A 63,524-nucleotide genomic window follows, 5' to 3' on the forward strand; every position below is an offset into this window, starting at 1 on the left:
TCCTCAACAAAATAATAGTAATAATAAATCGTCCTTTCTCGTGAAGGATCTTCCCAAAATGTCTGCTTTTTGGAGCAGGCATCGGGATTTCACAGAAAGCTACAAAGACAAAGTCAGAGCGCAGGGATTCACACAACACTGGTCAGGGGGAGACAGAGGGACGGAAAATGAGCAACACCAAAACACAGGCAACTTGCAGCACACCCGGGAAGAGTGAAGAGCAAGCACTCGGAAATCGTAACAACGGCAGCAGTAACAGCGATAAACGCTGATTTTTAAATTACCCTTCCACGTTACATTTCACTCATCTCCCGGGGAGAGAAACGGCTGACCGAAGTTTCGTGCGGGTCTCACTGCGGTGTGCGGGTCGCGCTCGCAGCTCCGGCACGTACGGCGGGGACGCGAGGGAGGCTGAGCTGGGGGGCGGAGGAGGGGGGAAAGGCAGCAAGCGAGAGGGAAGGCGAGCCCGAGCCCCAGCTGCGCCTTCCCCCGGCTCCGCGGCCGCCGGCGGGGAGCGAGCCTGCCCGGGGCCGGCAGGGCGGGCGAGGCGCAGGGAGGGGGAGGCCGCCCCCGCCCCTCCCTGCCCGCCTGCCCGCGCAGCGCGGAGGAGGGCGGCCGCCGCCCGCGGATGCTGGGGCGCGGGCGGCGCGGGCAGGGCGGGCGGCGCGGGCAGGGGAGCTGTCCTTCAGCGCGGCGGGCCGCCGGGCGCCTCCCGCACCGCCGCCCGGCAGCGGTCCTGCAGCGCCGGGGGCCCGGCAGCGCGCCTCCCGCGCCGCCGCCCGGGAGCTGTCCTTCAGCACCGCCGCCCGCCGCCGCCGGGGAGCCGTCCAGCGCCGCGCCGCCGCCGCCGCCGCCTTGATGCAGTAGCGGGGCCCGGGAGCCGCCGGGGGCCGCCGCGGGGCAGGGGGTGCCGCAGCCGGGCTCCGCTCCGCGCCCCCCGCCCGGGAGGGGCGCCGCGCCCGTCCCCCTCCTCCCCCCACCCCCAGAAGCCCCCCTCTCTCCTCGCCCACCTCCGCCGGGAGCGAGCGCCGCGGCTGTGTGGAAAAGCCATGGGAGGCAAGACCTCGGCACCTGTTCAGCTGAAATCAAGGGCTTACAGTATACTGGGCAGTCTGGCTTGGTGGTAGGAGCGAGCGAAAGGAAGGAGAAGCGAGCGAGAAAAAGTGAGAGAGGATTGGAGCAACTGCCGCTGCCGGGAAAAAAAAAAATAAAAACCCAAGGAAGATAACTGGGAAGGAAAAGGATTTTCATGGCGCAGGCTGCAGAGCTAAGCAAGAAGACTGAAGGTTGCATCTCTGCTCTTACAGTCTCTAACTGTCTAGGTCCAGATAATGAGAGATTGTGTTGAGGATGCTGCTGCTGCTCCCCTGTTCACTGTGGAAGCCATCTCCAAATTAGCCATTACATATGGAAACTGGAGACCAGAATTTTAGAAAAAGGGATTAAGGCGTCTCATTTTGGGGGGGGTTCTCTCTTTATTTGTTTGGTTTTTCTTGGTTCTTTTCTCTCTCTTTTTTTTTCTTTTTCCTTTTTCCTTTTTTTATATTTCAACCAGAACGTTTCCGATTTAAAAGGCAAGCCTCTTCCCGTGTGGTCTTTCTAATTTACACTCTTTTCCGTGGGCTTTCTTACCTCCCTTTTTTGATATCTATCTCTCTATATATACCCATTATATTATTAGTCGGAATTATTATTCTTTTATTTTATTAAACACACACACCCCAAGAATCAGAAGGCGGTTGGGTATTTGTATAATGAAGAATTATGGGGCTCTTTGACAGAGGTGTTCAGATGCTTTTAACCACCGTTGGTGCTTTCGCTGCCTTCAGCCTGATGACCATAGCTGTGGGGACCGACTACTGGCTTTACTCCAGAGGGGTTTGCAAGACTAAAACTGTCAGTGAGAACGAAACCAGCAAAAAGAACGAGGAAGTCATGACCCATTCTGGATTATGGAGAACCTGCTGCCTGGAAGGTATTTGATTCTGGATCTCCACACACACCCCCTTTCCTCTCCCACCACCCCACGTCTCTACCCCACCTCCCCACCCCCCCAAATAAATCCCTCCACATTCCACCATTTTCTCACTTCATTCCCTTCACCGTGGATCGAGAGTGGTGGGCTCAGTTACTTAGGGCACAGAGGCAAGAAGGCAGGCAAAACATTCTCTTCTCTGTTCCCTTCTCCCTTCCTCTTCCCCACCCTCCCCCCTACACTCCTTCCCAAAAATTCACTTCCCCCCTCTAACTGGAATGATGTGTGTGTGACAAAAACACTGAGAGACCCTTTCAAAAAGCAGCCGTGAGGTCTGCCTGTCTTCAGCTTGTTTGTATTGCCTGGGAAAGCAATGCCAAAATGCTGTATTATTGCTGTGCTCTGGCTGCAACCAGAGAGTGAAATAATTGCTCTCTTTGCAAACAGCTTATTTGCAAAGACAAGACTGGGAGTGAGGAGTGAGGTGGGGAGGGGGTGACTGCAAAGCGTTTTGGATGCAATTATTACTTCGCTTTAGGAGGGAAAAAGAAAGGGAAGCAACCCTGTTATGTCCAAAATGCCTCATACACTAAATCTAACAATTCCAGTCATCTCGAGCAGAGTTCAGAGCATTTCGTAATGTCTATAAGCAACCACATCTCTCTGGGCTGGGTGCAGGGGGGTCTAGTCGGTGGCTGATTGTTTTGGTTTGGGGCTGGGATTTTTCCCCTGTCTGTTTGTTGTTGGGGGGGTGGGTTTTTGTTTGGGGCGCTTTTTTTTTTTTTTCTTTTTTTTTTTTTTTTAAGGTTTATGGTAGAGGCTAAAAATAAACAAGTCTCTGAATGGAAAAATCAGCCTAAGTCTGATGTGGTGAAACTGAACAGCAACTCAGTGACATGTCTGATGGCAGAAGAGACACCGCTGCAGCCAACTTCTGGAATCAGACGTTCCTAAGGGAGGGGGAAAGAAAAGAGGGGCCAGTGATTCGCTTTTAAATATGTGTTGCTCAGTACTGCGATTGGCGTGCATGTGGGCTGGGGAGGTGGTCTTCAGCCTGTGCTGGAGGGACAGGGGCAACCGATGTAAATGCGTGGTTTATGTTACACACGTAGCGAGGAGAGTGAGAGCACAGGAGCGCACATTACAGCCCATTGTAAAAGCCCTGTTTATGAATCAGCTCCCAGCTGGAGGGTGGGCTGCCGGGGGTTTATGGACATCCAGGGATAATGTCTGTATCTGTCAGTGTCCACCAGAGCTGGGTGTGCCTGGAGCTCCCAGATGGGAGAGAACGGGGAGTGGGTACCGCAGAACTGATTTTCTAAGACCAGCACTGGGAGATAGAAGACAGGGGGGAGGGGGGAATAAACTATGTATGTACTGATGTCTCTCACCAAAGCAAGCTAAAGCTGCTGTTTGGAAATGGTTGTGTCCGGGAAGAAGCGCGAATTTCCCCCCCATTCTTGGTGCAAACGGTTGAGTGATGGCTGGACATGTTTTGAATAGCTAAGTGACTTCATTGAGCGATGGTCTATTTGACGCATACTGCATTTAGTGCCCTTTGTCAACCCAAACTGCTGCCTTTTAACATATCCTGCAGAGGAGCTCTATGCTGAATACTATATGCTGTCTCCACGCCAGAAAATCAATAGCGGTAAATTAATGGGGGATGTTTTAAACACACTCGCTCACACACACGCACACATTTCCTCTGAATAGATAAATATATAGAGGTATATATTAATAAAAAATGAAAAGCCTTTCACACAGCTATTCATTACAACCAGGGAAGGAGACATCTCCTTAATTAAAAATTAATGAGAGAGGGAAGGGGAGGAAAAAAAAAAAAAGCCCAAATGCAAAGCCATGCGGGGAAGGGAAGCTGCAGGGAAGAACTCCCTTCCTGAGCCGTGTCCCCAAGCTGGAGGGCGGAGGGAGGCTGGGGTGGAGACAGGAGGTGTGAGGACCCCAGCCAGGAGAGGCAGTGAATTCAGATCATGTCTATCTGCCCACAGAGCCGTACCCAGAGGGACTCGGTCTGAGGGGGAGGAGGAAGAGGCGGGTGAGGTTTGTCAGATCGGAGGAGCTTGGGGCTCCTTCTCCTTTACATCTGACAGGACCCCACAGGCACTGTGGAGAAGTGGCTTGCACGGCCAAGGAATGTGCCAGGATGCTTCCAATTAAAAGCTCTGAGGTGCCCCCAGCCCCCCCAGTGCTGTGCTGCCAGCCCAGCCCCCTGCCCTCCCCGCTGATGCTCTCCAGTGTGCTCAAAACACAGCCCTGCACAAGGGGTGTGAAATGCAGCCTGAGCGCAAGCTGCATGGCCCTGGCAGGGTGCTCCCACTTGCCCCAGCCATGTGAGAGTTGGGCTGGCCAATTCCTCCATGCCCTGGACACCGGGCAGAACTGGTGAGCAGGGCAGGAGGGTGCAATGCACCACACAGGAGTGGAGCCCAGTGCCGAGTCTCTAGCCTGAGGACACAGGTTGCACCACAACTTGGATAAAGGCTCAGTAGCAAGAGCATCTCAGCAGCAGGCAAAACCAGCCCTATGGCCACATGCCGAGCAGGACCCAGGCATGGGTTTGCCTCGTGGGGTGGCACGGCACAGGTCTGGCACCGCCACTGCCGGGATGCCTCTGCTTGGCTTCGCTCAGCCCCACGACCTGCATGGGCTGGTGACTGGCTCTCTCTTGCTCCCAGGACAGCACAGCCAAATATCCCCAACAGCCCCTGAACAGCAGGCCTCTTACTGTGATGTCTGATAACCTAGCGGGGGTTATTTTCTTTCTCGGTAGAAGGAATCAGAAAGGTGTCCCTGGTTGACTCAGTCTCTGTGCTGAAAGCTTCCTGCTGGTGAGCAGGAGGGAGAAACGTGCAGCAAAGGCTCCTTTGCCCCATGATATGGAGAGTGGGAGATTTGTGGAGGAAAGGGCTTGGTCCTAGGAGGCTGTAAAAAGGGCAAAATCCTTGGACTGTGCTCACACCCTGCCCAAGGTGTGGCAAAGGCACCTGACAGGGTGTGGGACAGACTTGTTTCTACTGCCTGAGGTGCATGTCAGGGCAGTCTATAGGGTGGGGGGAGGTAGTGGAGGGCAGGAGGCTTTGTAACAAGAAATAATCAAAGAAGGAGCCCAAACTGCCTCCTGCTACTGGTACAAAGCCTCTGATGAGGTTGCCTTCATTTCTGGGGATGTGGAGGAATGCTGGCATTAGTCAATGCTGTAGACTGTCAGAGATGGTGGACTTCTCGTGTTCTTGTTTTGTGCTAAACTGTCTTTTTGCTTCTTGGCCAAGATATCCAGTAGCAAAAATGGATGTGGGGACTTGGTCTCAGGCTGTACACACAGATACACTGTGGTCAGAATTGCAAGTTGTTCTTCTTGGAGAATTTGGTCCCCAGGCTTCCAATTTTCAGGTTCCCTTATTTTCAGTCATTCTGTTCCCCACTGCAGACTTTCAGTCAGCATTTTCAGATCTTTGTACTGCTCCAAAGAGAAGTGGGGTATTCCTCTTCTATCAGGATTTCTTTCCCCCCGTTCTTGTGTCCTACAATGAGCCCCTGCTCCATGGTAAGGCTAAAGCAGAAAGGTGATGTCAGTTCACATTACTGCAGATCACACGTCTGATTTTTTTCCTAATTTTCCTTGAGATAATTCTTTTTCAGACTTTGGGGTTGCCCAAACATGTCCCCAGTCCATTCAAAAATCTTTGCCCTTGAAGAAAAATGGCCTTTCTCAGCTCTTTAACTGTGTAGGCAGAAAACACACATGTGCACCAAGCAACTGAGATCTGCAAGCTCATGCCACACATGGATACTACACCTCTTACAACTTCGAAATGGCTGCAGATCTTCCAGCCTAATTCCTTCTTGGCACCAAATGCTTTAAAACCACTTTTTATTATGAGTGACGCCTTGTCTAATTCTTTCATTAGCTCCTGCAGATCTCCTACAGAATCTCAAAAAGTGAGCAACGATGTCTTATCAAGGTCTTATGAAGCAAGCAAATGAAATGTATTTTATATCTGTAGGTTATTGGTTTTGTCATGTTGTCATTATTATTAGGAAAGGGATAGGTCTGGGAGGCTTTTATGCTGAGAAGGAGGGAGAGAAGAGTCCAGGGCAGGCAGGCATGAGTGATGCACATGGGGTTAGACATCCCTGTAGATCTGACGGGTGTGAAGGCAAGTAATTGAACGGATGTTGGTGCAGAAAATAATTCCTGCCTAGAGACCCTTCCCAAGGAAAATTAATGAGCTGATCTGTTCCCTTTCCAGCTTGTTATATCTGAACAGTACATGAGAGTTAAGTGCAGTTCCAGTGTTTGCAAAAATGAAAAGCTGACAGCAAAGTGAGGCAGGGCACAGGCAGTGGACATGCTTCTGCCAGACAATTCTGGCGCTGCGTTGCTTCCTTGCCCTGCCTTATCCCACTGCTGTTTGCTCCTGGGCCACCTTTCCTTTCACACTCATCTTATGAGTGGTTTTTTCCTTAACTTCCCTCTTACCTTTCCCAGTTTCTTTTCTTTTACCCTTCATTCCTGTCAGTGTCCCTAGGTTTGTGCTGCAAAATTGCCTGCCGTCGTTTCCGAGGGTCCACAAATCTACTGGGGTCCATTCCCCTGACTCTTGCTGTCCTAATCCAGGGGCTTTTCTGAACACAGAATTAAAGTAGCAGTAGGTTATGTCAGGGTCTGCATGTCTTCGCGGTTCAGGACCAGGAGCAGCCTAGCACAGCCCTGAGATGCAGCAGGAGGCAATGTCCCGGCACATAGCTGATTGCTGCTGGTGTTGCATCTGCCGGGAAGAAGGACGCTGCAGAGCTGGACAGGCCTTGGATGAAGAGGAAGACAAAGGATCTTTAAAAGTGGGGTGGTGGATGGTGAGGGAGAATAACTCAGGGTCACAGACCTGGGTGGGTTTGGTTCTCCTCTCAGCTCAAATTCACACCTGGACTGTAAGATACCGAGAAGGCAGGGATCGATCTGAGAGGCTGAGACCAGCAAGCTCAGTTCCGCTGTAAGATTTCACAGGGAAATGCCGTTCCTCCTCACTGAGTTGCTAGCACCAATTTTCAAATTGCTTTTAAATTATAAATCTTCCTACTGATAGTGAAATAGGAATGGGTTAATATTGTCCTGAAATGCACCAGAAATTGCCTTGCTGAAGAGAGTGAGAGCGAAATGCAGTGGGAGGGACATGGAGATGCAGTGTGGCAGCAGTAATGTATAAAGAAATTACACAGAGATAGAACAAATGTCTCTTTGCCAGGGAGACCAGGAGCTATTCCTATCCAATGTTTTCTCTTTAACCCATCCCTTTCCCCACGCAGCCCACTGAGCCCCTGTCTCACTTCGCTGTGGTTTGGTACAATCTAAGCAAGAGTTCTGGGGAAGGAGGACCGCTGAGGTTTGACAGCAGAATCTCCTTATTTATTTAATTCCAAAGCAGTGTCGAGGAGGTTGCCGGGGGGAGCAGGGAACATTTCAGGCTCTCAGATGGCTCTGCCCCCTGCCCCTGTTTTAAGAGCAGATTCCCAATCAAGCATACCCGGTTTATCCCAGGGGGAGCCCTCGATGCTCCATTCTGCGCTGCTTCTCCCTTCCATATTGCACTCCCTGACAGGGGATGTGCTGCTGCCTTCCACGGGCACGAAACCTTCCCCCTTGCAGGGGGCTCTCAGGGAGGGAAGGGGGCTGCTGCCTGGGGAATAGGTTAGCAGCGGGGCTCTCACCCCATCTCCTCCCCGCACAGACCCCATCACAGGGTGACAGCTGCCCAACAGGGGAAACAGAGCGCAGAACGGGTCAGGCATACCCAGACCGTGTTGTAAATACAATACACCTAAAAGTTAATTTCCCCTTGCCTGTATCCCCAGCTTTTTTCTTGCCCTCCATCTTTGACTCATTCTATCCATCCAAAAGAACAGGGCATGTTCTTTTTTCTCTCCACTGTTTTTCCTCTTTATTTTTCTCTTTCATCTTCATGTCTCTTCCCTGCTTTCTCTCAAATGCAGCTTCTCCTTCATTATTTCTCCCTGTTTCTCTCCAAGTTCTCTGAAGCCCATCCCCCCTTGCTCTTTCTTCTGTTACATTATCTTGTCCTTGCTCTTCTCTGTCTCCTTTGCTCCCGCCGTCTCATCTCTCTGTCCTCTTTCCCCTCCTCTCTGCCATCATTTCCCCCGGCTTTCCCCTGTCTCACACACAGTCACTCCCCCTGGCTTTCCCCCATCTCACGAACAGTCATTCCCGCCAGCTGAAGGACCCTATTGCTTTGGAGCTGTGTTGCCTTTATGCTCTAAAGCAACTCTTTTCCAACCCCTCTGTGGCTCTCCCTCTCCTCCTGTCTCCGGCCAGTGTCCCCCTTCCTTGAAGCAACGTATGACACCAGTTGCTGTCACTGTCTTCTTTTGCCCCCAGGGCAGCCTGGCTGCTTCTGAGGGGGGTGAGACCCAAGCCCCTCCTTCCGTTCCCCTCATTGCTTGTTGCCCGTGGTCAAGCCAACATCTCTCCACTTTGCTGCCTCCAACCTCCCATGGCCGGAGGGCTCACTGGCAGCTCAGCTGATGAGCTGGCTCATCTGCATGCAGCCAGCAACTGGGCTGGAAGGAGCTCGTGGCAGCCCTAAATACCCTCCCTGGCAACCCTCAGACATGGATCAGGCCAGGATCCAAATGGAAAATAAGGGTCTCTGTAGCCATAACCCTAGGGCAGTTGTTGTGCACTACAGTGAAGGATCTCTGGTTGTCAGGAAGAAGTGTCTCAGCAAGCAGCCATCCTTTTCAAACTGTTTACAGGGGGATGATTTTCTCTCAGATTCTCAGGAGCTCCTGAGGGGGTGAGGTGAATGGGGCTGGGGTCTCCAGGCCCAGTGGATCGTGATGATCAGCTGAATGAACCTCAGTGAGTCAGCTCAGAGGGTACTGCTGGCTGGTGGGAAAAGGGGGACTGTGTACCGTGCAGGGCTCTGCATGAACCATGGCAGCTCACTGAATGCCAGAAACAGGGATATTGCTGCTAGTGGCCCAGTGCAGCACATGGCTGTAGACAGAAAACCCACCACCAGCAAGTCCCCAGGCATAAGGATTAGAGTGAGGGGACAGCAGAGAGTTGAGGAGCAAGGGCCATCCAAGGTGGTGGGGCTGAAAAGTCAGAAGAGGGCTCATAAAAAGGGGACAGGGATGAGGAGGAGTAGGAAAGGCCGTGTGTATGAAGGCAGCCTGCAAGATTAGATGTGCTTGCCTGGAAAAGAAGGTGAATGAAAAGGAAAATGATTGGATTGTATTGAATAATGAATGGGCTAGAGAAGATGGATCAGTAGCTCTTGATTTCCCCATTTTGTAACACACAGACAAGAGGACCTGACGTGAGTCACCGGAGACCCAGTTAAAGCTTTCTCATTAGATGTGTATCAGGGCTGTGGAACTCATTGCCACTGGAGCTCCCATGGCCAAGATTTTAACAACATTTAGCAAGTAAGTGAGCATTTACGACAGAGTTCACGAAAATTAAGCGTCCTCCTAATGGATGTGAACAGCATTTTGGGTGTTTTGTAATTCAGCAATTAAGCCAGTCGCCATAAAAAACTAGGATAACATTTCACAAGGGCAGTCTATCCCCTATCTGACTGCCATGTGGTTGTTGCCTCTTCCCTGAAACATTTGTCAGGGATTAAACAGAGCTCAGATTTACTTAGTCTGGCATTTCTTTTGTTTCTAGGTGCTATGCTATGCAGATGCGATGTAAGATGCAAACTAGGCCTGTGTTTCTGCTGGTGTCAATGACTGCTCTAATTTGACAAATTACCAGTGAGTTTAGGTATTTCTATCATATTTTGCTAGGAAGGATCTGAGACAGAGAGCAATTAAGAGCATATGGAATTAAGTGGAGTCCTTCTTCTTCACATCCCAGGGTGTAAAGTAAGTACTTAGCGATGAAGGGGCTATATATGTGCAAAGAATTATTATTGTTGAAGTCCCTGCTTCCCAGAAAGCAATAGGCTTTGGGTCTCTTTGATGTTATCATGACTAAATTAGAAACAAGGTTGTCTCTTTCCTCTTGTATCTGTGGAAGTGATTACTGAACTGGCATCTGATGACGTACAATACTGTAGTGTTTCTATGCACAAGAGATGAAGGCCCAATTCTCCCCTTGTTTGCACTAATGCAGCCTCACTGACTCGGATGGAGCCATGCTGCTTACGCTGTCGGTGCAGACAAGGGGAGAATGAGGCTGAGGAAGGGCTGTGCATGCTTTAAACAACCATGTCTCCAAAGCCACCGTGTGTCCCCACTTTGCCAGTGCCATACCCAACAAACCAGGGGCTAAATTCACTTCCAGTGTGGGGCAACAGCCCCAAAGTTAATGAGATTCTGCATTTATTTTTGCCAGCTGTTCATCCAGTCCAGCAGTTCCTTCTTTAACTACTTCCATTTTCATCATCTTTCACCCTTATTAGAAAAATTCAACCTGGCTGCCCTCCCTGTGGGGCAAAAATCCTCTTACGGGCTCCTCACCCTGGATCGGTGAGCGTGTAAAATGGCAGAGGTGATCATGAACCCCCGGTATTCATCTTTCTCTTTTTCTTCTTTCTGCATTTCTGTCTTTCATTGAATATTTTTTATTTTCTGACAGCTTTCTGTCTCCCAGCTCCATTTATCCTCTTGGTCTTACAGAAAAGCTCTCCCATAAAATTCCAAAGTACACCATCAGAGTTTTCATACCAAGCCCAGCAGGATAGGTGAAATCCAGTTCTGTTTCTGTGGCACAGGCTGCTGAAGTTTTTATACTAGCTTCCTATCAAATCTATAACTCCCCAGAGAAGCATATGGACTTTATCCTACACCTCCTATTCCCCCAGAGCATATACTCCTACCTGCTAGCTGTGAAAAACAGAAAATGAGGATGGTATACAAAAACTTGAGAAGGCAGAACCATGCTATCCATGGGTAGGAATTTCTCTGATGTGTGTTTTTGCTAGAAGCAAACAACTATAAATTTCCGATTTAGCTTGTTGTATAAAGTATACATTCTGTCAAATAAAGAATAACACTACCCACCTCCGTCCCCTGGATTTTCTATCCCTTTCTGATTTTTCTCTTCCTGTTTCTCAGTTTTCATTCTCCTCCTGAACATGATTTTTTTTTTTTAGTGTCTGTTTTCTTTTTCTCCTCCCACTGCTTCATAACTACATTTCATTCTTAAATTTGCTATCGCTCAGAGAACTCCTTTCTTCAGGTCTTGTTTATACCACCAGTGTGGCTGCAGTGCAATGGATCACAATTGAACACTGAATATTCTCCAGGTTTATGGTCATGCTCATTCAGTATCATAAACCAAGCACTGTCAATCAAATGACTTTTGATCCAGCCCTATTTGCTGCCTCCTGCAACCTTACTGTGACCTGTCCATTGTAACCAGTAAATTTCTAAGAGCCTGTTCCTGGAGCTTTATTTTCTCCTGAAGAGGTTGCCTCATACTTTTATTTCTTAATTTCAATTTTTCTTTTCATTCTTGATTTCAATTTTTCTCCATTTCCTCCATCATACCCTTTCAGAATTCATTGTTTCTTTTCTTACCTTTTTCTGCACATCATCTCTCATGTCTGCCATTTTCCCCCCTAGCCCTCACCCCTGATGATGTTTCTTCTCTTCCCTTTACATTTCTAGCCCATAGTCTTCCTGGGTAGGAGCTACTTACTCCCCTTGATCCCATCCCATTTAGCCTCTTTGGAGAGGTGGCGGAAAAGAACTGGCAACTAAGTGTGTTTCATGGGTGTGTCTGTGCACACGTGCACATGTGCATCTCCCTTCAGATAGAGTCAGTATGAAAGCTTGGTGGTTGAGATGAAGTGGCCTGGGTCTGACTTTTGCCTTTCAGGCAGCCATGAGGAGTCATTTCCAAAGGCAGATGCCCCACAGAACTGCCTTCAGAGTACAGGGTGTCAAGGGATCAATCATCAAGAATTTCTGCTGCTTCCTTTTAGATTCAAGCATTGCCCTTTTCCTTAGTCTGAGGGTCATGGATTTTTGAAGGGCAGTGGCAGAATCATGAAAGAACATTTTTCTCTTGCTCATTTTTGAGTGAGGGAGTGAATGAACTGTGATAAATATTTTTCTGTATATAGCTAGAACTGTCTCAAAGAAGTGGCAGAGGAAACAGATGGCAGAGGCCCTTTATAGGCAGCTGCTGTTGTCTCTTAAGGTGTCACCATCACAAGAAAAGTGGTTGTAATTGGGGAACTTCAAGATCAGCAGCGCCTGAAAGGACTCGAGGAGAAAAGAATGTCAACCTGCATGAAGACAGGGGGAAGGGAAACAGAAATCAAATATTCAGAGACTAAAGAATGGTGCTTGAGAGGTAAAATAAAGTACAGTGAATAGGTTGAAGCAACTATGAAGTTTTACTGAATGACATGACCACAGGATGGTTGGCTTTTCTGCATTTGGGAGTTCATACTTGACCACAGACAGTGGGAACATTGTAGGCAGGGTGAAAGAGTTGGTTTAGAGTATTTGGGGGAGAGCAAGATGAGCTGGTGTCCAGAGGGAACCACTGAGTGAGAGACAGAGATCCCAAACACACTATGGAAATGCAGCTGATGGGAGAGAAAAGGCCCAGGAATGGCTATCTCCAGGCTCCTATCCCCTCCAGCCTGCTTCAGGGCACCTCTGCAGTGTGCTTTTGGCATGGGGTGTGTGTGTATGTGCTAGAGTTTGGTGTAGAAGCTTCTGTCCCAGATATTCCTCAAATAATTTGCCTGCCTGGAGCCCTATCATCTCAGTGTATGCAGCACAAAGAGAAATTGTGTGTTGACCTGTAAAATAACAGAAGTGGCGACATGTTTGCTGCTCCCTCAAGAAATAACCAGGGCTAGGTTCCTTCATCTCTTCCAGGCTGGGAAGGAATGTACAGTGGGCTAGACCCCGAAAACTTCCAGTCATGGAGAGGAGCTGTTTAAATCTCTCCTGCTCCCCTTGTGTCTTCAAAAGTAGGAACTATGTATTCCTCCCAAGGAAGAGAAAATTCACATAAAATTTCAACAGGAGGGGAATTTGGGAAGAAATCGGGAGGATTACAGAGAAGTCACCTATCATGAAGTGCAGGGGTTTGGCGTAACGGAGCGGCTGTGAACAGGCTTGGTGTTGGAGATTAATTGGAGCTGAATGCTGCAGTGTGCTCTAGCTGAGACACCTCCATTGCAACCGTACTCAACAGTCTCAAAGGAAACTACTGCCAAGAGCAGAGCAGAGCAGTGCAGCTGTTTTGCTGTTGGGAAAGGGAGCAACAGAGAAACTAATATGTCTACCCTGCCGAGTCAACTGCAGCACAAACAGCAGCACAGCACACAGGAAAAGCATGGGATTGACAATTTTCCTAAATTTCAGGTGACCACCTAATCATTGCACCACTCTTGCCCAATCATCACTCCATTCTTCCCCTCCTCAATCATCGCTTTGTCCATGTGTTCACAGAAAAGCATAACACAGAAAGGCCAAGAACGGCTTTCGAGGAATTAATTCCAAGGGCTGTCTAAGATCACAGGAGAAAGGTGTTTTTTCTGTGTGCTGCATCATTACAGCTTGGCCCACATTTACAGGAACAGCGAGGGGGAAAGCATTCAGAGCAAGGCAAGACTGTGAGAAAGAGCATTGTGAGGATGTAAAGGCACTAGGGCCAGGGAGGATTTATGCTCTTCCGCAGAAACTGAAGGGATAGGTTGTTTCTGGGAGTAGACTGACTCAGCTGTAGAGCAGAGCACCTCTGCATGCTGGAAACAGGGGAATGGCTGGGGCTGGAAGGGTCTGTGGCAGCAGGAAAGCACAGCTGGCCAGAAGGAAACACTAGGCAAAGGGGACCCAGAACCTGGCCACAGCATGGCATGGAGAAGGGGTAATAGGAATGCAGTGTGAGTACTGGGAGGAGATAGTGGAGAAATAAGGTCTGAAAGAGAAGGATGAGTCAGGAGAAACCCTGGGACTCGGAGGCTCAAGAGGCTTGGATTGCTGAGAGAAGAAGGAATATCCGCTGGAGCTGATGGATGGAGAGACGGACCTCCTCATCCTTCTTCTCTGCCTTGTGGAATGGGACAGATTTTCACCTGTCTGATGCCAGCACCTGCCACCCCTAAAGGCCTTTTCTCCCTCCCTCCTGCTGCAGCCCATGTTTAGGGTTTAGACACACATAGACAGGGCAGGACCAATCACACCAACCAACAAATGATGGACCTGCAGCAGCTTGGAAAATGTGACTGGTGGTCACAGCTCCATGCAGTGAAGTGTGATAAAGGAAAGCTGGGGAGAGGAAGCATCAAATGAGCTGAGTATAACATTTTTGTCCCAACTTGGTGATGCCAAGAAATCTATCTATATAAGCAACTCAAGGCAGACATGGCCACCTCCTACACTGAGGCTCTCTGCTGGTCTCACAGCTGGTAAGAACATGAGTTAGTCTTTCTTCCGGAGGCCTGGGGTACAGTTTTCATGGCAGAGAACCCATGGTTTGGCCAGACTATCTTCGGTAAAGCAGGAGGACCAAAACTTAATGCTCCTCTCTGGCTGCTACTCTTTGGCAGAGGGTTTCTGAGTATTTCACCTTTTATTGCCGTTGTACCATTGGGGCTGCACCAAAACGTTTCATGTAAGGTGGAAACACCTTTATGCTAGACGCTGCGCATACACAAAAGTTGTTGTCCCTACATCAAAGAAGTGACAATCTAAGATGACAAATGACATATGAAAGGCAGCAAAGCAGAAGGCAGCAAAAATGTAGAACTGGTTTCTGCATTGTTGCTTTTGACATCAGTAAGAGTAAGTTACACCTATAACCGACCTCATCTCCTTCTCCAGGCAGAGCAGAATGCAGAACAGAGCACGTCTGCCCAGTGCCAGGCAGTGCTGGAAGGAGATACCCAAGTAACTCTGAGCAAGCTAGCTTCAGTATTTCAAGCCCTAATGGCTACTCAAGCATGGTGCTCTGCACAGGCAAATTAGCAGTGTGTCTGAGAGCTGTCAGGATGCAGCGCTTACTCAGGTGTGCTGCTTCCAAGCCCTGTGCAAGGTCACATCACATTGTGCCATGGAGACTTATAGTGAGAGCCCTTCTCAGCTCTCAGTCCAAATCTAATTCCTGTATCCCCATATGGACATCCCTATGTGATTGGAGGGGGTCTACCCCGTACCTGGTAACCACAGGTGGTCTGAAAGGAATGAACGATCACATCTCATTCCATTCCAATAGGAGGGGTACCATATTACCTGGGGTTCTGGAAGGAAGCTTGGTCCCAGATGTGTCTCCAAGTGCTTGAGAAATCTGGAGCCAGAAGATGCCATCACAGCTGGATTTCTCTTTTGCAGTCTTAGCAGGCAGGGCTGAAGGACACAGAGACTAATCTCCATGTGACCTGCGGATCCTGTCCTTTCACATGAGGGCTGAAGCTTGCTGAAGAGGCAATGCTGTAATGGTTTTGTCCATGTGGCATCTGCCCTGGGGATACATGGCCACTTCCGTCTCTAGGGTTGTCACTTACCAGTGAAAATTCATTGGATTCATGACAAAACTGCACGATTTATCAGCAAAGAAATAGTTTGTTCTGAAAATAAATAAAATCTGATCTGGAGGTGGTAATTTACTCAGACACCCAAGAGATCACTTATTTTAAGTATCTTGTTCAATTCTCACTGAGACTGCTAGTTTTCTGTCATTCTTGATCTTAGTTTTCTTGGAAAAAGGTGTAATATGTTACATGGCTTCCTCCCTGTAACAAAAACAAAGGGAAGGACTCAAGGAGAGGAAAGCTCCATGGCCATCACTTCTCTGAGCTGCACCACAGCAGGGACAGAGGTTGAACCCACATCCAGACAGATTCTTAAGACCTAGATAAATCCCTGCTCTTCTTTGGGATCCACATGAAGAATTAGATCTCTGCAACAGATACACAGTCAGTAGCTTTTCCCAAATAATGAACTAATCAGAAATACTAAAAATAGGCTGCATTGGAACATCAGTTCAGCCATTTGGAATGTAGAGCAAACGGCACTGAATGTGTTTAATGAAGTGAAAGAGCTTTGTTTTTAATCACTGAGCTATTGATAAATTGTTGATAGGTGATCACATGTGGACTTTGCTTTCAAATTGTGTGGCTTTATGAACCTGCCAAGACCCTCTTGAGCCACCCTTGTTCTTTTCACTGCTAATGTAGTAGGACTTCCTGCCCTTTTCAGGACCTAAAATAAGAATAATTGTAATGTCATCCCTTTTTTTTCTGGATAACAAACATTTAGCCTCCAGGCCAGTGATCAATTTTCAAGAATAAACGTTCATAGTTGTACAAAACCGGACCCTGGGAACTGAGTTGGATATGTGAGGGAAGATGACAAGAAGGGAGGCAGATCAGTTCACATCTCTACATGCTGTTATGAGAATAACACCAGGGTATTAGCTTAGGAAGATGGTGAGAGGGAATGAGGGATAATCTGGGTTTTAATTGTACAGCAGCAAAATGAGTGGGGACTTGTGATAAAGCCCACGGCTGAGGAAAGATTTCATTTTCATGTAGGGAAGGAAGTGAGCTGGGACCTCATGGATGTTAGACCAAGGGACATGCTAAAGGTGTAAGGGAAACTGAGGCTCTAATAGGAAAAATTAAGTCTATTATGAGGATTGAGACAATACTATTGAACCAGTCTAGTTCATGACAGATGCTGTTGGCTGTCCTTCACATGTGGACTAGATCTTCCAGCATGTCTGGATTATACTCAGTCCACAATGACAGAGGAGGAGAAAAGAGTCTTAAACTACTGTCACATTCACATGTCCCTGAACTTATGTCATCCAGGATTTCCCCTACATACAGAATGTCTTCAGATGGAATTTAAGCAAAATTCTTTGCTGGTTTTTTTCTACTAATTGGGGTGAAACAACTGGAATGAATTTGAAGGTAGCCCTATATCTATGCTCTTGCTGACATACGCCAACACATTAGCGATCTTAGTGGGCAGTTTGCTATGCACCTTGAAGCTGTCTTTACTTTTCCTCCCAGTGGAGAAGAACCACAGTGTCTTTCTCATGGTCTGATATTTGAGATATATTTTACACATTTTGCAACAACGTTTTAACACGGGTTTGCTTAGTACACACAGTCCTTAAGAGTTCTCTCTTAATGTTATTGGGGTGGGGGACATCATCCAACTTGTGTGCTAAGCCAGTATAGTAGTTCATTAGGTGACTGAACAATTGTATTCTTATTATAAACACACAAATTATTCAATTCTATCCTATTAGAAACCAGGTTTTCCTTTTAACCTCAGCTGCAAACTAGCTGTCCATCAGTTCCGATGTGCTCATACCTTAGGGTGATGAGAGCAGCAGAAAAGCCTAAATGGGTTGCTAGAAAGTGCTACAAGTAAAATAGAGATGTATTTCATTAGTGTTAGGAGGATTGGCTGCTTTTTAATTGGATGAATCACCCAATGGGTGGTTTCCTGAAGCCAATCCGAGCATGCCAGTTCAGCAGAGCCACAGTGAGCAGCACTGCTGCATCATTCGGCATTCTCCAGCGAGTGATTAAATCCATGTCACTTGTAATAAATCAAATGTTGTCACAGGGTCAATCTTGTGGGTCATGCTAGGTTGTGGTGATTTTGCACTGGTTATATCAGGTATTGCTGTGTCATACAGGTTTCTGCAGGGTCATGCTGGGTTCCTCGGATACCATCTCAAACTCACCAGGAGCCCTGCTGGAGCACATCAGGGAAATGATGAGAAGGGTTTGCACGTGGCCTTCTAGTGCACCTGGTTAAGGCCTCTTCTCATGACTGAAGTATCTCTTCCCTGGAAAATGTGCATTTGTCTCATTTATCAGTTTAAACAGATGTTGTGACTTTTGTGATTTATCCTCTCCAAAACAACACCTGCCCAAGGCCCAAAACAGGCGAGATCTAGTCTTGAGCCAGTGACTTCTTTTTTCAGAACAAAAGACATCATTTTATTATCAGTTATTATCAGTTAATTATATTGCTGCCTGACTCCATAGAGTCAGAAAGAGATCCTGTCCTCTGCTAACATTGCTGCACATCACTGGTTTAAGTTCCCTGTTATAAGGAAACCCCTGCATGGACAAGAAATGCATAAACCTCCCCTCAGTTAGGGGATGTGGCTAAAGGAGGAACAGTGCAAGTAACAAGTCATCATGTTCCAGGAGTCCCCTGCTTCACTGGTACCTTCTTTTGAGTTATGATTTGGTCAGGTATATGTTAGAACAGCCCTGATGTACTCTTGACTTGCATCAGAAACTAAGCCAATCTTTTCTGGTCTGATGGTCAGAAAACTACAGACACAGCACAAAGCCACCTTTAACCCCCACACCACCCATCCTGTCTCAGATACCACTAAGAAAGATGGAAATCCACAACTTCCCTACGGAAGTCACTTTGCACAGCAAGAGTTTAAATTGATGATTTTTATGCATAGAAAGACTGTTCTAGGAATTTTTTTTTTAGATCATTATGGCCTCCTGTGAGGTCTGTCTGGTTAGTTGAGTAGTAACTGATGCTTGCTTTTACAGAGGAGCATAAGAATAGTCTCAATAATATTTTTAAACCTCTCAAAATAGATTTATTTTCCATGACATACATGGCACCTCCAGAATAGACAGTGGCAGATTGTGGTATGCAAGTTTTACTGGTACCAATCAGGATGACATTCCCAACCCACTAGTGCCATCGCTGGTCAGGTAAACAAAGACTATCAGATGATTTACTGAAGGAAATGCCCCATTTTTCATCAGCAAAAACAATGCTGCTGGTGAGGTTTCAACTTGTGCTTTCAATGCATGCTATTGCTGTCCTCTGCTCACAGCAACAGAAGTCATTCTGCTAGTGCATGGTTTTTCACTCCTTGATGCATTTCATCACCCAGTGTCCCTGGAGCATAAGAAAATGCTCCCATGCCCGTTCCATGTGTGGAAAATTTCAGGCGCAGGAAGGTTAAGTGGTTAGTCAAATATACACAAGGACTGCAGCAGAGCAGAACTCACTTTTTGCCAAGTCTTAAGTCCATACCCAGATCACTCCACCATCCCTCCAGAGCACTGTTTCCCTGGCCCTGCTGCCTATCACACTGTAGAAGGGTGTTGCCTGTCTTCCAAGTGTCAAGTACATAGATGATGCCTAAAGCACCATGGAAATGTCGTGGATTGCAATCAGCAATGTATTAGAGCTGATTCAAGCTCTGCAGTACTCCTTGCAAGCTCCCAGATTCTTTGAACATGGAAGGTCTCTGCAGGAGTCACATCAGATCTTGCTGGTCTTCTATTGGAGTCAGTGAGTGAGCCAGGAAAAAAGTTATTCCCTCTGCAATTGAAACTGAACTCATGTTTTCCTCTGCAGAACTGTTTTAAGTCATTCATTATTATCTTTTTCTCTCCAAAGCAAAGCCCGTTTGATACTCAGAGGTTGTTCGAACCAAAGGGGAAAGACAGAACTCTGGGGTACTGCTCTTGCTGCAATTGCAGGCTTACTTGGCACCTAAAAAGAATTTTATTAAAAAACAAACCAACTCTACAATGCTTTGAGTGAGAAGAAGAAAACAGCAAGGGAAAAAAGAAAAAGAAAATCCATGCTGTTGAAGTCTTGAGCAGTGTCAGGGAAGTAAGGCCTGAAGTTGACATATTGGGTCAAATCCATATATATATATATGGATAAGCTACTACAAATGAACGTAAACGACTGATTCTTATGTTCAGTGATGATGCGTGTGAGGCTAAAATGCAGATTGTCTCATTTAACCTTTCTGATGTAAGAAGGCTCCAATACTGCATTCACTGTGTTCCTGTGTACATCTACAACAGATGGTGTTTAATAGCAACAACAGTCACGGTGGGTATGCCTTTCCATGTCTTGCTGAATTCCAGCTTTCTCCTCAGGCTTTCCATGTCAGTTGTAACTCACCTGGAGAAATTTTCAGGTGTGTTTTTCTACCGCAAAAGCAAGACACGGAAATGCATCCACGTTAACTTGCCAGCCCAGCCCAGCCTCCTGTGTTGCCTTTGACGCAGGCAAAGACACAGTTTGGCATCTCACGTTGCTTGCTTTCTTCCACACACCAGCACAAGGAATCATCTCACCATCCTCCATGTCTTTCTCCACCTGCTTCTCTGTGGGTTTTTTTCTTTCTCATTCATGTTCAGCAGGTGCCTTCAATTCCCAAACATGTTCCCAGATCTTTTCCAATGTCAGCTATGGAGCTAAAAAGGGATTTTCTGAATGTGATTGATCAGGTTGTCACAAACCTGGCTGGGAGCCATTTGTTGGACACTAATCATATTGCTGCTGCAGAGTCCAGCTGCTGAATTTCCAATGTGCTTTTAGCTTCTGGAGTGTAAAGAGAGACAAAAGCACTACACCTGACTGGGCATCTCCAGGGATGTTTGAGGGGCACAAAGCCTCTATCGACCATCCATCCAGAGAGTCTGACCCTGCTGAAGTTGCCTCTCCCTGCAGGCTCACACAGCTTCCCCAGGTAGCTTAAGCACAGCCTTTCACAGAATCCTATCGCAGGGCATGAGCCGTCTGGTTTACACTTTAATTCATCAGGCACACTAGATGTTATACATGTGATAAAGATGAACTTGGCACATAAAGTCTCTCAGAGAACACAGATCATGAGAAAGCAAACACAATGTCCCCACCCACTGCTCCCTCTACCCCTTTGGATTGCCAGCTCATAATTTGTCTTTTCTGAACATGGCTATTTCCTTTGCTAAACTAGGCTTTTTTCTTTCAAAAACTGTCCACTCCCCTCACTGCCGTCAATTCTCTCCTGCCTCTTGCTGATGTTTCTGGTTTTGTTCTTTGCCTAAGCCTTTCTGTAATCCTTTCCACCTTTACCTGGCTTTGTTCAGCTTTTTGTAATATGCATAGGGCTCAGCAATACCCCCACCCCATGTTCAATCTCAATCATCACCCACCAGGGTTCAAAGACCAGCTACTGTTAATGATGTACGAAGGACTCTTCTGCCTAATACTGAGCAGGCATCCACACTGAAGCTACTCTCATGGTTACAGCAGTGTAATAACACTGTGACATCAAGGAGAGTGCATAATTCAAGCAGAGGTCCCACATCAACGTGAGGCTCAGGACCAGCTGTTCAACAGCTAGCACCCAGGGAAGAGGCATTTAAACCTAGTGCTATTCTAGTAGCATTGCAGGCTCAATAAGTACAATGACTTTGAAAGAGGTAGAGATATCTATCTCAACAAGCGATTGGGGCCTTCAGCTGCTCATCTGGCAAGCGTTCAGAGCTGCTGGTTCTGCCCACCCGCTCACCCGGATCTTCTCCACCCATTCAAGTTCCCTGGAGCAGGAGCTCAGAGCAAAAAGACAAGATCAGGACACAGGTTGTCTTCCAAGTGTTACATGAGTCAGGGACCCAGTGCACAGCATAACCTGCATGTTTTTATAAAGGGGAATAGGTGGAAGCATTACGTTAGCTGTGGCTGCAGCTCAGCAGATGCTCCATTTGCATACCACAGTTTATGAGCCGTGCTGAGGTATAATTTAGAGGACAGAGGACAGAGTGCTCTGGTTTCATCAGGGACATGGAGGGAAGGGAAGGCTTCCCATGAACGGGCTGTGAATACAGCTCAGGGTATGAGACAGAGTCTTCTCACGCTGACATGCCCACACACAGACCAATGCACAGATCACCCTTGGAGTAAGGATGACTCGATGGGCTCTTATTATAAATGATCCTTGGCTAACAACATAGACAAAGTAATTTATGGCTCTTCCTGCATTTCTGAATAATCTTTAGTAGGCTGAATTGTCCATAAATCTATTGCTGTTCTTTGGATACAGGTGTGAATCCAAGGACTCTCTGACTCTTAAAATGATGAAGTTTGGCAAGCAGAAATCGCTTTTAAAATCAAGGATTCACTCCTCTCTCATTTACATCCTGCAGGAAGTGGTGACACACTTACAGGAAGTAAGGTCTGATTCTGGTAAACTGGGCTGAAATAATGCCATTTTCAGAGAGGGATGGAACACATGGCAATTATAATGCAAGAAGCTTTATGAGGATGTAACTGTTTAAAAGCTGATTATGGAAAAGAGGGACTTGGCATCCAATCTGGAAGGGTAGTAGAGGGAGGGATGGCTGCATGGCAGGACCCCTGTTGGTGTATGAATGTCTGCACCATGGTGGCATTGTTATCCCCTTCTTGTCCTGACAATATACAGTCAATGGCACTTCAGGAGGTGGGTGGGGGACATCTGGTTAATGAGGAACAGATGGACATCATTGGACGTGCACTATACCTGCTCTTTCCTTCGCTGCTCCCTCACTCGCTCTCTGATTTTTCTATTCTCCCCTGCAGCTAAGCTCTTCCTTCTCCTTCCTTTTAAATGGGAGGGAATGTTTGTGTGTTCCTGAGAAAGAGCAATGAACAGCTCTGGTCACAGTCAAGTGCAATATCAGCAAATGCAGTTAGGAGATGTCTCAGCTGTAGCATGTGCCTTTCTCTGTGATCCCTACACGCTGTGCTGGTCCCCACTTACCATGTCCCCTTCCCACTCCAGTTCCTGGACCCATCATGACAGCGGGCAACAGAGGCCACTTTCTCATCTGTCATTTCTTTGATATGACCTGTTTAACAATTTGAGAAGGACTTTCTTTAAGTCCATCATTTTGGACTTGCCAGTTTATCCCCCTGCGAAAAAGTATTTGTTCATCCATCCTGGCTCTCCTCTCCTTAGCTGATGGGGGTGATTTTTAGAAGAGGTGCAGTGATTAGAGCTGGCAACCTGAATTTCCCTTCTATCCTTCTGGTTCCTTCACAGCACGTAGGTAGGATTCGTGCCTGTGCTCACATGTTCTCATCCAGTTAACGCATGCCAGTAAAGTGGGTTTGTTGGTCTCCCATAAAAATCTGAAAAGCTGAATAAAAACCAGATACGGAGAGAAATACAAATTCCCAAAGGCTTGTGCATCTCACAGCTCAGAGGAGACAGCATAGCATTCCTAGATGTGCTTCTACAAAGGAAATCTTCCTAAATCCCTGTGTTCCAACCAATGCTGACAAAATAGCAAAATAATTCCTATCAAGTTCCAATTGGCTTTCATTAATACTGGTGGTTTTCATTGAGATTTTTTCCCTGAGAAATATGACAGAAAAGTCAGTCCCTAACCCCCTTCTTACTCCTTCTCATAATAATTTTGCTTCACTACAGTTATTCCTGCTCACAGTTACAGAGCTGAACTGATCCCTCAGTTTAAGTTACACGATGTGCTCATGTAACACCAGGACAAGGTTTTCCACCATCACCTTCCTCTAACTCACCAAGTGTTTTAGTGTGGGTAGGTAAAGTCCTCTGAATCAGTCCCTTTCAAGGGCAGCAAGCAGAGGTACAGTCAGCAGTCCAGCCGTGCTACCTTCTTCTGCGTCTCTAGGCTGAGAGCTTTACAGTGTCCAAAAACGGGATTCATTTTCTGTGTAGGTCTGTTTTGGATAAAAGGCTTCTGTGTTCCTTCCATGGTTTCTACTCCAGTTGCTTTTGAGACACATTGGATTTTATATATAGGGCAGAAACATAGCACAAATGAGGATGGAGAACTTCAAAGGAGAATGCTTTAGCTTGGGTGAGGTGGAAACCAAGTTAATTCACTTGAGCTGATCATTTCAATGAGGAAAATGGACTGAGTCCCCATGGTATTCTCACCATAGGACACAAATGCTGAGTTAGCATCCAGATCCATTCTCTGCCAGGATCTTGACTTTATGGGCAACTCGGAAGTATTATTCAATATACATCCCAGCCAAAGCATTGTGACTATATCTGATTGTCCTTGGCTTTCCTTCCAAGATCTTTTCCATACTGCCTCTTTTTCTGCCTTTTCCCAAATGAGCTCTCGCTCCTCTCTTATATCCATGGGGAATTAACAAGCAGATTTTAACACAGTGAGCTAGCAATACATCAGCAGCTGTACAGAGTCAAATAGCAACTGGCAGGATGGGGCAACAACAGGGAAAGCCGGTTCACCCCTCTCCTTTCGCCATTCATCAGAAGCTGAAGCATGCCTGTGTTAGATTTATTTTGTATGACCCCCCAGGACTCTATTCCTGCCTGGGATATTTCCTTCATTACAGCAGAGGAGTCAAGATCCCAGCCCCCGCCAGAGCAACCTCTAAAGTCCAGAGTGGCAAGACTGTCTTTACACTATTCCTCTTCCACAAGCTACTGAGCATGGCAACCCAGTTTGGAACTGGTGTATGCTTCATTGAGTTCACAGGGAGATCCCAGTCTAAGGATCCCATCCAGATGTCCTCAGGGAGACAATGCGCTCAGCCATCCCTGGCAGCTCATCTCCAGGCTTCACCATGCACATACAAACAAGTCTGTCAAGCCAATCAGTGCTACCACTTCCCATCTGCTTGGATGGCTGTAGATTCTTTCCTTAGATACATCTCATATCTCTCCTTGGACACATTCCACAGGGACAAAAAGTTCTTTATGAAGCTCTCTACCCCCATAAAAGAAATATCTGCTCAAGGTCACTGATCATTCAGTCCTCCAGCTGCAATGGAGCTGGCATGGTCTGGGAGTTTCTTACCAGCATAACTCTCTGTTTGACAGCTCCCTTCCCTTCAACCCCAGGGTGCAAGTCTTGGCAATAATGCCATCTTCAGTGTTCCACCTCTAAATAGCCTTCCATCTGCTGAAGAGTGAAAATTGGTGTTGGTGCACCTGAACCTGTTCCCTCTCAGGGAGATTTTCTATGCACTGCCCCAGATTTGTCAAGTCCATTATGAAGAATCCTGTTGTGCAGAACTTCAATTCGGGACACACTGCTTTGCAAGATAAATGCAGGTTGAATGTGTGCAGCTGCATGCTTAGAGAAAAAGGCTACAATTCCCCAGAGACCCTTGAAGGTCCAAGGTAACTGCAGTCACAACCTCATTGCCTGCACCAGTCTCATCAGTGCAGTAATGGAATGAACTTGTACAAGCCCCACTGGAGAAGGGACAAAACTAATAATCCTGATTTTCTCTTCTGCAGCAAGTGTGTGCCCAGAAATGACCTGGTGTGCCTCTGAGGAAACCTTATGCCCAGGGCTAGAGAGGGAAGGAACTAGGGTTTGCTGGTGGTTTTAAGAGACAGTGGATTTTGGATTCTTGCTGTAATTTCTTGTGAACTACAAGCAGATTTTTAAATTTCCACCAGAATGCAGCAATATCCAGTGAAGTGCATTGCTTTTTGGCAGCTGAGACTGCTTCCCTGGGATTTCAGGATTGCAATTTTCCTGCTCTGTGCACAGCACTTCTCAAATGCTGACCCATGGTCACCTCAAGCCAAATAAAACACCCCTGGCCTGAGTCAGAGTTCAGTTTCAGTCCTATTTCTCTGAATCAGTTTCACTGGTAAGTTGGAAATAATAATAATGCATCACAAATCTTGGGTGAAGTCCGAGCTTCCATCCCAAAATGTTCTCAGAGGCTTACCAGTTAAGAAGAAAGTCATGACCAGCTAATGTGGTGTATCCGCTGGAGCACTCATCCTTCTCCTGTGTTTAGACTAGCACGGAAGTTTCTTTTTTTACTTTAATATATGATGCACTGACAGAAGTCTGTCAATATGTTGCCGGTTTGGGAAAGTCTGTTTTTCCCTGTATATGTTCTTCAATCTGATTCCTTGATTCCTTTCCTCCTTTTAAGTTCTAGTTATAACACAAGTTTCAACAGCTGGGTCCTGTGGTGGGTTGAAATTTTACAGTTGCTCCATAGGTATTTATAGTCTGGTCATTATCGTGCTGTGCATGCATTTTAGCACTGGCTTTCTAGGCTTTGCAATGACATAGCACTGACTTTCATCTCTGGTTGTGCTTGTTTATATACATCCTCCAGTTGCAGGGCAGGAGGTGTTGGTAAAGAAAAGGTCAGTCGGACAGTTGTGTTAGTTAAGTTTGAATCATAAGATAACTGAAGCATTCAGGTGGGAAGGGACCTCACAAAGTCCCTAGTCCAAAACTACTGCTCAAAGCAGGGCTGGCTGTGAAGTCAGGCCAGGTTGCTTAGGGCTTTATCCAGCCAGGGCCAGGTTTGATGTCATATCCCAACAGAACTTCAAATGAATGTGGTACATCACTGAAGAACAGCCCTGGTCAAACTTCCACAGGCACATAGCTTTTTAAAAAGTAATACTTTGGTCTTAGTGGTTTGTGCATCATGTCTTTGAAACTTATCCCAGCTCCTTGCTCTAGCAGTCCTCAGTAGGTACAGATCAAGAACTGAAAATAGCCCGTCTCAGATCTCAAATCAATATAAGCTGTAAGCCCTGCTTGGGCCACATACTTGTAAGAAAACTACAAAGGAAGCACCTTGTATGACTTTTCCTAGGTGGTGCACACAAGTAGAGAGAAAGCAGTCCTTCATCTACCATATCACAATAACTAGAGAGTAGCCAGAGAGTGAGTGATGTAGGAAAATGTGATCTGCAGTATCAGGCTCCCTGGGAGCTCACAGTGTGCATATTAGAGGCTGTGAACCCATGTGAACATCTCTGATGCCTCTGCAACAGTAGGTGAAATCCCACACACCCTGTTTCTCGTTCTGGTAGTCAGGTGCACATGGGGCTTCCCTCTGTCCTGGGGATGAGTGGACCCTTCTTACAGCCACATCTTACAGGCTTCTGCACATGGAATAGGAACTCATGCCTTTCTGTTGGCAAAGGGTTAGGCTGGAGGAATCACTGTATCGTAACCCATCCCAGTCATCCTCAGAGTCCTGGGAGCAGGGGTGGGTGTATGAGTGCAGTGAAGTTGCCTTTGGTCAGCATGGATGCTACTGGATTTGGATTCCTGCACCAAGGTATAATACCTGGTCAGGAGGGACAAGGAGAAAAATATCCCTCTGAAATCCTATTTATTTGGCTCCTTATTCAGAAAATTGTACAACATCTCAGAGACTATGCTACTGTCATCATGCAGTGCAAAGTAGACAGGAAAGTTTTAACAGCAACACCAACCAATGTGGCTGTTTCAGACTAAAACTTCTTTTTTTTCCCTAAATGTGACAAAGGATCATAGTCCCCATGTGCTAAGGATCTACTGCTGTAGGTCTCAGAGCTGCAAAACTGTGTCAGCCAGGGCTGCTCAATAGTTCAATGGTCTATTGGACAAACGAGAGGATAAGAGACACAGTAAAAGGCAATCTGAGACCACGCGAACATCCGCCAGCCCGTGCCACTGTTCTGGAAAACCCTAGGTTGTAATTAGAAACATTTCAGGATATCATCATAGAAAAGTATTTCATAAAGCAGTATCTCCTACTGTGATACATGTTAGATAAACACCAAAAAAAGGCTTTAGGCTGGCCCACAGGATCTAGCCCAGCCAGGGCACTCAAACCTGGAGCCAGAGAAGCCTTCCCAAACTCTGGGCTGCTGGGAGAGGCTGCATCTCTGGGTGGCACGGCACACTGATGCTCCAGAGACAGCAGCCATAGGGCTGCAAACAGTTTCATGCAGACCCCTGGTAACAGCTTGGGCCTCTCGCATGATCAGAAGCTTTCTCCTTTGCCATAGCAGTGGCTGCATTGGTCACAGGCATCTCTTCCTTACTGTCACCTCCAGTAATTCCTTGCACGCACACATATGGGTTACTGTCAGCTCCACTTTCCTGGAGCTGGTTGCCTAGGCCAGCTAGGAAATGCGGCTATGTTAGAGAGAGATACTCTGCTCCAAACCTAATGATGTGCAGCCAGAGGAACCCAGTCAAATGACTTTGCAAATGGCCCAGAATCTGCTTGCTTGTATTCACTAGCACGCCCCATGGCACCGAGTGTCACCGCGCTACGTATGGTAGATGAGCACTTGGTGTTTTGTTGGGTTTGAAATGTGTGTGATTCCCAGGGCTGCTTATCGGTTTTATAGCTGGCTTATAATCTATATGTTAGGCATGTAATGGTGTACAGTAGCATCATTGATCCAGAGCTAGATGTGGTGACACTGTCATCTCTGTCATCTCTCTTTTGAACGGTTCATCAGATGTTTGCAATATAAGTCTCCAATACCAACTTTATTTACCCGCAGCCATTACTTTGCACTGCAGCCATTTCACTGCACACAACATCTGGGATTTAATTTCAGGACTTCTCCACTCAGGAGCAAAGGCCTTTCATCCAGTGAGCTACAAGAGCAGTTTCACTGGCTTGGATGAAGAAGATGGAAGTTTATAACTAATAAAAATGCCAGCAAATCATATACATTTGGCTACATTCACAGTTTGAGCTGAGAGAATTGGAGGCAGTGTGAGCTCTTGTAATGTGTCATTTTCTCTGTCCTGCCAGCACATAACTCACACAACTTAAACTATCTTAACTACCGCTGGACTCCCCCGCACTTGTCCCTTGCTGCCCAATAAACAGGATAGTGATGTGGTGCTCCTAATTGCACCTGTAAGACTGCCCTGTACTACAACAGTAGTGTTCCCGGAGCAGCCAAGAAAAGAAACATAGCTTGGCAGACCAGTAATTGAGAAAGCTGATATATTTCCACCAGAAGAAGGTAGCAATTCATACCCTCTACCTATCATTATCCTTCAGTATTGATTCTCCAGTCACATTTTCTTTGTTAAATGGCTTATTTCATCAAGGAGGGATTCTGTGGTTGCAGTCAAACCTTGACTGAGCATATACGTGCATTTGGAGTGAAAAGTGCACGTGACCTGAATTTTGGACTAACCTCTAAAACTACCCTTTTAATGAAAACTCAGCATGCTACATCTCCCTGTTAACTCCCACCGTTTGAAGGGACAGGTTATGCTCTGATGGACCTGTTGTTAGGATGTTGTGTCTTACTTTGCAAAAATTGTGTGGTAGTTATCAGATCGGCAAGAAAATAGGTTGTAGTAAATAACACATAAAGTATTTGTGTGTGATCATTCAGTTTACTTTAAACAAATTTGCTTCACTTGTGTTCCCACTCCATTTGTCTGCCTTCTGTGGCTCTTCCAGCAACATATTTACTGGCACTGGATTTTCACTCAAACAGCAACGTTTAAGTGAACATGTTCGTAAAAAACAAATGTTGGATCTATAATCAAATAGTACTCACTCTGATAAGACACTACTATTAATGAGTTAAAGCCACTACGAAATTTTTGTCTGAGGGAAACTTAGAATTTACACACAATTACAAGAGATGCAAATATATCTGTTTTTCTAGGCATATTTTTGATATATTCTTTTTTTTGTGGAGGCAATGGAAACTATTTCATGTTGATGGTACAGGATAAAAGTCATTTAGTGTGCATGTCAGTCAGAAAAGAGCTGAATTTTACATTGCATATATGTAAAATAGTGCTGGAAGAAATGGATTAGCAAACAAATCAGAAGTTGACTTGCCCTTATGTTGTCAAAAAATGTCAATCAACAAACAAATTATGGGAAATTATTATTATTTCCCTCCAAGATTTATCTGAAAACAGATGGGAGTGAGGGTTAATGGTGTTGAGGGAGTGGATATCTGCCAGGGTCTTTGAAAGAGAGAAGGGTTTTCTGTTGATCGTGCATGGAGTTGTACTTTTACATCGCCTTTCAATCCCATCTTTTGTAACATTTGTACTGTGTGCTAGAGGAACGCAGGCTGGCCCGGGTTCACAGTGGAAAAATACAAGACTAAAGTTTTTAAAAAACAACTGAAAACAAATATGAGATCAATTGAAATCAAGACAGAGAGGAAAAAGAAAAACCAAAAAGCAGAGAGATAGAAACACTAGTCCAGGCCAAGGAAGCAGTATTGGAAAAAGATATGTCAACAGCTGGAGCTGTGGGACACTGAGGAAGCCAGCGGTAGCAGAGAATTGTGAGTAATGGCACAGACTGGAGCAAATCAGCTCAGAAGATAAAGGAGAGGAATCTCAAAATTCACCCCAAAACAAGTGGGAAACTGAGAGTTTTAGATGAAAAGCAAAGACGCAATACCAGTTGTGTTTAGTTGCTCACACAAATTTGGGAAAGCCTTGAGTAAGAACATTTCAAAGGTCAGACCATACTGTAGACATTGTGACTGGTAGATTTGCTGTTGTGACATACCTAGCTAGAGAAGACGAGTTAAAAATTCACAGAAATGCCCAGGTTATGCCTAGCATATGCAGAATGGGTTTCAAAGAAGGACAGGAAAGAAATATACATTATTTGAAGCATTTTAGAGTATTCTACCTGTGAAGGAGTTACCTGAGAAAAGCTGATACAAATCCAGAAGTCTTCTTAGGCAGGAAAGGCTACAGGTAAGCAGGGAAGAGCCAGTGCAGTTATAAAAGGTGTGTGTATTTGAATACTGCTGACATTAAAGTGACTGCTAGAGCTCACAGGAATTTTTTACTGAAACACATCTTTTGTCTGTGAATGTCAGTTTGTTGAAGCTGACACTCTGCAGGAACATACTTCCCAGTCTCAGCGGAAAAGGTTGCTTAGATCTGAGATGGGACCACTGGTCAGAAGAACAGAAAGGCAAGAGGCAATCAGAAGAGACAAATAATTAACTCACTCATCTAGAATACAGGAAAGCCAGGGTGAAGTCTTTGCTGGGTGAGAAGAAAGATTTTCAACCAGTTTCCACCATTTCAATATTAAGTCTAGCTGCTAGATCACTAATTCTTCTAGGGCAAGGTTGTTTCCTCCCTTCCTCACAGAAAAAAAACATCCAAGGAGGTATGGATATGTCACAGCACAAGCTGAAGATTTATTCTGAAAGCTTTAAAATACCCTGATGCTTTACACCATCACATCTCTCCGCCACTTAAGGCAGAAAGTTGACCCTGAAGCAGCAGTATCCTTATGAACAGAGGTCTCTGGCTCTGATGCCCAAAGTAACTGAGCTCTGTGTGGACTTGATCAGATGGTATACAACTACATTTTCATAGGTACTTATTTCTCAGTGCCTCATTTGAGACACTTTGCACCTACTGTTCTATTCTGTATTGTTCAAAGGTGCTGAAGACCTATTGCTCCCTTTCAAGTCCTACAGCAAAGCAATTAGGTTAAGTTATTTCAGACTGGGTTCCCAGAAATGAAGATGCATAAAATGAATGAACACATGAAAATATTGGCCCTAATATCTCTGTGACTCAGCTCTTCCATCTCTACAATGGAGAAAACAATGCTTACTGATTTTGCAAAATGCTTTGAGCTCTACAGATGAAAAGCAGTATGAATGTTAAGTATAATTACAATTTTTAGTAGAAAAAGATGTAAAGGATCATTTATCCCCAGAGAAGGGATCCCAGCACAGAGGGGGTATCTCTGTCTGGAGAACTTCTTGAAAGTTGAGCAGTTGCTAAGAAACCAGAGTACATTCATTGCAATGAATACCCCTAGATGGATGGAGTGGGCAACCATTTCACAAGGCTGCAACGAGGTAAAAAAGAAATGGGACCAGGCGTCATTAGCAGAAAGGAGATCATTAGATTTCTGCACTACAGTCTGCATGAACCTACAGCAAAAATGGATGAGGACAGTCATGTAGGAGAGATAGGAGGGAGTGACTCTCTTAAGTGCTCTATGAAGAATAAGGAGGCTCTGGGTGCTTGTTAAATGGAACGGCGGTGTCGATGGAGGAGCCTGAGGACACAGCAGATAATGGCTTATTTTCAAAGAGCTGAGCAGAGTACCAGAAGCTAAGGAATTACTGGAAACAGGAGTGAAGTAAAAAGCTGGAGTAAGGAGATAGGCCTAAATGATGAGAGGTACCAGGGTCAAGAGAAGTAGTTGTTTTCTTGAGCGACTGAATTATGTCAGATGTTTCCAGGGCTGCAAAGAGAGTAGGAGGAGAGGCATGAGAAAGGCTCAGGAAAGGGGGGTGTTAAGTCTAAGTGAGATAAATCAGGGCAATCTGTGACTGAAGGATGAAAAAGGTATATTGTACTTTTCTGGAAAAGGGCTAGGAAGTGAGAACATGGAAGAAGCACATGGAAGTGCTTGGAAGAATCCCAGTGTCAGAGAAACAGGGAGGAAGGGCTAACAGCAGCTTGAGAAATGAAGAAGGAATAGGAACACTATCCATAATAAAATGCCCTAAGCCTCCTGCTGGATATGAAGAAGGGATTCATACTGTTGTTTCTGAAAATATAACCCAGACGATTGAAAATCAGAGACTGGAAAAAGCATCCTGAATATCTTGAAGTGGTGGATTTTGTTTGGTTTTGGTTTTTAATGCACACCGTGTTGGACAGAAATAGAGATTAACACAGCACTGCAGGTATTGCTATAAAGGACTGAGAGAGGGAAGGAGGGAGCCAGTCAGGCTGCAGATGTGCACTAAAAAGCATGTGGGGAGAATGCTTGAAGGGGATCAAAGGTTCAGTGCAATCCTGAGATGAAAAGACAACAGGGATTGGTGCAAATCAAGCAAGGCACCGCTGGGCAGGGAGGGAAAAGTTGGGCTTATTAGGACAGCATCCCAGAGATCAGAAAGGTAGAGCTGAGAAACTGTGTGCCAATAGTTGGGAAAGACGAAGAATGAAGAAGGAGTAGCATGAAGAAAGAGTTACCGCAGCTGGAGTAATAAAGCAAAGACTGTAAGAAGTCTGAAAGATCACAGAAGGTAAGAAAATAGAAGAAATTCACATGCAGAAAATTGCTTCAGGATTGAAAAGAGAGATGAACTGTTAAAAAAAATAATACAACCAAGACATAGGATCTATTCAGAGTTTCAGAGAAGGAGGATGGGGCTTCTTCCAGGAGGGAGCCAAAGGAACAGGGATGTTTCTTGCTCATGCTACAGTTCTGTCCTGCAAGGACTACCCCTGGTAGGACATGATCTAGGGAAGCTGCAATAAACAACAGAGACAGTGGTATTGATCTGCTTGGGAACCTGCTGAGTGTGGAAAATGCTCTAGTGCTGGGATTATCCCCTTGGTCACCTTCTGGCAAGGTCCTGAGGTTGGAGGCAATCCCACTGCTTTCCTCTCTATAGAAATGCTCTGCACCCTACAACCTGTGGGCTGGGCTGGGAGATCCTCAGCTCCTCAGTGTCCTGTTGTTCCGCTGCTGCGATGGCACCCATCCCACTGCTCATAGACAGCCCTTCCCTGTGACTGCCTTCCCTTACAAATTAACACTCCTGATGCATGGCTGATTGATTAGGCAAAAACAATATAGAGACAATGCTTTACCAAGCTATTTAGACCAGATCACGAAAGCACAAACCCACTCAATTCTCAGAGCCGGAGAGGCCCAGCAGGACTATAGGGGAGGCTTAATACTGACACTAAAACACCCAGCATGCAGCAACTACATTATCTCTTCCTTACCTGCTGTTCCACTTGTGTCACTCTCTTCTCAAATCCCTGTGCTGACTTCCAGTCTCCTTCTACATCAAAGTTCAGTTCCCCATTTCATCTTTAAGGCCTCACATGGCTCTGTCAGAGCTTGCTCCCTCCTTCTTCTCCCACCCTACTCAGTGCTCAGTCAGCACATCTCCCCCTCCCCGGCCCCCCTCCATCTCCCTGCAGCAATGACTCTGCTCCTTCTCTCTTGCTGCCCTCTCCCCTCACCGCACAACCTGGTTCACCTCCCTCGTGCCTGCCCTCAGGACTCATTTACTGCAGCTAGTCTTCCTGCATTAATGACTTCTACTTCTCCTATGCCTTTGGCAAGATTTGCCCCTTATGACTATTAACTTTGTTTACTATATTACATCTTTAGAATGGGGAATGATTCAGAGATACCCAGCCAAAGCCAGGAGCAAACAAGACACGAACATGCCATCGCTCAGCTCATGACCTTTCTCGGGCACTTCCTTCCCTCATTCCAGCCTGCACGTCTCAGACCTAATCTTGTCCCCACTGTTTTCCCACTGACCTCACCAGAAGCAAGATACAGGCCTCACAGTTGCTGCCTAACAGCTGCTGAGAGCCTCTTCTGAAAGGTTGAGAAAGGCTGGGGTCTTTGTACTGTGAAATCCTGGGGGGCAAGATACTGCCTTTTTAGCTGCCAGTAAAACAGCATATACACATGATGGCATGTGGAAATACATAATAATGCTTAACACTACGAGCAGACAGCATTAGCAGGGAAAGGCTTTCCCCTCCCACTCACCCTTTGTCTATGCTTCTTTCCTGTTGTCAAAATTTAGCATCCTCCACTGAGAGACTCAGTTTTGCTCTGATGCTTGGAAGGCATCCAGTCCCAGCTCACTCGCTTTCCCTGCCAGTCTCCACAGGTATTCTGTACACAGGGCTTCCAGCTAGTCAAGAAATGCTCACTCTTCTCCCCCCCACAGGGGAGTCTCCGAGTGCCGGGGTTGTTAGAGGATCCCAGTGGTTAGGCAAAGTCATTCATTCTTGCTCTGATGTTTTAATCGCCTCTGCTCCGCAGCGCACCATGAAGTGCACTACAGGAGAAGAGGAGCCCTTCAGCAGGAATGGAGGGCAGCCCTGAAGAGGCGTTTACACAATGAATTGTTATGTCAGGTCACAGAAGAGGCGACAGGAAAACTCACACGGCTGTGGTTCTAGCTTGGCCAAAACTCATTTTGGTGTCCACTAAAAGTGACTCCAGGAGAGACAGTTTGGATCAGAGACTAATGCGTAGACGGAATTTCATGGTTTAGGTTGACATAAGTCTAACGCTGGCTCGGCAAAACCAAGGCCACAGCTTTCCCAGGCTGTGCTGATCAAGAGGGCCAAGAGGTTCTTGGTACACAAGGTATCTCAGAGATCAGTTGGGAAGAAGCAGACTGATAGACTGAGATGTGGCAACTGTGGGTAGAGTTAAGCCTAAGTCCCCAAGGGCCAGCTGTACTTTCAACAGCCACAGCTGTCCCAGCAGGACCCAGAGAGAAGCTGCAAACATATGCTAAATAAGGTGCACAGTAGCTGACATGAAGTCTGGTAGATGAAGAGACCAGGCTGAAAAAACATGAAGAACTATTTTCCTGCCCCACAAAACTCTGAAATTAGAAAGCTTCCTCTTCTGCACCGGGTTGGGACAAAGACGGTTTTTAAAGGCTTTTTTTTAGACCAAAACCGTGAGTTAGATGCACTGAAATTGTCAGTAAGCCAATAGTTCAGGTATTCACCTTATTCACCTGGGATTCAGATGGTCAGGTCAAAGTCTCTGTATCCCTCTGAGAAATTTTCATTGAAAAACTCTGACCAATTTCAAGAGACAAAGACTTTCAGCAGTGGCTGTAGCATGGGCAATAAAAGGGATTTTATTCATGGAGGCAAACACACAGTGGAACTGAAGTGCTGCCGTTCTTTATCTTGGCACACTTCCTGACTGGCAGCTCCAGTTCAAAGGTAGGGTAATGAGGTTAAGATCTAAGGTGCGGCACAACATTTGTTGTTGCTTCACAGACTATAACTATAGCTATAGCAGTAAATTAGAAACTGAGGAAGGGGCTGGAATGTCAGACCAGCAATTCCAGTGCAGAACTGGTGATTTTTTTCCAGGGAAAAGTGGGCAAATATGGAAGGAGTTTGGGCCTTGGCAGTCTTTCAGAGACAAGTTCTTTTTTTACAGACTTAAGAGTTTCAGTTCTGAGACCTATGTTACTCTGTGTGGGGGGTAGGTGGGGAGGTACGGTTTGGTGTAAGAAGCTCTGATGGGCATGTCTCTAGGTAGTACAATCCTGGCCACAGAAGGTGGCTTGGTACCTGGCTTGGACTTGATCCAAAACCTTGAAACAGCCTTTCAGGTTTCTAACTGAGTGTAACTGGACCAGATCACATTAGAAATAATATTCCTTAGTCTAGTATTGCGAGTAAATTTTATCCCATTATGAATAGCCTCCTCCCCAGGACGCAAGAGTGATGTTATGTGTAGAGAGCAGCTGAAAACGCTTCAGAGATCAGCCCTAGCACATAGCTCACACCTACAGACTCTTCCGTAATAAATTAGCGTGCTCAATGGATGAAAAAATATTGGTGCAGTAGTGCAGCTTGCAGTCAAGCTTCAGAAGGGTTATTATGACTGAGCAACAGTACCTGCTCCCCTGTACGTCTTCTCTGGCTGCTCCACAGGTAGTTTCACACTCCTCCTTTGCAGCCTCCCCTTCAGCCTCCCCTTTCCAAATCATCCTTCCCTCACTGACCTCCTCTCATCTTTCTGGCACGCATCACCCTTAAATCTAGCACACTTCTCCCCTCCATGGTTTTCTTTTAAAAGCCAGCATAAACTAACAGGATACACACACACACACACACAACCATAAATGTCTCATGATCCTGTGCTGCCATAAACCTCCCTCTTCCAAACACCCTGCTGGCACTGTTTGCTTGTTAAACAAGCCCAGTGCTGTGCTTAAGTCTAACTTTTGTTGTAATCACTTCAGGAGAGGGCCAAGTCACTATGTTTCCTTGTAAATCACTGGGGTAACAGCAACCCAGAGGAAATAACAATAATAAAATTATTAATGTTCTAATAGCAGCCTCTAAAAGCTAACACCACTCGCAAGGCTTGACATTTGTTTTTTGCTCAGCTGCATAAAAAGGAACCTAAAATCAAATCCATGCAATATCTACTTTAACACCCAATGTTTGATGTGGATTATGAGTAAAGCAGCAAGTTGGAACAGCAGCAGCTCATCTGGAGACATTGAGAGCCACAGCATAGCTGTGCTAAAGCAATTTGATCATACTCACACGGGCCAGCTACCCTGTTCAGCCTGGTGGGGTATAGACTGTGTTTACCAACACTTTCTGAACTCCAGCAACCCAAGTAAAAAGTAAGCGTAATTTTTCTTTCGTGTGTAAGATAGGAAGCTCTGTGTCCTGGCCCTTTTAGCACAGAGAGCACTGCTTTCCTACAGCTTTCACAGACCAGGCCAGCTGTTACTCCAGATACTTGCCCTGCCAGCAATTGCACCAAAATAATCCCAGGGAATCAGGAGCATAAAATTCTTTGGGACCCATACATGCAACCCATGCAAATCTTCAAATCCTGAATCTTAGCATAGCTGGGAAATGCATGAAACAATATTAAGCCGTATTTGGATTCAGTGTTCAGGCTGATTGGGAAGGGGCTGCAATGGAGGCTGTCCCCACCCTGGGGACATGGCCAAGGCAGGGAGCTCCCCTTTCTGGGATAGCTGGGGACACCAGTGGCTTCCTCCCCAGCTGTCTTCAAGAAGGGGTTTACTGTACATCAGATCAGCCATCCACTCCTCCTGCCCTGTCTTCCCCCCAGTTTCATATTCTTTATTAGTTGAGGAGTATTTGGGAGGCTTTGGATCGTTTTGTGAGTGAGGCCCAGGTCAGGAGTGGATTTACGGGAGGTGAGCATCCTGAAGAGGTTCGGCACACTCACATTCCCCTCATCCCGGGCTGCTCCCAGAGCACAGTGCTGGGCAGCCCTGGTCCAGCTGGGGAGCTTCTCTGGGTTGGCTTCTCCTGAAACACCAGTGCTGCAGGCCAAGATGTAGCGACTGCTAGAGGAAATTGCAAAATTAGAAAGTCCTGACCCCTTCCTCGAGGGTTTCAGTTTCTGATTTGAAGTGGTGCATTTCAGGGCATAAAGGGCACAGGGCAGAAAAGCTCCACGAGTGCATGGCCCTGCACATTGCAGCTCAACCCAAAGCACTGCAGTCAGCAGGGCTTTCTGCCAAGGAAATCCTATGCCGAGTTCCCTCCTGGCCATCTCTGGTGGGCTGCCTGAAGGGACAGCAAAAATTCCAGCATGCTTTCTGAACAGAGTAAGGGATAACCAATATTCCCTGCCTGGGTAAATCCGCCTCCACTCTCCGAGGGCAAGCGTGTGTGAGCTCAGTGAGCACGTAATGGCTGCCATGCTCCTCTGCAGAGCCACTGCGCTGGGGGATCTTTCTCAGTGTTGCATGAAGGGCTTTGGGTTCCCTGGGGTATAAAAAGTGCTAGAGAAAACCCAGCCCTTCCCTTGTTCTATTTCCTCGCCTAAAATAAACTTCACACTCACCTGCTGGGCTGGAATAGCCAAAACAGGTTGTGCATCGCCAGTGGAGCTGCTCACCCCAACTCAGGCAACCGGGCAACCGTGGCCAGACCCCGAATTCTTACCCAGAGGTCATTAAAGGAATCAGACAGAGCCTACCTGCCCAGTCCTTTTCCCAGGGGCAGGGAGAGCAATGAGGTGAAAGGTCCTGAGAACCACCAGGGCAGGGCTGCAGTTTTCCCATGGGAAGCAAGCTGAGGAATTCCCACGCCCCGCTATTCTCCAAAATTTCTACTGCTGACTGTCAATTACATTACAGATTTGACAATTCCTACTGCAGGCTGACGATGTTGTGTGGGAGAACACAGGAGACTTGCTGAGACTGCCAAATTGCTAAACACGTGATGGGGGTCTCTCCCTTCCTCCAAGTGTCTGAGCTGTGGAGGGGAAGGGAAGGAGGGTTTAAGTGGCACAGAAGAGGGAGGATGGAGTGAAAGCTGCCTCTGTTGTTTATTTGCTCCACTCTATGGATTATTTCCCTGGGGTTCTCATGTATTTTTATCATTAATAACTAATATTTTTTATATAGCGCTTTGCATCCTGAAGGACCCTAAAGCACAACCCATACTTCATAAACTAATTCCCAGCTGTGAGCCTATTTCCCCTCTTGGTTGTGACCGTATCTGCTGAAGGAGCAGCTCAGAGTCACACTAGATTTACACCAGTCTAACTGAGGACAGTGTGTCCCTATAGATCTGGCTGGGTATGTCAGAGACATATGCAGCGTGGAGTTGCAGATGAAAGATTTGAGTTGCCTTTTCTCCTCCATATTTTAAAAACGACAAAGGAAATTGCATTCAAAAAGCCTTGTGAATGCAGCATTACAATTGCAAGGTTCAAGATCTGGAGTCTGGGAATAGCTAAACCCAGGTTCCTACTGGGGCAGGGGCTCAGCCGGCATCTGAACCAAGGCACTGTACGCCTCGTGGCTGTGTCCCAGGCTGTGCACATCACTTTTCGTGGTGTAAGGAGGGATGGTTTTCCTTCTTTTTTTGCCTGGTAAAGCCATGCCTAGTAAATACTGTGCACAATAACTTCCAGTCACCCCTAGAGTTACAGTCTCTGACCCAAAACACGACCTACTGTACAAGGTGAGCCTGTCTCTGTCCTCTGATACATGCTCACGGATCAGCAGCACAGTTATATCTGAGGAGAAAAATGTAACCCGATAGGATGAGATGAATTATAAATTTTCTGGCGCATGGATTTTCTCTACATACTTCTGGGGAGAGACTAATCCATCTGAGCTCTAGGTCTTTGAGTTCAAGTTGGAGATGGTTCAGCCCTTACGCCCCCATATGGCTAGGATGCTCTGATTTCTAAGAGTTTGATGTTGTAACCCTATATGCAAAACAATATTGTTGCTGTGATAGAAGGGGGGGAAAAAGAGAAGCAACAGCTCTTAAATACTCCCTTCATCCCATCCACCCCTTTCCCTCCAGGCTTACATTAGTATCTCCCTTCCTGTGACATCTGGATGTGCAGCCGTGGATTGGGATTGCCTGTGGTAGCTATGGAACATCTCCTCTCCTCCCACACCTTATGCACATCATTTCTCTCTCACTGCAGATAATTGCATCACCCTTCCTGTCACTCGGCTCACAGTTGTAGTGTCACATTTGACTCATTACACACATACACAAATGTTCTTGGTACAAATTGCCAGTTTTGGTTTGTTTTACTTTAATCCTTGTAATCTCTTGATTTATTTCACTTGCCCTTTCTGTTGTGCTTGGACTTCTCTCAATGTCCCGATCAACTTCTGCCTTTGCTTTTCCATCCTTCACTCCAGCAGCTCCATCCCTTAAGTTGCACTCCACGAGTTTAAAACCCAGCATCATGTTACAGCATATGAGCACAACTATTTTCAAACTCTTTTCAAGCTCATTTTCAAACTATTTTCAAGCTCATTTAAAGACCAGTTCTGCCTCTTCTTGCAAGGTGAAAGCAATAGCTTTTACCAACTCAGCTGATATACTTTGCAAGCTCTGCAACAGGGCTCGTATGCCAGAAAGTTCCTATGTTTTTCCTACCTACAGCGACACTAGTCACTCTAACAGCTGTAGAAATCGTTTCTAACCTCTTTGCTGAGGAATCAGAGATACTGTCAATGCTTTACACATTCACTGAATCACACAGGAAAACATCAGTTAGAAAAAACAAATTATTTCATTGACATAGATATGAAATCATAACATGCATTTGTTATATAAGTTTATATAAAGCTGTTTTCTATTTCAGAATGCCAGCACAGCAGGGAAATGTGAGAAATACAATATTAAGAGGAGCAAAGTTATCCACAGCTTTAGGTGATCTAGATGAGCCTAATACATTTTTGTGTTTAGCACTATTTTCAGAAGAAATTCAGCTCAGGTTTGATTCCGGCGAAGTCTAGAAAATAGAGGCCATTGTTTACTGGGGGAGATGTTTGTACTGGATGCATGCAAAAATTATTTTTTGAATTATTTTTATCATTGCTGTGTTGAGGTTTTTCATTTGTAACTTGGACAATTGTCTAGCAGTCCCTGAAAACCAGCCACCCGCAATGTTTCAGCTGGTAAAGCTCAAGCATGCTGGATTTGTGTTTGCACCAAAATGTGTTCCAGAGCCTTTGCCCAGTTTTCCCAGCCAATCTCACTCTCTGCCGGTGACAAAGCATGGGAAATTTCAAACCACAGTGAGGATATTTTTGAAAGTTACAACCCTGTAAAAAGAGGGTGTTTATAAATGGAAATCTTCATATAATCTTAATAATAGGTTTTGCTACCACTGCATCTCCACCCACGTACAAGGAATAGCTATAGCCAGCTCTAAGGCAGAATCTATCAGCTACTTAGCAGCATGCAGCAGTGTTACGGAGTGAGGTGGGAAGGCGAGGAGGCTGCCGCCTCCAAGGAAAAATGCAAAACAATTCAAGGCTGAGAGCAGGCGCAGGGTCCGGCCGTAATGCAGTGCAATCCCCGTTGCAGCTTCAGCTGCAGCGCCAGGCAGGCAGAGCGTTGCTGGGGCACCATGTGGGTGACGTTGGGACGTGATGGGGCTTTTCTGCACTCCCACGCTGTAAAGGCTCTATGGAGGGTATCCGAGCCGCCTCCAGTGGCACACGTGGTGTCTTCTGTCATTAGCCCCCTCTCCTTTGCCAGTGTCTCTCAGGGAGGGCTACAGAGAGCAAGCGAGGAGTAAGTGCTGAAAAAGGCAGAACAGGAGCTTTGTATTGGCTTGGATGGGACTTTTCTCCCCAGTGCTCGGTGGCCATTCACAACACCTCTTTCCTTCCACCTTGTCATCTTCTCCTCAGTGCTACCCCATACTGGCTTCGTCCACTTTTTTCTCCCCTGCCCATCTATGTCTGTATTTCTTTTTCTATTTATTAACTATTTCCTGACTAAACTCATCTCCCCAGGATTGGTATTATCAGGCCGTTTTACTGATGTAGCCTTGGTCATTGCTAATGCGCTGTGATATACCCCTTCCTTCATGCCCGTCAAGGCAGCAATGGTCTATAAGGCAGTGTTTGTACCATATTTACTGCAGTAAACTCCCTTTATCATCTGATGCTTGGCAACAGCTGTAATAAACATGATTATTAATAATAAGGTGAGGAGAGCTGGTATAATGGTTCTACCTTGCAGGCAGCAGGGATATTCTTTCATAACCATAAGATTAATTTTTGTTTTCCATCAGTTCTTTTACAGGCTTCTTCACCACAATATCTGAATGATTTCCAGTGGCACACTAAGTGATGGGGCTTGATAACAGTCACATGTGGTTTGTTCTTTTATCCTCTCCCCAGGGAGAGAATTATGTATGCAACATACTGGTTATGTTGCTAGGGTTTTGTTTGGGTTTTTTAACATATGCACTGCTGCATGTTTGTGTTGGGGAAGACCGCATCAAAGCAGGCGCACTGCACTTAGACAGGAAGGTGGCAAGATTTCTGATGGTCCTTTGTTCACATGAGATCTCTGCTATCGTCCCAGGCTCATCCCTGCAGACCTCATTTGCTGCCCCACTGAGCTTTACCTTGTTCCTCTGCCCCTAAGGAGAGCTGCGAACTCTTTGGTCTTAAAACTAACTGCCTGAGTCAAAAGGTATTGCCACCAGCACAGCATCCCCAGCTGCTGTGCAGGGTCAGAGCTGTCAGAGCAGCACCTGCTCAAACCCCAGAATGACCATCCCTGGCAGCACAGTGGCTCTGTTTGCTGGTATAGCCCTACACCCTGTAGCCAAGGCCTTTAAATGCACTGAGGCACGTAAAAAGATGGTCTCATTTTTGTAAGGTGCTTATCTATGGAGAGATTCCCCAAAAGGGATAATGAACACTTTTGAAAAGCCAGCCTTTCTTCTGGGCATGTCAACCAGGTGGGTAAAAGCAGATGCCCATGAGCCCTGTCTGTGCTCCCTGCTGCTGTGCTCTTCATCAGCTCCACATCCCCCAAAACAGTGAGTGCTCTCAAGTGCTTCATTCTTGGAAGGGTGGAGAGCACTCAAAATGCCTTCAAAGGGCTTTTCCTGTGCTTCCCTTGACGCTTCATGAAACCTCGTGAAGTCATGTCAGGTTGGGCATTAATAACTCAGTGCCACTTGTGTCATTCTTTGACAGGGACAGCAGACCTCCTTTCCTGGTTTGGAAGCCCTTTGCCAATACATGTAACAAAGACATGCCAACGGTTTGCCATGTAGCTGTGGAATTTGTCTTCCAAGCCCAGAGGCTGGCTCTGAGCCCCACTTCACCACCTGGTACCACATGGGCTATGCTCAGGAGCAGGGTCCTGGACCAGAAAGGAATGTTTGTGTCTGACTGCCTGCCCTTCATGCGCCGTTTCTCACATTTCTTTTGCGGCTAGATAGTAAATATTAGTCTAATCTGCAACGAAGATTACTTCTAAGGCAAGAATCACAAGTGTGAATTTGAGAGAGCTTTCACATGCATGCAGCCTTCACATTTATCTGAGAGAAGGTCACATCAAAGATGAGCACATCATGTTTGAACTGGAAGGTGGGGAGAATTATCTGGCCCAAATGATCCAGTGTCTGATCACTTCCATATTTTTAATATAAATATCCTCAGGCTATAGCCCTGAGGCAGGGAAATACCATTATTCTCATTTTGTATGAAAGAAAAGGAGGGTTAAGTGACTTGCCTAAAATGATACAGGGAGTGTGTGGGAGAAAGAGGTACTGAATTCTTGGCCAACACCAAGCCATCTTTCCGAGCTTTCAGAGACAACAGCTATATCCAGCCCCCTTTATTTATTTCTCTAGAAGCCATCATGCCAAAACCTCTGCTAAATTAGAGAGTGAGACTGAAAGAAAGCTTTCAGTGGATTGCTTTTTTCCATAAATGGAAATATCACAAATCATTCTGGGAAAACAGGTCTTTCTGTTCTCATCCCTCTTTGTCTGCTTCTCTCCTTTTGGATGTCTTTTCCTCTGCCTCTGGCTCCCAGTTTTCAGATGTACAGTCCTGGCCATTTAAAAGTGTTCTTACCCCGCAGGAAGGGAGTAGCTTTTCATTCTTTGGAACTTACTATTTTGTGATGGATTGCACTCTGCAGGCAAGCGAGACCTCTGAAAGAGACAGGGCTGCACAAAGCAGCACAAAAATAAACTGTATTACCAACAATACCAAGCCAGGTTCTCATCGGGGGTAACTCAGTCTGACTCTCGCTGCAGCAGAGCTGACGGCTGCCAGCTGTCCTGGATAGACAGCCTGTACCCAAACGATGACCTGGCTGCATTGGAGAAGGGCTGATTTTCATGCATCTTAGACGTTCAGTCCCTCTTGGCAGCATGGCAGCTTGTCTCTGCTCTTATTGCCCCAGCTGGGCAACTTCTGTCCTGGTCCATGCACTGAGGGGATGCCTGTTGCACCAGTCCTAGCTCCTCCAGACTGCATTTTCCAAAGCTTGGGCAAGCAACAAGCAAAGAGTGAGGATCTTGTCTAAGGACTCCCAGTAATACCCAGGGCACTTGGGGGATGTTCTGTGATTTTCCACGGACCTGGGCATCCCCAGACTTTCTGTCCTGAAAAAAATCCAAGCTCCTCCCTGCCTCCTCTGCAGCCTGCACATCCCAAAGCAGGCTGCTCGAAGGATGCCCACACTGATATGCCAGGGAGAGGGAGGTGGCTGCGATGAATGAGAGAGACTGAGAAACAGGAGGAAGATCTGGTGGGTGAGCATGAGAAAGAGGATGAGAGGAAAGTCCAAACTGTGCTGGGAGAGCTGCAGGGAGGAGGTGGAAGCGCGTGGCTGAAGGTTCTCAGAGAGACATGCAGGAGAAGCCAGAGTGCTCAACACCAGCCTGTTCCAGGGTTTGCAGCATGAAATAGTTCAAGTTGGAAAGAATGGGAAGGGCAAAGGGACACAAATGCAGAGGAGACATTGCTCTCACTCCCTTGAGGGGCTCTCAGAGCCCTACTCGCCTTCCCAAATAATGATTTGCTTTTGCTCAGGCATTCAGGAATATTAACTATAGGGTGGAACATGGCTTTTCCCTCCCTGGCTCTGCAAACTGCGTGTGCAGCACGGGAAAAGGCTGTTATGTCAGATCTCGGCAGCACTGCTGAGCTGCTCCATCCCCCTCCCCGTGTGTGGCCACAGCGCTTCCACCAACACAGGTGCCAGGGAGGCTGCTGCACCATCTCAGCAGGCCACAGATGTCTGTCAGAGAATTGCCGAGTGACCTTGGCGCAAGAAGCGATATCGAGGCCTTCCCTACACCAAGAAGGTTTCTGAACTGCCACCATCCATCACCCACCTACTCCATGTGCTTGCACAGCTGCAGGCACCAGCACACCCACACTATGCCCTCTTTAACGCATCCCCGCTCGGCACAAGGCAGAGCAGTACGGTCACCCCCATTTCACAGGGTGGGACTCTAAGGCAGAGGGAAAAAGCGGTTTTAACAGCATGCCTGTGGCAGAGCAAAAACTGAATCTTGTTCTCTTCTATTCCCAGTTAGCACATTAATGACCTAAATTCTGCATCCTTTCCCCATCCATTCCCCAGAGGAGCTAGGAGGCATTGGATGAGAGGGTGTGGTAGCACAGGCAAATAGTCAGCATCCAGAGTCACGGTGCTCTGTGCTGAGCACAGACAAAGCAGGGACTAAAGTGGGACCCACGCTGCCCACCCTGCCCTCATGAACCTTGGCAGGGTTGAGCCAGGGAGGGGGATCAGCCTGGTGCAGCATATCAGGCTGTGGTGAAGGGCAGCTCCTCAATGCCATGGCATTTTAAGCAAGCCAAGGCTGGACGTCCCAGTGGCCAAGCACCTTGCTGAGCTAGATCAGCAAGGCTTTTTGGACACTCAGCATCAGGAGCAGATGAGCTTCTCACAAGTCCATATAAAAGACTGCACAAGATGCAGCATCTTTCCCAAGCAGCTCGATTCTTTACATAGGAATTAATCAGGCTCAAATACAGCAAGAAATGGAGCAGGGGAGCAGGGAAAGGATGGCACAGAGTGAGGGGGTTTCCAGGTGCAGTGCCTCTTCCCTCTCTGGCTGATTCCAACTGGGGGGCTCTGGCTGTGCGCTGGAAGCCTCACCTGGGAGGTGCATGCAGTCTCTACCTGCCCTCCCAGCATGTATGGGCAGGAGGCATTCAACGTTCAGGATCTGCTGGGCAAGGAGCTGAGATCTTAGGCTGGAGACTTCCCCAGTGCCTCGGAGAGTGGCAGTCTTCACGTGCACTGTAGAGCAGTGACTGCAGCCAAAGGACCAGGGTGACGAGCTGCTCGTCTGTCGCTGGCAGGTGGCCCCAGGCAGTCAGGGGCAAGCAAGGGATAGGGCCCCCTTCATGCCGTATTTAAACGGGCGCGTTGCAGGGTGGGAGTGTGCAAGGGAATTTTCTCGGCTCTGAAGCTTTTCTTTCAGAATAGCCATGGCTGAGATGCAGGCACTTCTTGAATGAGGCAACTGGATTGGGGATGGGTGGTTAATAAACTATTTTCATAACCCACAGTTTCAGTGTGGAAATATACTTCAGAGGTACAAGGAGAGGCTTTGTTCCTACCTTCTTCTGCTACTACTTACCTCTTACATGCACACACACTCCTCTCTACTGTCTCTAGCCTCTTCATGGAAGCTCATTGAACTAGTAGTTAAAGGCAATAGGTATCTCAGAAGCATCAGACACAAGCTGACTGGATGCAGAAGGAGCTGAGCTTGGGGGCTGACCCACCTGCCTTCTACAGCTATTTGCTCAGCACTGCCTCCCAAAGCATCCCAGACCTTGCTCCAGGAAGACTTGGTCTCAAGAAGAAAATCCTTTGAGCTTGGTCCTTCTCTCAGCCATTCCCAAATCCCTGAAAGATCACTGGAATTTATCTGGAATAAACTTTTCAAGACATGACTCAGGGACCTGATATGATACCTGCAGGTCTCAGCCTGGGTAGGGTTGGCCTGGAAGAGCTCTGGGTTCCTCACGAGCAACCCTTCCCAGAAGCAACAACCACAAGTGTGGTGGCTTCACTGTCCCATCACCCTGCACATCCACCTGGTCCAGTGGCTGGGCTCAGGGCCTTCCCAGGTTGCCACAGCATTTGTCACTCTCCAGACTCAGGCTCCAAACTCTTCTGCTGTTGGATCAGTCAGCCTGACCCACTTTGGTGGCTGACCTCTGGGGAGGGGGCCCATGGGATCACCATGCCTATCCATACACCTCATGTGGGCACTGCATTCCTCCTTTCTGGACAGATCATGCCCATCAGTTCTGTGCAAGAGTCCAGAGGGAAATATAAGGGAAGGCAGGATAAAAACTTTGGGGGAGCCCCAGAAGGTATAATGAAATTGCCTTCTGCATGATCACATCTGTTCAAGCATGAACAACCTGATCCTTTGAGATACTAATCAAGTAGTGGTCGTGATGATGTGGCTTAAGGATTACCTGGAGTGGTATTCCTGATTTCAAGAGGGGAGAGACATGAATGATGAAAATAAGAGCCTGGTAGACATCCCAGATGGCAAAAGACTGGGAAGATGTCACTGGCTTCCTGCTGGGGTAGCTTTGCTGTCATGGAGTGTGTGAAAAAGGGTGGCCCATGAATAAAGCCAGCAGAAGGCCCTGTACATAAACCAGCCTGACGAAACTGAGGGTGAGCAGCCCAGCTTCCCTCACTTGTGGTGGAAGATTTTACTCCCCCATTGCAAAGGGTGTTTTGCTGCATACACACACTTGCACCAAGCTTCTTGTAGCCTTAGTCTTCAAATGGACACAAGAGGAGGCCTGACGAAGGTATGCAAAAACAAGCAGTCATACAGAGGAAGTAGATTAAGAGCTTTTGTTCTTCTCCTACGGGAGCAGAACAATAGCATGTATCCTGTCTGTGAAATGAATAGGCAGCAAATTCACAGCTGAGAGAAACACACGCTTTTCCACCCAAACCTGATCACCCCGCCGTACACAGCACTGCTGGGATCCACCAGGACCACACCAGCTGAAACACGAACACCCACAGTTATGCCGATTGATGCTGAGGGAAAGGTCCCCGAGCCTCATGCTTCACAGCCTGACCCAGACTCTGGCTTGTCTTCCCATCCCACCTCCCTCAGAGGTGGGCAGTGCTCTCCTGTCTGTTGGTGGCAGGAGTCACACCTGCTAGCCAAAGCCTCTGGTGCTCCCCACCGTTTGAAGCGAGGGGCATGGGGCTAGGAGGGCACCAGGCTTGATCTAGACAGCAAATCACATGTTCCTGTGCAATTAAGAGGGTATTTGGTGTATGAGTGTGCCAGGAGGGTACCTGGGCATTTAATGGGCATCCATACATGAGCGGGTGTGCTGCCTGGGAGGAAGGCAGAGCAGGCACAAAGGGCGACGCAGAAGGCAGCTGTTCTTGTGAGGCAGGTTTTGGTGTTCTCATTTGTTCTTTTTTTCTCTTGTTCCCTAGGGAATTTTAAAGGTCTGTGTAAGCAAATCGATCACTTCCCTGAGGATGCAGATTATGAAGCCGATACAGCAGAATATTTCCTCCGTAAGTCTGCAGGCTCTTCTCCTTGCAATGGCTTGTAGATGTTAGCATCGGGTGCCTTTTGCTTTCTGAAGGTAGGGTGGTGGCGACACTGGGATTTGTGAGGCTCACCAAGCCAGAGGAGGTGACCCCAGAGCCTTGCCACCACCCAAAACCAGCTCTGCTCACATCTCCCTGGGGCAATGCCCATAAGACAGTGCAAGTTTCAAACTCATAGTAACAACCAATAGTATAGTATATTTTTTAATAACACCAATTAATTACAATATAAATCCAGAGTCTTAATTCAAATCCATTGCAGAACTGCTGAGTGAGCTTCAGGTCAGGACTGGGCTAGCTGGGGCAGTGTGAATGTGTGTGTGTGTCCTCCTAAAGCAGAGGAAGGCCAGGTTGGATGTGGCTTTGAGCAACCTCATCCAAGTGGAAAGTATATCTGCCCATGGCAGGAGGGTTGGAACTAGATGATATTTAAGGTCCCTTCCAACGCAAACTATTCTGTGATGATATGATTTCCTTACCTGATATTCCAGTTGCATCAGATTTAAGAAATCAGCTGGACTGTGTCTGAAGAACACCTATTTCTGTCTTCACCTTTCCCCAAACACCACTAGAGGCTGTAAATCGGATCTTTGCTGGTTTTAGTGATTTTAGTGATGGGAATGGTAAGCAGGAATAAGGACAGCCAGAGCCCTTTGAAGAAAAGACCTGGTGCTCACTCAGGGCCCTGAGGACAGGTGCTGTATGCCAGGCACGTGGCGCCTCTGTAAGGAAACCTAACCTGAGCTCCAAGCCCAGCCTGTGATGTGCAGATGAAGCTCTCACTACTTTGTGCATGGGAACAGGGAAGGCAGCCTGGCCAGTGGGGCAGATCCACATCGTGTCATCACAAGTCAGCATTTTCACCTGCCCCAGAACAAGGACTTGCTCTTCCTTTAGCACAGCTGAACAGGGTTCACTCCTCCTCTTAGGTCCCTACCTTGCTACCCTACCCTCCCTCCACAAGCCCAATGCCTTTTGACATCACAAGAAGAGATCTTCTCCCTTCAGAAATCTGACATTTTGACCTCCCAAGGTTAAGTGTCCAAGGTCTCCAAAGGCTGGGACCCTTTCAGCATAAGGGTCCTTGTCACCCTGGTGTGCTCCAAGCCAGATGTGGAGACCCAGCCCTGCGGTAGAGAGATAATTTAGTCTCTGTGAAGCTCATTTGTATGTCAAAAGAGGCAGATCTTATGCTGCTTCCTCTTTGTTTCTCAAACAGTTCTTCATCCACTGTAAATAACCCAGGGAGACTGCTTCCTTCAGATGCCTTTCTGCAGCGCTGGTCTCTTAATCGCTGCATGGCCCCTGAACAGCAGAGCTGAAGACTGGGGTTTGATCCGGTTTGGCACAGTGACTGTGCAGGCTGCCTCTGAGGGCAAACCAGCTCTTGCAGAGTGCTTTGGGAGCAAGGACTCTGCTTGCAGCATCAGCAACACTTCAGAAAGAAGAGTTGGGGGGAGGGGGAGAACATCTTGAGAAGTCTCAAGGGTCTGTTCCCTCAGAGGGAACAAGATCTGAAGACAAAAATTGGCCCAGTGTCAGGACCTGACAGTATCCCCAGGGTAGAGCCCTTTTTAAGAAAGAAGCAGGTTCAAAGAGGGATTTGGCAAATCAATAAAGGACTGCTTGGGTGACTCTGGAGGGAAGTGGGATTTCTGCTGGCTTAGACCTGACTGGACAGGGACCCTACTGAACAGCTTCTTCCCAGGACTTCTGCCAAACCAGAGTCCCTGGGCACTCTGCATGGGCAATGCCTGGCAGTACTGGCAAGAACGGCTAGGAAGTTGTTTATTAGTATCAGCCCAGGCGATTTCCTCATTCAAGGGACCAGGATGATTGTGGGGCAGTGCCCATGGTCTGGCTAGAAGCGCTGAACTTTATTTCTGCCAGCCATCCACACATGTCTTTTTGAAATCAGGTGCCTGTTGTCAGAGAAGAAGCAGAAGCATCCCTGAATTTTTTTGCTAGAAGACACTTGAGTTAAGAGTAGATGGATGATACGAGGGAGCATCCAAACACCATCATGAGCCCCCTTCTCTATAAACCAAAGGCTCTGGACCCAGGAAGACTGGATAAGATTCTGCCCCTCTCTTTCTGGTATGGTCCCCCTGAGGGGCAGAAAGCAGGAGCTGAGCAAGGCTGCTGTCCTCCTACATCACATAATGCCCACAGCTCCCCATGTCAGCCAGCAACTTTGTGTCCTCCCAACAGATGTGAATTTCACAATTAAGACCCAGATAAAACTGATGTGGTCAGGGCCAGGTTGCGGGACTGACCAAGCATCCCTCTAGAAACCCCCTAAACAGTGGATGTCTGCTTACTGCCATTTAAGCTTCACATTTGTCAAATTCTACCTCGCTTTCCAGAAGCTATTAAGATGGTTATTATCACTATCCTGTTCCCTGAAACACAGACCAGCAGAACTGGAAAGCAAGCAAGAGAGGTTTCTCCCTGCCTTTTGCACTCCCCTTGTGTAGGCAGTGGGCTACAGCCCTCCTCAAAGAGCTGACTGCTTGTGCCTGGTAGGATCCTGATGCCAACAGGGTCTTTGAACCACAGTCTCTGCTCACTTAAGAAAAAGTCTTGCGATTGCTTCAGTTCATTCCTGCAGGCAAGGAGGGATTAGCTTTCATCCCCCCTTCCAGATCTTTGCTCCACAAGCAGAATTGCACCACAGCCCGTCTGATACCTTTGTTACCAAGCAAGGCTTCATTTCACACTTTAGCAGCTTATTTTCTTTTGGGAATGGAGGAGGGAAGGCCTTCCTAGTTAAAAAATATGAATATTGGCAACACAAACTCAGGCAGACTGTTGGTACCCACTGAACAGCCCACGAGCAGTGTGTGCATGCGTGCGTGTGTGGGGGTGTGTGTATACACAGTCCTGGCCTTTCACTGCTTGAGTACGAGAGAGTCCCCCCAGAAGCTCTGGGGTATGATTTGTGTGTGTGTGAGTATATACGTGCATCTATGCCATTGCCCTCTGCTGGCTGAGCTCTTCGCGTATCGACCGATGGAGAGCGTGCGTGTGTGGGAGCTGGCACATCCGAACCCATCACTGCCCTCTGGAAGGAGCCCAGGCATTTAATCACTAGGATAAGCCCCGTGTTTCAGCACGCAGGGCTGAGACTTTCGCTTCTCAGTCCTCACTGCAGCCACAGAGCAGTGCACAGCACCAGGAGCTCCTTCCCAGCCCTTAAAAAAAAAAAAAATCTCTCTCCTTGAGATGCTCATGCCCTTTTGGGAGGATTCCAGATTGAGCAGCTCCACAGGAAGCATTTGGGTTGCTGTTCTTTGAAGAGTGGGCTTGAGCGGCAGCGCTCTGCAGGAGGAGAAGCCAGAGTGCCAGGGCTCCCCATGCAGCCCATAGTCCCCCCCAAAAGCAGAGGAAAAGACAGCACAAGGAGGGACAGGCAGCACAAGCAGGCTCCCAGCTCAGCCACTAGCCCCCTCTGCCTGCCCACACCGGGCCACTGGCTTCACGGCAGCGGCCAAAGCACAGGAGAGTTTCTTCGGACCACTCTCTTTTTCTGACACACTTTGTTTCTCTCTCCCTCCTTTTGTCCCCCAATGCCTTTATCCCTCCTTGAATTACTCCCTGCCTGCATGTTGACCTCTGTCTCTCCCCTTTGCCCCCACCCACAAAATGTGCTCGCATCCCTCTGTCCCCCCACCCCGGCGCTGTTTCTGTGCCCCTTTTTCCTCGCTCTCACACTTGCACTGTTCTTTCTTCCCCTTTCCCTCGCTCCTCCACAGGGGCTGTTAGAGCCTCTAGTATTTTCCCGATCCTGAGTGTGATTCTGCTTTTCATGGGTGGACTCTGCATTGCAGCCAGCGAGTTCTACAAAACCCGACACAACATCATCCTTAGTGCCGGCATCTTCTTTGTGTCTGCAGGTAAAGGAATGCACAGGGCCTGACACCCCAGAGATGGGCTTGCGGCGGGAGGGTAGGGGGACTGCCCAGCCAGGGCATCCTGCAGGGGCACGGTTACCTAGGCTGAAGTGTGTGTGTTCCCCAGCCCTGATGAGCCTTTTTCGGGGTGAAAGCAGCATCCCAAGGATGCCTCTCCACCCTGCCTGCTTGCCTGGCAGGGGCAGGCAGCAGCACCCTGCAGGTAGGGGCTTTCCTGCTGCTTGGGAGCTGCTGGAGGGAGAGGGTTTCCTTACACCCAGCATCTCAGGGACCAGCTGGGAATGCAGTCCAGGGATGTGGCAGGCACGCAAGGAGGGTCTTGCCTGGGTTTCCCAAGGAAAGCTTCCCACCAGGAGGGGATGGGTGGCTGGGGACCCTCCCGTCCTCACCTCCCAGGGACAGGGGCTCAACCCCACAGCCCCCACCACTGCCATGTGTGACCCTTCTGACATCTCCCTCTCTCTCCCCCACTGGCTGGCTGGCAGGTCTGAGTAATATAATTGGCATCATCGTATACATATCAGCCAATGCTGGAGACCCCTCCAAGAGCGACTCTAAGAAGAACAGCTACTCCTATGGCTGGTCCTTCTACTTCGGGGCCCTGTCCTTCATTATAGCTGAGATGGTGGGAGTGCTGGCTGTCCACATGTTCATAGACCGGCACAAACAGCTGCGTGCCAACGCTCGTGCCACGGACTACCTCCAGTCCTCCGCCATCACCCGCATCCCCAGCTACCGGTACCGCTATCAGAGACGCAGCCGCTCCAGCTCCCGCTCCACCGAGCCTTCACACTCCAGGGATGCCTCTCCTGTTGGGATCAAAGGGTTCAACACCCTCCCATCAACAGAGATCTCGATGTACACCTTGACCAGGGACCCGCTGAAGGCAACCACCACCCCCACCGCCACCTACAACTCCGACAGGGATAACAGTTTCCTCCAGGTTCACAACTGTATCCAGAAAGAGAACAAGGACTCTATCCACACCAACACAGCCAACCGCCGGACCACCCCGGTATGAAGCCGTCACCAGGAGCTGAAAATGGGGCAGGAGCAGGCAGGAGGAGACGGGGTGGGCTGTGGGGTGGGGAGGGTGGAAGGGGTCAGGGGGCAGAAGAGGAGTGGGAAGGAGGAGGTGGAAGCACCCCTTGGGGGGGTGGGGACCTTCCCAACGCGCAAAAAAAAAAAAAATCCACAAAAAGCAACAAAAACAAAAATGACAAAAAAAAACAAAAACAAAAAAAAAACAACGAACAAGCAGATAAGCAGACAAACAAGCGAGCAAACAAAAAACAAACAAACAAATGAAAAGGAAATGTGAGGAAAGAGACAACAGTGAAAAAAAATTCTTTAAAAAAAAAAGAAAAAGAAAAAAGGAAAAAAAAGAAAAACTTTAAAACTGAAAGAGATTTAAAAAATAGAAATAAATTTAAAAGAAAATGCATGATTTCCCATGTACCATTATTTTAACATTTAATAAAAACAGACTTAAAAAAAATAAAAGGGAACCAAGAAACAACAAATGACAATAAATCAAGTGGGAGGAGGAGGAGAAGGAGGCAGCTCTTTGGATTTTCGGGGGTTTTATTCTTTAATTTTACAGTTCGTTTCCCACTTACCTTTAACCCAGCATGGGCTCCTCGGGGGACAGGGGATGGGACTTCGCCTGGCAGCAGCTTCAGTGTCCTTGGGCCAATTACGGAGGATCCTGGGGTGCTGGGGTCAACTGCGACCCACTCCATTGCCCCAGGATCCATGGGGATCTGCTCCATGCCCCCAGGATCCAGGGGGATCTGCTCATCCCCTACAAGTCCGTAGGGGTTAAGAGTGACTCCTGTCCCTAGGGAGGGTGGGAGCCAATGCTGAGTCACCCCTCCGCAGAGTCCCCAGAGGGGGCCCACTCCCCTGGCCCTGGGGACCCTGAGGTTAATGGTGACAGTGCAAAAAGCAAACAGACACAGTAAACAAAAACACACACACACAGAGACAAAAAAAAGGACAAAAAAAGGTTTCTTAAAAAAAAAAAAGTGGCAATTTTTTTAATAAAACAACAGCTATAAATAAATGTAAATATAATAAGTGGATTTACTTGCAAGAAAAGCAGATAGTATTTTTTTCTTTTCATTTTGTTTTCTCAAGCTTTAAACTGTGAAAAAAAAAAGAAAAAAGACAGTGGGGAGCAGGATGGGAGGCACAGGGAAAAGGTGGGGGCTGGTGGAGGGGAACTGGGGCTCCCATCCTTTCAGGATGATGTTGCTGGGGGTGGGGGGGAGGCCCGGGAGGCCAAAGCCGAGGGCAGCGTGCTGATGCCAGGGGTGGCACTCGTGAATGCCTGTGAATGCTCCGGAGGGTCCCCAGGGCAGCCACATGCTCCCTACAGCTGCCCGGATGCCCTTAGGTCCTGCCTGTGGGGGCACGGCAAGACCCACCCAGCCACCCCGAGATCATTCCTGTCCTCCCCTGGGCACAGCCAGCCCGCCCTGACCCAAAGCTGGCTGCCAGCTGTTCGGTCTTCACACGTCCCCCCCGGCCCCCATCCCAGGAAGCCCCCGGCTCCGGGCTTGAGCCCCCCAAGTCCCAACGGCCATGCCAGGGACAGGTGTGAAGCTGTCGGGCATCTCCATGCCTGCTGGGTTTTGTCCTCGTCCCCCTGTCGCTGGGGGTCCCAGCCTGCTGTGGTCTCATCTGCAGCAGTGAGCTGAGCTGAGCCCCCACCATCTACGCTGGGACCCCTGGCCTGGCCGCAGCCCCCTCCCTCCCTGCCGTGGCGGGGGAACAGGGCACCGGCAGTGCCAGGAACAACTTTTAACCCAGCTCCCCCTCTGAGGACACAGGCAGGAGGGGAGGCAGTGGCAGGGGAGCGCGGGGCTCTCTGTGACACCCCGAAAGCGCCAGCCTGGGGCAAGGACAGGGCCCTTGCGGGTCTGTGCCCTGAGCCGGCGCAGGGCCGAGGTTTTGCAGGATGGGGCCGCCAAGCCCTTCGGCAGCTCAGACCCACTTTTTGACTTTTTTTTCCGTCCTCGTTCCTGCTGCTCCAGTTTTAGGAGCTGCACAGTCCCCCGCTTCGGGTCCCAGCGGGATTTCTGCTTTAAAGCAGCCTGATCCTCCCTGCACCTACCCCCCCTCGCTGCTTTAACCCCCCTCCCCGCTCCAGGGCAGGGCAGGGGGCAGAAGTGGGAGGGAGTCACCCCCAAAAAACAGCATTACAGGGCAAGAGGAGGATGCAAGCGGCTTGGCCGGGTGTTCAGACGCACCCCTCACCCTCCACCGCTGAAATCCCCTCCTGTGACCCCCTAGCCCTTTAAAAAAGATTCACAGGGAACCCCCTCCCCGCAGTGGCCCCCAAGGAATAAGTTAAGTCAGTTTTGCAGACCCCAGCATAGAGGGAGGGCAGCGTTGGGGTGTCCATCCCCAGCTGCCCTCGCCCGCCGACCCCTGCCGTGGGGCTGGGGAGCATTCACAGGGCCGAGGGCCCCCCCAGGGCCAGGCAGGATGGGGGGGCTGCGGCAGCGTGCCAGAGAGCACATGCGGGAGGCGAGGGCTGGCCGAAAAGCTTTTTTCTGAGGGTGTTGCTCATGTCCAGCTGAAACCAGTACAAGAAACCGACCTCCATTTTCTTTATTTTTTGGTTTTTTTCAGACTGTTAAAAAGAAAAAAATTTTAAAAAGAGAAAATGACAAAAAAAAATCCTGGTACATGAAATAAAGATTTTTTTTTTATAACTTGGTCCTCGTTTATGTGGCTTTATTGGGGCGGATTTATTGTCCTACTGTGCCAGAGGAGTACCTCAAAACCCAGCAAAAAAGTCAACTTTTCCAAACACTTTTGTCCCCTTTGGCGATTCAGCAGACAGGCTGCCTTCAGCTGCTCTTCTCAAGCCAGTCTTCAAGATAGAAGGAGGAAGGATGAGGTAAGAGGAGAGGGCTTTGCCACAACTTTTTTTAAACAAGAGTGGGTAAGCTCAAGTCACGCATGTGGGCTTTCCTTGCTGCCCTCCAAAACGTCTGCTCCAGCCCCCACTTAGCCCCCAGTGCCACCCCTCCAGCCCCATTCCTCCCAGGGTGGTGTTACCACAGGGGATGATGCTCCAACTCCCACCCGAAGACAGCAGCTCTCATGGCAGCAAGCCAAGGACCGCCGGCGAGCTCAGAATTTGCACAGGCTCGAGGGCTCAACAAGGAAAAAGAAAAGGAAGCAGGCCTAACATTGTTTCAGGGCTTTGTTCAGCCACTCATGCAGTTTCTGGTGATTTCCTCAGCAGCTGGGTTGGCAGTGGCTGTCTGGTGGAAATGCTCAGTGTCAGAGCCCAGAGCAGGGGCTGGCTTACAGCTGGAGCTGCAGACCCAGAAACGGGTGAGGCGGCAGCAGGGCAGGGAGGCGAGAGTACTGCAAAAGGCCCGGCCTCCCGGCATGTCCCCTCACCCCCCACCCCACCACCAGCAGCAGGTGTGCCAGCAACACGCTGAGACCCCCTTGCCCACCACTGGGCTCCTGCTTGCCGTGGGACCGGCCATGGCTTTCCGAAGCAGATGAGGATCCCCACCAGACACCACCACCAGCAGCTCAGAGAGGTGACAGGGAAGGGCAGCCACCTGAGTAAAAAAGCTCCTCCAAAATGCAGCCAGGGTTTGACCCATGGAGGGCAAGCAGGACCACGAGCTGAACAAGCAGGTGGGACCAGAGGGTTTAATTCAGTGGTGGCAGGGGGGCAGTGGGGTGAAGGCACACCTGGTGTCCCCATTGGTCACAGTGCAATCCCAGCACCGCAGTCCTTCCCACCGCCTGATGCACCCTGTGCAGGCTGATACCAGTACTCAGCATCCAGATCCCCCGGCTGGCACCTCTGAATCCCCACCTTGGCCCTCCCCAGCCCCCAGCCTCCAGCCCACCCCCCTCCAGCTCACCCTTCTCCTTTGGGCCCCTGGCAGCACCTCACACCTCACGCTCACCCCGTGCCCCCCCAGCGAGCCTCTCAGCACACGCATTTCGTGGGCCCGCCGGTGGGACGCTTCAGCACTGAGGTAATTGGGGGCACCCGCCGCCCTATTTCTGCTCTTCCTCAGGGACCCTTCCCGGGAGCAGCTTCGGCAAGAAGGAGGGCATGAGGAGGGAAGAGGCCACAAAGCAGGCCAGGCACCGGCTCCAGGGGACGTGGGGAGCTCCTGGCCCTGCCATGAACACGTCTAGGACGCAGCTGCCTCCCCGCTCCGTCTAGCTCACAGACCCCAAAACTTTCTCACCCCTTTCTCATCCTCTTTCCTGGCTCTGAAGCCACCACCAGCGCTGAGTACCCCCACCCAGACATGGGTGGGATGAGCTGGAGAACCCCCCCCTCATATCCTCCATCCTCCCTGCAATGCTGTTAACACCGGCCCACCACAGAACTGGGGGCGAGGGGGTGTTCCCTCATCCCCAGCCATGCCAGTGGGGCACTGGGGAGATGTGTCTCCACTTCCCATGCGATGGCCCACCTGGGGGTGCATGCATGGCTCAGCCCCCCTACACAACTCCATGAGGTGCTCCTTTCTTGCAGGGTGCAGATGGGCTTACTTTTCCCTCTCTGCTTCTTCCCATCTCCTTCTGGCTTTTACAGGTTGGGGCAACAGAGGGGGAGAGGCAGGGAAACTGCAGCACCCTGAAATTAGGCATGGGGAATGCTGCTCAAACAGGGCCAGCCTCCAGGCCATAATAATTAATAGTAATACTCAGCACTTATACAGCACTTTTCATGTTCAAAGCACTTTACAAACATTAACTAAATAAAGCTGTCATATTAAGTGATGTCTTAAAGGGGTGTCACTGAAAGCAAAAGGCTTGCGCACAGGTGGGAGCCCTCATTCCCCCTCTCTCCGAGGGTGCATTAACACTTGGTGGGTGCAAGATCCTAAAATGTTACCCTGTGTCCCTCCTGGGTCTTAGTGCTCCCTGTGCCACTTGCTTGCTTCTCCTGGTGATGGCTGGTGCTCTGGCAGGCCCTGGTTATACCAGGGGTGAACAGGGCACCAGGGTCTTCTCCACAGCAGTGAGCCATTGAGGTCCTGGAGATGCCGGACACTTGTGACTGAGAGGTCAGTTAAAACATTTGGGTTGGAAAAGTCCCCCTGCCTCAGTCCCAAGATCCAGCAGTGGAGGAGGAGAGCCACCAGGCCCTTTGCAGTGGAGCAGGAGAAGAGATGCAGCAGGAAAAGCCTGGCCTGATGCCTTCAGCCAGGTTCCCATTGCACTGCAGTCCTGGGAGCTCTGTTGGGGCAATGGCTATTCCCTGCTTTCAGGTGCGGGAGGAAAGCAGCTGCCAGCCCTGCATGGGGCTTATTTCTGACAGCCCCCCCCTCTCCCTGCGCCCCCCCCCCAAAATCTGAGGACATACTTTCAAATGCTGGCCATGGATGGGTGGAAGGCAGGCAGGGCATCTGCCAGGGAGAGTGCTGTCCCAGTCAGATGGAGCAATCCCCTAGGACAGCTCTGGCAGAGGATCTGAGCTTGAGAGGGCACACTCTGCCCACAGGATGCTGGCCAGTGCTGGCAGCAGTGCCAGGTCTTCTCTTTCTGTGGAGGCAGCATGGCTGAAGAGGGGGCTCCCTTTGGGAGATGGTATGGGGTGAGGGAGTGCTTCCTGCTGAGTAATGCTCAGGTCCTGGCACTGGTGGGTCTGACATTAACTTATGCTCACTGCTCCCCTGCTGCCTCTCTCGTATGGACCACAGCCAGGGCTGGCTGGGTCTGTGGGAGACGCTCTGAGAGTTCTTCATGTGGGGAAACCCAGATACTTGGCCATTAAATTAATGTCGGGCATTTAACAGCATTATTGAAATGGTTTAAACACCTAGAAGTGGTAATTAGTAATAACGGTTTGGTGAGGGAGGAAATTAAGACCGAGGGTTGGAGCCCAGTACTTTTCTCTGCAGATAATTTTTAGTGCCAAATGACTACAGAGAGGCCAAGTGTCAGAAACACAAGCCTGCCGTCTCGCTTACGTGTGAGGATTGACACAAGGGGAGGAAGACAACTACATATCTCACCTTTCCAAAGCCAAGCACCAAGGCCAAGGATGGAGAGACGCTCAAGGAGAGCTGATGGAGAAAGGGGGCCTGTAAGGAGGTACAGTCAACATAATGAAAGCTGCTAGGTAAGCAAGGGTCTCAAAGGGCAGGACAGCTGAACGTTGTGGAGGTCTGTCCAAGGGGTAGAGGTGGCTCCAGATGACTCAGCATCCGCTCCCCGCGTGCCTTCCAGCTGCTGGGGACTTCCCCCCCTCCTCTAGACACCCCTGAAGAGAGAGAAAGAAGAGGAAGCAGGTTTTGTAGGGAAGGGAGACAGAGGGAGGGTAAATTTTAAAAGTAGCCAAGGACCTATACAGATTAAGGGGATATGAATTAAATGTCGTCACCAGCCTGAGTTTCCCCTCCAAGAGTAGAGAAGACATCATCCCTCTCGCTAAGCCAAGGCATGGAACTGGACCCCACAGGGGCTGCTGCACCCAGGCAGGACATTTACAAGAAGTCCTAAACAAACTGAGTGCATCTGCACCACAGTTTGGTGGCTCCACAGAGATCCAGAGCAGCTGTGCAGCCAAAATACCCTACAGAGAGAAGAAACTCCCCTCCAGCCCGGGAGATAGGACAGGGACCTGTCCCCAGGACATGGGACAGGTCCTAGAAAGACCTTTTCTTGAGGATCTGTGCCCACAAGGGTAGAGCGGATATCTGTAATGTCCCAGTGTCCACAGTGGATACTCCATCCTAAAGCCATCAACCACCAGCCGGTAGAGGGGTGCTGAGGACCTGCCAGGCATGGAGCTGCAGTGAGGAGCCCATCAGAGGAGCCAAGATCCCCGTGGACCATGCTGCTTCACACAGGAGCAGAAGCAGGAGAGTGGCGGCTGGGCACTCACCCAGCCCGCAACTTCCTGGGCTGCAAATCCCAGCTTTGACCTGGCTCCAGCAGAGCCAATACAGGCATGAACCATTCTGGCAGGGTATTGTCATTTGTGCCAGTTTTACACCATAGAGAGGAGTAATGTGTGAATGACGCTAAACCCTGCTGGCCTAATTTCGCTTGCCCTTTATTGAAACCTCCAGGCCTTGCACCCCAGGCACAGAATGACAAGGGTGGAACAGCTTGTGCGTGCAGTCAGGGCTGGGATGAGATGGCCTTGGCATCCTCTGCAGAGGTTGGCTCTTGACATTGCAGAAAGTCCGCAGTGAAGGAGCCGGCTGGCCCGGTACTGACAGCTTCAGCAAAGGGGTCAAGATATACGGGTATGGGCTGAGTCCCAGAAACAGATCTGCAAGGGCAAAGCACTAGGCTTGGGAAAGGGTTTTCTCTGCTGCTGCTCTTCCTGCTGCTCCTGATCCCCGCAGGGATGGAGAAAACAAGGGACTTTGCTCTCTAGGGACCTGTCAATCAGAATCTGCCACTGCCGTTTAATTTGCTGAATTTATGCCTGCCAGGAGCGCCGGCCTGGCTGCCCGTTCCTGAGCAGGCAGTGCCATCCCGTGGGACAAGCTTGGCACAGCAGCAGAGTCGCAAAGCCGCACAGTGTGGGAGCCGGAGCAGCCACACAGCTTCCACAGGAGACGCGGCAGTGGGACCCTCGCCCAGTAGTCCCACTGGTGCACAGACGTGGCGAGGGCCCACTTCCAGTCTGCCAGGGCTCCTCATGACCTGCTTCCCCTCATTCCCTCTTTCCTTCCAGCTGGAAAGCTCAGAGGGGCCACAACAACATAACTCACCTGGACATGGGGGTTTGGCTCACTCCCACCTGCGACAGGCTCCAGCCAGCCCAGAGGCAGGTATGATTTTAAGTGGGGAAGGCAGACAACAAAGCTTTTACCCGGAGCTTGGTGTGGCCGTGAGGCTTGAGTCAGCATGTCCCAGCAAGCTGCCTGCCATCAGCAAGCCTCCCCATCTTTCCTCCCCTAAATTTTGCAGCGCCTCTTGTCTCCAGCTGGTGCGGGGCTAGTGATCATCCAGGAGCGTTTAGCAGGGAAATACTTCATGCATGCAGAAAACAGAGCGATCCCACAGAGCAGTTCCCAGGTCAGGGAGCCCCATGGCTGCCCCATGTCTCCTCCTGCCCTTGCTGCTCTCCCCCAAGGGCTTGGTGCTGCTTCTGGGCCCTTTTAGGGAGTGAGCAGTACAGGGAGGGTCCCTTCTCAGCCCCAGCCCCTTCCCATCCCCTCCTGCAGAGGCCACAGCAAAGCCTGAACCTGACCTTGGGAATCAGCTGCGACCTTGGGAAGTGCCTCATCCAGAAGGACAGGCTGCAGACAGAGAAGAGGAAAGGAAGAAAGACCTTGGGCTGCTGCAGTGGAAGCTTTCTGGAGCAAGGCTGAGAGTGCACATCCTTCCCAGCTGCCTCAGGCTGCCTGACACCCTATGCGGGACATACGCAGCATGGCTTTGCCGGAAGGGACAAAAGCGCCCTGATGACTCCTGCAAAGACAGAAGAGAGCAGATGGCACTGAAATCTGCTCAAGAGGAGAGGAAGGAATAGCCCCGAGGCTCTGCACTCCCTGTACCCCGAGAGGCACATTTGTCCCCAGCCAAGCATGTCAGCCAGACCCATCTTTGACTTACTGAGGGGCAGGGAAGGGAATGGCAACTGCAGGCTCGCGGGGCTCCTGCACGTCCCTTGCCACTATTGTCTTTAGCAGAGACTTTTCTGAGAGTCCCTGGGAGGGGAACAGCATGCTATACATAGGTAGCATCTGCATTCTGCTCCTTACTTTCTTGATAACTAGGTCTTGCACAAATGGGGTTCAATTCCCTAGCAGAAATCGCTTGAACTCTTTCTGCCTCTTGATGTCCTGTTAGACATCTTTGCCTGGCTGGCATAAACAGTAAGCCTTCCAGAGGAGGGACCAGTGAGGCAGGAGCATTTGCAGAGCACGTTTAGCCCCAGAAGATTCTGATTTTTCACTGAGGATAACTTAACACTGATGATGTTCAAGGAAATAACTGATGGCGCTTCTGTGCTGGGCAAAAGCCCTTGTATAGGAAGCCTGTGTTGCCTGCGGTTCTGCTCACACACACTAGGATCCTTTTCAGGGCAGCGCTGAATATAACTCAGGCATTGCAGAACTGCAGGGCATGGAGCGGGGCTCCTGCAGCTGAAAAGCAAACTGCTAACTCAGTGGTGAGAAGGCACAGCATGCCTTGCACCCTCCATCACCCAGGGCCCCATCCTCTTGCCTGCTGTCGATCTGGCTGGATCTACACAGCATTTCCCAGATGCAGCAGCCGTGACCTGCTTCTGCCTCTGTTGACACAGTTCCCCATCACCAGGATAGCTTGTATCGCTAATGCATTTCTCCTCCAGTGAGGCAGGGAAATGTCTCTCCCTGTGCAGCATGGAGGTGTCAAGCTCCCACTGGGGAGGCTTACCAGGGTGGCCTGGAGGACAGCCACAGAGCAGGGACTTGTAGCTCAGCCTGTGGACTCCCAGGCTCATACCCCAGCCACTGCACCAGCCTTCCGCTCCTTCTGCAGGCTCAGAGCCAGTAGGGACACTGCCAGTGCCAGCTGCTCTAATTGAGCTTTGTAGAATAAACTTGTAGAATTAGCCTGTTGGCTGCCGGGATAAAATCCAGCCCTGAGTGCAGATCAAAGGAGGCAATCTTGCTGACAGTTTGCAGGGAGACAGCTGGACCCAGGCTCCTTCTACAGCTCTGGAAAGGGCAGTGTTCAGCAGCGGAGGATGAGGACAGAGCATGATACGCGCTGCCTCTTCGCAATACATGTGGCCCAGGCCCTGATGGTCAACGCTACAGAAGCCTTGGGAGACATCTGACACTGGTGATAAATTTCTGGCTTATCCTGGTAGCATGGAAGATGCAGACAACACAAGGCCAGGCTCTGAGCCCAGCCTACAAAAGCAACATGGGAAGGCCTACCCTTGTCAGGTTTCTGTCTGTCCTTGAGGGCAAGACGGTATGGCCCAGCAGTCATAGGGAAAGCTCAGCATGCCAGGAGGAGGAGGAGGGAGAAAGCTTGCAATGAAAACAGTATCTGATACCAAGAATAATAAACTCAGCACATTCCCTGCATGGACCTTACTGTATGGACATGGCTGGTATGAACACATGCAGCAAATCTGCCAGGTGCCACCTGCTCCCAGCCCCACTAAATTGCACAGGCAGCAAATTAAAAAATCAAATTTGCAGCACGTGCACAGTAAAGTTGCTTTACAGTCATTTTTCCAGGGTTCCTGAAAATCCAGTCAAGCATTTCACCCCAAAAGTGGCAAGCAACTGCCACGCAAGGAGGGCAGGTTTATAGTTCAGCCTCCAGGGCACCCGGGAGAGGGATGAAGGCACTGGAAAGGAGGCCATGCATCGCAGCGAAGCACCTAGCCTGGGAGAACAGCGGGCTGAGAAGGCAGATAAAAGTGCAATGGAAAAGATGGGATGCAAAGAGGAAGGCCAGGGAAGGACGGAGGGCTTCCCAGCCTGTGAACCCTGGCTGCCCTGTGCCAGGAGCCCCAGTTCACTCACAGCCAAGGTCAGTTGCAAGGAGAGCCTAGGAGCCAGCAGTGCATTTTGCTGTTGTAAAGACAACAACGATGACTTCAGAAGAAGAGTCTGACCTGAAGAGGTGTGTAAACATCAGGCTTCTCCACAGTGAGAAGGCGTTAAGGCTAAAGACTATTTCCCTTGGTTT

The 63,524-nt window shown here is 48.6% G+C and overlaps 1 protein-coding gene across 2 annotated transcripts; it reads left to right on the forward strand.

Annotated features, from left to right (window-relative positions):
* The first annotated feature begins 637 nt into the window (after positions 1-637).
* Positions 638-53,914, forward strand: CACNG2 (calcium voltage-gated channel auxiliary subunit gamma 2). 2 transcript variants are annotated; one of them, XM_005231079.3, is made up of 5 exons: positions 1,173-1,286; positions 1,830-1,975; positions 47,830-47,913; positions 51,705-51,845; positions 52,349-53,914. In XM_005231079.3, the coding sequence occupies exons 2-5, from the start codon at positions 1,834-1,836 to the stop codon at positions 52,882-52,884; spliced, it is 903 nt and encodes a 300-aa protein (XP_005231136.1). In that variant the 5' UTR covers positions 1,173-1,286; positions 1,830-1,833; the 3' UTR covers positions 52,885-53,914. The 2 variants fall into 2 exon arrangements, with proteins under 2 accessions (XP_005231135.1, XP_005231136.1); XM_005231078.3 differs by having other exon boundaries at positions 638-1,975.
* Positions 53,915-63,524: the final 9,610 nt, after the last annotated feature.

This window comes from Falco peregrinus, chromosome 6 (assembly GCF_023634155.1).
Source record: "Falco peregrinus isolate bFalPer1 chromosome 6, bFalPer1.pri, whole genome shotgun sequence".
In the NCBI taxonomy this organism is placed as follows: Eukaryota; Metazoa; Chordata; class Aves; order Falconiformes; family Falconidae; genus Falco; species Falco peregrinus.

Coding starts and splice junctions, on each gene's coding strand:
- CACNG2 (XM_005231078.3), top strand. CDS start 1,765: ATGGGGCTCTTTGACAGAGGTGTTCAGATGCTTTTAACCACCGTTGGT. Junction 47,914..51,704: donor TACAGCAGAATATTTCCTCC/GTAAGTCTGCAG, acceptor GCTCCTCCACAG/GGGCTGTTAGAGCCTCTAGT. Junction 51,846..52,348: donor CATCTTCTTTGTGTCTGCAG/GTAAAGGAATGC, acceptor GCTGGCTGGCAG/GTCTGAGTAATATAATTGGC.